This window comes from Ostrinia furnacalis, unplaced genomic scaffold, assembly GCF_004193835.3.
Source record: "Ostrinia furnacalis isolate ACB-3 unplaced genomic scaffold, ASM419383v2 OfSCF1144, whole genome shotgun sequence".
NCBI lineage: Eukaryota > Metazoa > Arthropoda > Insecta > Lepidoptera > Crambidae > Ostrinia > Ostrinia furnacalis.
The window spans coordinates 317,105-389,193 of NW_021131383.1; the positions used below are offsets into that span (position 1 = coordinate 317,105).

Here is a 72,089-nt window from a genome sequence, read left to right on the forward strand (position 1 = left end):
GAATCGGAAGTCGGATCAACTTCGTACTTGACGACTTTTCAAAATCTTGTAAGCAACGCGATGGTTTTTGTGGTTTTCGTGATGGATCACAAGACCATGTCTTGGTGAAAATTTTGTTTTGACCAAACAAAATAATTATGTAGTGGGTAACCTTCCCACGTCTTCGTCAGTAGTAGGTACTACCGTCGACTCCAAATCAAATCAAATCATTTATTGCATTACATGTGTGGTTTGACAATATCGCGCCCTGACCCTGAGTGTAGTGCGCTGCCTTTGCTGGATTTCGAGAGGTGCATTCCTGTGGATGCGGTGGCCCCGGGGGCGTGGAGCAGGAGCAGCAACTACCAGGAAGGACGTAGTGAACAGGAATATTGGTGCTTTGTCTAGTTTGCTACAAACAAGGTCCTGTAACTTTTGTCTTTCTTTTCTTATCTACCCTTGTATACTCACGGACATTGCCCGCGGGTGGCGTGACCGGAGGGAGCGGCGAGCGTTCGGCGAACGAACGAGCAATGTTCGGTTCGCGAGGGGACATCGAAGAAGACGATCCTGACGAATATGTGCATAATTTTTGATATTTGATGTGCAGAGGAAGGCCGAGCGTGTGTTTTGAAGTAAACGACGTGCTGCCCATACAAGTTTGAACGGGCGCTGGCGCATCACCACTATGACTTGGAGTTGCTGGCTGGGTCCTGCATCGAAAAACCCAGGAGGCCGCCGAGCACATGGGCTCGTGGCGCGGCGAGTGGACTCCAGGGGCTTGCGGAGCATTCTTGGAGGATGGCGAATCTTCACTTGACATGCAAATACGGCCTCTGTCAGTTTCTGGCTTTGTCCAGGCAGACGCTGACTGGTTTTTAATACCTGAAGCGTAGTGTTGANATGAGTGCACGCATGGGATTGTGCTAAAAGGCTGTGATCTTCCTAATATTTGTGAATTTTAACTTCAAGAAACGACGGTTTCACTTCGGTTCCTTGTAACTGTCATACATTGAACATACACCACTGACATTCCAGATGATAACCATGGAACCGAACATGGGTGAACCAACCTGGTGAGGGTCAGCCTCAAGCTGCACCTCAGGACTCCGAGCATCAGCTTCCTGCGGACCAGGGCTGCGATGACCAGCCTTTGGCGGGTTCGAGCTGCGCAGACCAGTTTTCAAACGTCGGCGAGGTTATGCTGCGCGCTGAAGAAGCCGTGGCTGATGGGGAGCAGGCAGCGGTCGAGGACGCCGCACGATCAGGAACGGCCGTCTTAGAAATAACACCCGCTACGTCAGCGTGACGTCATATCGTTCGATCCTGTTGTCTCTGTCTTAGAGAGGGAAGGCACGAGAAACCGGCCGCCCCGCGCGCCGCCACACTTTGCTCGAGTGCTTGGCTGTGACGGACGTTCTCTCGGTTCAGGGACTGTGATATTTGTGACCTAGATCATTATTTCTGGCATAGGCATATTTCTTTGTTACATTAATTTGATTTGTGGAATTATTGGTTTCGGTTATGTAATAAATCGATATCTGCTGGTGCCGTACATTACTTTTAAAAAGCACTCTCACCTCTGATCCTTAAGACCTACTTATATCTATCTCGCTCTCTGCGGCCCTACCTCTCTTTTTAGTGTGAACTGTAGTATTGCTATCTTCTGATTTAAATCTCCTTGTAAATTCTTCGAAATAGCCAATTCACTAACCAAATCAGAAGTTAAACAAATAAATAATTAATATTTGAAACTAAGATTACCTAGTTAAATAAAAAATCACAGAATTGTCAGCCATTTAGACTTAATTTGTTGGCGAATCAGGGAATTACAATCCCAATTCCTGGGTAATCGGTACCATGTGGCAACATCGGCCCAATCCGGCCCATCATGGCGGTTGTTTATTATTTTGTTTATTAAGCAGTTAATTTCGTTTGAGATTGTTTTCAGGAAATAATCATTGGTTTATCACAAGAATTGGTGCAAAATCTTGTAGTGCGTGGTTGCGGTAGTACGTGGTGTCCTGTAGGCCTAAGATGCGCGCCGTGATAAGCGGTTATCACGCCATTTTACCGATTTTGCCCATACATTTTGACGTCGATAAAGTATATCACGGCGCGCATACTAGCCCGGCTGGAAGTGACATAAGATTCCACGCGTAAGTGTTTATTTCGTGATTTCCGACATTGGATCATTGTAAACATTTTTCACATTTTTTACAGTAATTTCTTCCTAAAACGTTTTACCAGTAATTACACTTATCATTTTTAATGATACCTATGTCAAGAAATAAAGATTTTACATTGGTTTCATTGAATTTGAGCAATTTTATATTTTTTGTTTATTTAGAAAGAGCGAGTCTGCCCACAGAGAGCGAGATAGTGATACTTAGTTTGTGCTTCAAGTAGGTATTCGGAGTGTGGCCTCCATTTTTATCTGTAGCTTCATGATTGCATGCATGCCACTGATGCCACTTAAAAAAAATAACTGCCAAAGATATTGTAATAATTACATATATGAAAGTAGAAGGATCATGTTGGTTAACAAACTTCGACCTGTGTTTGAGTCACATTTGAACTTCTTGCCTTTTTTTGATTATTGTTTTTATGTAGTAGTATACCTACAATATTTTCACTCATCTCAGATGGGCCATCTTTACTGAATCGCCACGCCATCTATCACACTATGCATGTTTGTCGCCAGAGTAGCCAGCAACAAACAGCGAACTGCAATGCATTAATACCTCCATGATGCAATACGATCCTTGGAGTATGAGTATTCTTTGAATACGATCTCGTTTGTTATAGGTTATAGATAAGCAACATGGCTTTTTTAGAAACTCTGTGAAGGGGAAATCCCCTTTGCCTTTTTGTCTCACACATAGTGCTGTAAGTATAAGCTATAGTTCATTTGTGCATGTAATTGAATAATCAAATTAAATCTATCGATTACAGTAAATTTTAATTGATCACATCACATATAAGCACTCAAAAATCCGCCTACAACCGATAAAAATATTTGTATTACTTTGTAACGCACCGGGAGTATGGCTTAGTTAATGCGTGAATACGTTAAAAGTCATCTCCTTTTTAAAATTATTTTTAAATTTGAACTAAGTGATCGTTTTTATTCGCTTTCTATTTTAACCACATGGAATAGAGATAATTGCTGCTATGTAACGAATGCCACAAATCAAATGTCTTGAGTTCACACGACGGCTTCATTGTTCTCCAACAAATGATAATGATCGGATATTAAGATCGTCTATATTGACGAGCTTCTTTGGATAATTATACCTACCCTCAACACAATCATGCTCGCGAGTCGTGGGTACATAATAATCAATAATTTATTGCATCTACATCTATGTTAATTTAAGTACAAAAGGTGGTTGGTATGGTAATTTATATTAGAATCACAATTAGAATTAAATAATCTGTGTTCGCCCACCTTAGAGGGAGGGAACTATTGCATTGGTTTGGTGTAATGGTGTCCCATCATGAATGATCATGACTTACCAATAAATTATTGATAATTGAAAAAAAAATCATATCGATATACAGCATCGATTATTGAGTGAATACTCAATACCTAAAACCTAAAACTGCCCTATTAAGAATAATGACAGCTCGTCGACCACCATCGATCGTTCGTTATTTTTCGTGGTTTTTTTCCTTTTGTTCCCGAGACCTCGTTGACTTGTCGTTGACTCTCAAAATTACAAATTAAAATAAATAATGTAATAATATATCAATTTATCAATATGTGATTGACTGTTCGTATTAGATATCTTGTGGAGTGTTAAATCCTTAAAAAAGACGTAACAATGCCGTTAGTCTTTTAGTTTAAAAGTTTGGAGTCTGTGTAAACTTTTGCTGAGTCTGCTAACTGATAAAAGTTAAAATGGATATCGTATCAAGTGATATGTCGTATTTAATAAATTTGGACCACTTAGATTTGAACTACATTTCAAATTACGATTTTAAAAATGGTGGTTCACATTTTTCTTTGTGGGACGTGAACAGTTCTAAAGTATTTGGAAATGAAAAAGAGTATTTCGAATTTAAAGTTATGGCCAAAAAGGTGGCAGATGATGGAGCGGACTCGTCTTCTGAACCAGGCGATGATGAAGGTAAGTTTGCATTTTTAAAGAATTCAATTAGAATGTGGGAACAGTGGGACATTGATGTTAGTGACAGTATTAAAAATACAAAAACACATTTTTAGTAGTCCTAATGCCTTAACGAAGGTCTTCAAAAATTCTGTTATGTACTGCAAAAAACGTGAAAAATTTCTACATACAAAATAATAAATATCAGTTATTGAGTATTGAGTACTTACCTACCTAACTCACGCCCGTATTCACAAGCATTACTATGAGGTCTCACAGTGCGCTTGGACTCACAGGGTGACACATGAATCAATCACAGAGCTCTATTCAACGCTGTGCGTTTGATTTGTTGCTTCACTTAAACAAGCACTGTTTGCGAATACGGGTATCATTTTATCATATCATATCTATCTTCAAATCAGAAGTTGATACTTCAACTGTTATTTATTTATTTTATGTTATAGATTTTTCCTTTCATGAAGACTAGCCCCACCAATTTTTGGTCGAAGGAAGCGTGGGGAGATTGATTCGAGCAATCTGAGCGTCACTATTGTAATGTGTGCACTCATGGATAATTTAGAGTTTTTTCGTCGGCCGATAGTTTGGTCGGGCAGTTGATCAGTATGGGCATGTATGGGAGTGCGCACACTACGCCGATTCGATTGGCCGATTCTTCATACAATTTAAAACCGGGCACAACTATCGACCAACTAAAAATCAACGGTGTGCGCCTGCTCTTAGTGTGCAAATGTGTAACACTCAACAAACATTAGGGACAAGACGGTGAGGTCTGTCTTCATGGATGGAACGATCTATAGTCTGTAAGAGCGCTTTCACATAATAGGCGTTTTTGTCGCGCAACTGTAGTGCTTCTTATCAATAATTTTTCAAAAACGCCTATGTGATAGTGCTCTATAACTTTTTGTAAATGATTCATTTTTATTCTAAATAACATGGTTTTTCAGTTAGATAGATTGACTATCCATAATACCCAGTAAATTTTTTTTACTACATTATATTTTTTAACCAATGATCATATTTTGTTTTTTTGTTTCAGACGAAGCAACCGTAGATCCACTTTACAAGTGCGCAATCTGTGACCGTGACGTTCCTTTAACGTACAAAAAACAGCATATCGACAGTGTCAAACACCAGACGTGTGTCCAAATCGCTAAAGCAGTCCTCCAAAGAATCCAAAATAATTTAACGCTGGAAAACGAAAATGAAATCATCAAGAATTCAACATTGACTTACTTCTGTGAACCGTGCACGGCCATCGTTAGAAATACAGATAAGCAACAACATGAAGGATCGGAGGCTCACCAGAAGTCTGTGCTGCGTGACTTATATTTGAGCGACTTACTTAACATTTACAATGATGAAAATTATTTAGATACAGCTGATATGCAGTATATGAGTCAGAAACCGAATGAACACCCAAAAAATTTTGAAAACGGTGAATCATCTCTGGCTGTAGGTAATGAGACAGTTGCTCAAGAAATAGGTATACAGGAAGGGAAAGAAACTTTAGTAACTGACAATAAACAAATAAAGAAAAAGAATAATCCAGTTCATGAACAAAATGGTAAATTTAGTGATGCATCGTCTGATATATCGAAGGATTCATTAGATCAAGATAATACATTAAAGGTCACTGAAAACAAAATTCCAATTAATAAACCATCAAATATTAAGCAAAATAATACAAATAACGATCAGACTGATTCAACAGAAGAATGTGATTTAAATGACAATAAAGTAGATAAGCAAAAGCAAACAACTTCAATAACTGAGCAGAGCAAAGTTACCGATGAAAATAACTATTTGGAAAAGTCAGTTTATGAACAGTCTCCAACAACTAGCCCTGCTAGGAAAAAAGCTAAAATCGAAAGCCAAAACAATGTGACAAGTAAACGCAACGATTCTGAAGTTGACTACATAATGTTGGTCGATACAAACGAATTCAAAGTTGACACAGAAGCAGATACTGTTCTCGGAGAGACCAAATTAAGAAGTTATGTTGACTTTTTGGATCGTAAGAATGTTGGATGTGAAACTAACAATCATAAAGTGACGGTTATAAGCAGAAATTATGTTCAAATCACAACGTTAGATAACAATGTAGTTACTGTCCCAGCGGACAACTTCAACGGTTTTCAGAAGCCCTATGAACTTCTTCTATGTAATATTTGCATGGTTAGGGTCGATGATCCAGGCATGCATATTTTGGAAAAGATGCATTTGGAAATGATAAGGCTACCATTGAAGGATATTCACTGCTTTAGAGAGGTAAGTAAAGGACGAAGCACACTTAGGCTGGTTTTAGAGTCACGCTGACGCACGCTGACCGTCAGCGCTGACAGCCGAAATGTATGAAGCGTCGGCGCCGAGCGATTAGCGTCAATCAAGAACGTTTCCTTCAATTACATACATGGTGATCTGTCAGCAGTGCCGTATTATCCATAAGGCACTTTAGGCCAGTGCCTAGGGGCCCACTATGGCCAGGGGCCCAGCACTCCCGATAAAAAAATGAAAAAAAAAATTGTTAAAGCTTATTTTTATGCAACAAAACTCAAACCACCTCAAAACTTCGCCTTATTTTGGTTTACACATTCAATCGTCATAATAATTTCGATATTGTGGAACCAAATTAATTTTCGTGACGTTGGCATTAGTGCTTTGGTTTGCATGACAGTCTTGTGGAACCTAGGCTTCAACTGGCTCCTCCGGGGCGTCCTTCTCGAGGGCATGAGTGTCACCATATCATATGCTATGCGGATGACACTCAGTCTGATCACTGCCCGGGGAAGACATCTGGGGCCGCGGCACGGCTGGCGTCGGCGGGCGGCACATTAGTCGCTCGCAGAATACGACGCCTCGGTCTGAAAGTCGCGCTGGAGAAGACTGAGGCCCTCTTCTTTCCGGGGCCTCGCCAGCGCGCCCCTCCCGACGCGTTGAGGACGTTAGGATTGACGTCAAAGGCCAAATGAAATATCTGGGCCTCACGCTTGACGGAAGGTGGCATTTTAACGCACTTCAACGGGCTCACGCCACGCCTCCTTAAGGCAGCCAGCGCACTGAGTTGGCTCCTCCTGAATTTGGGAGAGCCACAAACGAGGTGTCGTCGACTTTATGCTGCCGGCGTTCTGAGGAACATGGCGCTGTATGGCGCCCCAGTCTGGGCGGACGCACTCAACAAGAGGGAGGATGCTGCCCTTCTGCGCAGACCCCAGCGGGCCATAGCGCAGAGGGTCGCAAGGATCTTTCGCTTCCGAGCCTAATCATCGCCATGCTGGGAAGTGAATGATGCTGGAAGGTGGTCGCCTCCTTTTGCGAAGAGGTCATCCTTCAGAAGGAGGCAGCGGAGCGTGAGCGGGAGAACGATCCTCTCGCCCCCTAAGCTCGCCCCATCGCTCTGCAGGCGGAGAAGGGCCAGAGAAGGCTGTTGTACGACCGTTCTACTCTGCTCCCAGGTGGCGGCCAGCGGGCCGGGGGTGCGGGGGCGCCCTTGTCACCTCCGTCTGACGGGAACGGCTTGGCGTTTCGGGCATTCCCGTCGGACCCCCACAAGGGGGGCGTGTAGGGTCCGCCGTGTAGGTGAGCTGTCGCTGTAGTGTGGTGTCGCGGAAGTCTAAGGCTACGGCCGGATACTCGCGACACCCCCACTCAGGCTACGACGGAACGCCGCGGAGGTTTTAGTGGGTATACCCCGTCCTTTTCTCTTTTTAGGGCGCCGGGAGTCCCACACACAACACTGTCCCCCGGCAGTGGTGACGGTGCGCAAAGCATTTCCTCCGCGACAAAAAAAAAGGGGGGCCCAAAACGAGCTGTGCCTAGGGGCCCCGAGATGGTTAATCCGGCCCTGTCTGTCAGCGCCGACGTTCAGCGAGCGGTCAGCGCGATTTTAAAACCAGCCTTATCAACCCGAAAACGGATCGTTTCCGTATCAGTTCGAGGTGGTCAGTATTCTTTGTTTGAAACTCCGTACTGCATCTGCAACGCACATTCATCCGCACGTAACGTAAACGCCTAGCCTCGCAGTTTACAGCTTGGCGAGGCGATACGGTGTTGATCCCTTTCCGGGTCTAAAAGTGTGCTATGACCTTAAAAGAGAGTAAAACTTATAAAATTGAAACTACCTAGCTGATACTAGTATGTATGTTAGGCTATTATAATAATTTTACAAGATTATGTAATGTATGCTGATATGCTGTGAGCTAAGCCTTTTCAAATACAATTTTATCCATTACACATTCAACGTCAAGACACACAAAGTGGCAAGAATGTTGACAACATAACCTTATTCCAATGAGGGCTATCGTTTTTATACTTAACAGTTGGCACCCCTGGCGATTGACAGGACCTTAATCTACAGTGGCGCCATCTTGATGAGTGCAAATGCGATAGTCCTCCTACCACTTTAGCGCTCACAAGTTGGCGCCACTGTCTTCGCTACTAGCAAGTGACAGGACCTTACTCTACAGTGGCGCCAACTGGTGAGCGCTAAAACGATAGCCCTCATTGCAACAAAGACATGTTACGAACTTTTTGGCTACTTTGGGTGTCACGAACTATTTGACGCTGTCTGTACTTGGCAATCCACGTCAATCTAATTGCTCAAAACTTATGTTTCAGCTCAACGCAATGTGCAGACACTGTGTCCATTGCAACGCCGTTTTCGTTAGCACCGACGCCCACGAAGAAACCAGTAAACATAAGGCAGCGTTACAAAAATCCTTAGAAGGCACCATCCCGACTGAGCCAGCCCAAACCAAAAAGGTGGGTAGAACGTACTGCGAGCCATGCAACCTTTACATAGACAGCCACAACTTTAATTCCCATACAAAAGGCAAGCCCCACAAGAACAATCTATCCCTATTTTTCACTAAAGAAAAGAAAGAGTCAAGCACTAATAACAGTCAAGGCAAAATTCACTGCGAACCCTGCGGAACGTTGATACGTACAGAAATGTTTTTAGGCCATACGTATGGGAAAAGCCATAGAGCAGCTTTGAAACTGACGAACGAATCGAAAGATCTTGAAAACTGCTGTAGTATTTGTAATATTCTCACTGAAGATTTATCGGTGCATCTTACGAGCAATTATCACGAATTCCACGTGAATAAAAAAAGCGGTAAGAAGGTTTGTGAACCAAAGCCTTCAAATCTACCATCCGAAGTGGTCAACAAATACCTGATAGAATATCGTTCAGAGTGCCAAGTTACTTGCCGAGTTTGTGGCGTAAAAATCTCGAATCGTGTGGATAACGTAAACGAACACTTAAACGGTCGTTCCCACAGGACAAACTATAATAATACATTGCAAAAAAATTCGATGAAAACAGTTGGAGAAGATTTATTTTGCAAACTGTGTAAAGTCACCGTCAAAACAACTGAGGAACTTGACCATATGACATCAACAACTCATTGCGCAAACAAACTCAAGTCAAAAACTCAAGCTGCTCCTTCAATATCTACTGAAGATGCTCAATCCTCAAGTTCTTCGATACCTTCTCAGTCTACAAGTGGTAAGATTAGTGAACCAAAGCATTCTAAACCACCACCCGAAGTAATCAAGAAATACCAAGTAACGCATCACTCAGAGACGCAAGTTATCTGCCGAGTCTGCGGTGTAAAAATCCCGAATCGTGTGGATAACATAAATGAACATATAAACGGGCGTTCCCACAAGATAAACTATACCAGTACATTGCAAGAAAATTCAATGAAAACAATTGGAGAAAATTTCTTCTGCGAACTGTGCAAAGTCACCGTCAAAACAAGTGAAGAACTTGATCATATTATATCAACAACTCATTGCGCAAACAAAATCAAGTCACAAACTGAAGCTTCATCTGTGATATCTACTGAAGATACTCCAATATCTCAATCCACAAATTCTTCGATACCTATTCAATCCACAAATTCCTCGATAACTACTCAAGATACAAGCTCACTGATACCTGAAGCATCAACAACCACCACATCTGTATATCGGTGCGAAACTTGCGAAGAAGACGTTGTAAATACGCCATCAGCGATCGAAGAACACATGGAAGGTTTAAGCCACAAAATAACTAAAATATTTTGGAAACTAACCAACGGAAGTCTAGAAGACAATCTGCACTACCACTATGAACGGGTCTCAAGCAGTATGGTTTATTGTAGAATATGCAAAATAGATGTGCTTGCGTCAAACGCTAAAGAGCATCTGGAATCGTTTGGTCACAATTTAAAATACCGATCCCATCTTGCCGAAAATGATGTCCGAAAGCTTAGCGATTCGATGTTTTATTGCAATGTCTGCTCAATCAACGTGAAAGTAGAAGAAGAATTACAACATATTAGACTGCTGTCTCATTCCATGAAGAAAAGCAAAACCAAAAAAGGTCCTATAGAGGAGAAAACTATAAAAGATTCTGCTGAAGAAACGGCATCTACCACAAGCCAAGCAAGTTCCAGCAGTAAAGGCACTGGGTATCGCTGTGCAGTTTGTAATGTAGACGTTCCGAACAACCCTAAAAACATAAAATTGCACGACCAAGGAAATATACATAGAACAAAGTTGAAGAACCTCTCGCTTGAGGAAGAAGAAAAGGTGTTGTTTGCCAAAACCCCCAACGATAAGGAGGTGACATGTACGTTGTGCAACGTGACAGTTCCTGTCACCGGCTTGTCATGTCATGTCAAAGGCGCTAAACACAAAGCGAATAAAAATGCAGCCGTAGGTGGTAAATAGTAGTTGTTTTTATACAGTTTGTTATAAAAAAGCTATCTATAAAGATTTTTTAAACGCGAAAATATCTAATTTGAATCGCAGGCGATCTGTGTGCTTAGTGCGAATTTGCATTGAACGTCGTCGCTAGCGAGTGCGTAAAAAAAATCTACCAAGATTTTAGTTCTTGAAAGTATCCGCTAGGGGCGCTAGTTTTTAACGCAGTCGCTAACTTCGACGAATTGAATTTGATGTAAACAGCCCCCTGTTTTTTATAGTTATGTGTATTATAGTATAGTTACCAGCTTTTGTATTGTTATGTTTTAAGTACTTAATGTATTAGCGCTAATAGAAACTGATTATAAGATATTAATATTGGACTGACGACTTCATAAAGGTAGCAGGAGGTGCTGGATGCAGGCTGCTACCAACCGGGCGATGCGGAAATCATTGGGGGAGGCCTATGTTCAGCAGTGGACGTCTTGTGGGTGAAATGATGATGATCAGGTGTTTGTGTTCTAAAGTTAAAGTAATGATTTTAAAAATCAATTTAAACTCTAATCGAGTGGTTAGCGAGTTGTCGTGTGAACAACTTGAAGCCACGATAGCCGAACGGTGAAGGGGTCGGACTGGCCGACTCGTGATCCGAGGAACGCGGGTTCGGTCCCCGCCGCCGCTCGCCTATTGTGGTGAGCTCACTCGTGACACAAGCATATTTAGCTTAGTACGAGGGGCTAACGGGACTATTAGTAATTTTAAAATTATTAACTAAAAAAAAAACTCGCATGGACTGATGTCGTTTTGAAAAAACATTTTTTTTGTTGCCTTCGAAAAACCTGCTTACGTTAATGTCTTGTCAGTTTCTATTGTGCGTGCGAATTATACATACAACATGATTGAGTTAACTGCGTACCTCACTGTGCCTCTAGCATACTAGCATGAACAACTTTCGTCCTCGAATCGTTTGCGTACTCGACAAATTTCGATACGCAACCTTCGAATTAAACGATAACGTGACAATTTTGATTGTCAAAATAAGTTTCGTGCAACCATTTTTCATACTAAGTTCACTTTACGACACGTTAAAAAAGGCGCTGTTGTAGTTTTCGTACTAAATATTTTGATGGCGATTCGAATACGCAAACGATTCGAACTCGAAAGTTTTTCGTGCTAGCCGTACTGGAATGCGGCTCACGCACACCTAAACGCTCGCCCCGTCCGTACCAGAGCGGCGATGTGACGTCACAGCTGCCAGGTGCGCAGTTAACTTGTATATTCTAGTGGCCATACGGTTTTAGTCGTTATGTAAGAATTAGTGATAAAGTCCGGTCGCCGAGCACGTAGCTCGGCAATAAGTAGCCAGTACAAAAAACTGTAGATATTTTGACCAAAAACATTGAAATTTGACAGTTCACAAACGGATTTAGATTTAATATAGAAAACCAGCATTAATGTAGCACGAAAATCCTAGAATTCTCAAATAACGTGATACTTGGTGCTGACAACATCCTCCGAATTACTTGTTGTTAAAAGGCTGCCTTAAGGTCATAGCAGACTTATCAACACGGAAAGGGATCAACACCGTATCGCCTTTCGCGAGCTGTCAACCGCGAGGCGTTTACATTACGGTGCGGATAAGGCCCAGAACAGACGGTGAAACGCAACTGCAACGAAACTGCAACTTTCTGATGATTCTCATCAATGAAACTGAAACTGAAAGTTTCAAACTGGTCGCGACATGTGTGGTCTCTCAACGGACGCTATGGCAGAAACTTAGATGCAATTCAAAAGTAACTAGCAGTTGCAGTTTCGTTGCAGTTGCGTTTCACCGTCTGTTCTGGGCCTAAGTGCGTTGCAGTATGGAGTTTCATACAAATAATACTGACCGCCTCGAGTTCATACGGTTACGATCCCTTTCCGGGTTGATAAGTGTGCTACGTCCTTTAAAATTTTTGTTAGTGTGTAAGGTTTACTGTTACATTTCAACTTTTGTGATATTATGTGGTATTGTACTGCATTATGATATTTTTGTAAAACTTTTCCATTATGTGTATTAATGTGAATACTTCTTAAGAAAACCTTTGTATTTTGTTTATGGAAGAAATAAACGTTTAAGTTTTTTAAAATTTGTATTTTACTTAATTTCAATTATAGGTTTTGCGTTTAACTGAGTCAGAGCCTGAGGTTATAGGAGCAGCACGGGCGAGTGTTTTTTGGGATGTGAAACGTCAGTGACTGATAGATCGATAGATAGATAATTAACTTAAAAAAACCGACTTCAAATGCGTGAACACAAAAAAAAATCCACTAAACATTTTCTTCAAATTCGCATGAAACCACCCTTTTGATAATACCTATTCAACAAAAAAATAATCGTTCAAATTGGTTTATAATCGGCGGAGATATTGCGTATAAAAAAGTTCATCCCCAATTTTCCACACTTGGGGGTTGTTTTTTTATTATTAAATTTAAATGGAACCACCCTTGAGGTATTACCTATACGCCGAAAAAAGATTTGTTCAAATCGGTTCATGATTGGCGGAGTTATCGCGTAACAAACATAGAAAAAAAAACATTACGGGTCGAATTGAGCCTTTGTTCGGTATAGGACAGATTCTGGGATTGGACAGATTCGTGGATTCGGCAGGTACTGGATTGGACGGATTCGTGGATTCGGCAGATTCTGTGATTCGACGGATTAGCTATACGACAGAAGTACAGGTGTAAATAAAAAATAAAATAAAACCCACTTTTAGTTATAGAACAATATTATAAATCCGAAAGTTTGTGTAGATGTCTGGATGTTTGTTACCCTTTCACCCAAAAACAACTTGATTCGCACCGACTTGTTTACGCACAAGGAAGGGGCAGAGCGTGCGGGCGGAGTAGTACGGGGGTTCCGCTAGGAAAAGAAGTATAATCAGTTAGGGTTCCTTGGCAAAAAAAAAATTGGGAAACCGTGAGCTAGAGAATCCGCGAAGCGCACGAGAGTGAGACTTCAAATATGCTTCAGATTTGTATTCTCTGTCACGTCATAGTCAATGTCGCCTTTCCTGTGCCGCTCATATCTCAGGCACTTACTTAGTTAAGCGCTTGACCTATAATAGACCATTCTGGGATGGGCATTAGAGAAAAGGGGCGTAGTGTGTGTTTAACGTCAAACGCATTCGATGTCGACTGCGTAAAAAAGTGACATTAAGGCTAAAAAAGTGACATTAAGGCTAAAAAGTGGCATTAAGGCTTAAGAACTCGCGGCGTGGATTGCGGTTTTATTTCAAAACTCACGGCGCGGTTATTCTAAGAACTCAGCGCGCCGCGCGCTATGTCACTGGTACAAAATGGTCGCCCGCCGATCGGCCGAGCGGGACCCGCATACAACCGCGCCCGCTGCGGGCGAAAACCGCGTCGTGAGTTGTGCATTAGTTTTCACATAAGTGTCTGCATTCTACAGAAGCTGCGGGCCCGCAACGGCCGCGGGCGCGGGTGAAAATTGCGCCATGAGTTCTTACCCTAAGTGTATGACGGATTGTACAGCGCCCCTAGCGGAAACTTTCTAGAAGTAAAATCTTCATATATTTTTTTAACGCGCTCGCTAGTGACGTTTGATAAACACACACTAAGCCCTCTAGAGTGGGTGTTACAGCGCCACCTCGATTCTCTCCACCGAATCTACAACATCACTTTTCAAGAATTTCTTGAGGGTAACTTTTTTCATGACCCTTTCAACTAGAATATCTGTTAGATCATCAATGATTTTCGTCGACGTCATTATATCCAGTACCGTAGCCACGCTAACTTTGTCGTCTGCTTTAAACTTCATGTTTTCCTTTGCCTTGTTTCCAGCGACGAGGGAGAGTTTCTTCTGTATAGTGTCACGTAGCATCTGTCTGAATGTGTCCAATTTGGAATTAAAGGTTGCTACTTGCTTCAAACTGTTGAAATGGAACTGCGCCACTGGAATTTGAATTATTATTGTTGAACAAAGTGGCCAAAAAGTTGACAAAACAACCTTATTCTAATGAGGGCTATCGTTTTTATACTTAACAGTTGGCACCCCTGGCGATTGACAGGACCTTACTCTTGCGCCATCTTGATGAGTGCAAATGCGATAGTCCTCCTACCACTTTAGCGCTCACCAGTTGGTGCCACTGTCTTCGCTGCTAGCAAGTGACAGGACCTTACTCTACAGTGGCGCTAACTGGTGAGCGCTAAAACGATAGCCCTCATTGTGACAGTAAGCCAGGGGCGTAGCTAGTAAGGTTGCAAGGCGGGGCAGTTCGGGGCCCCCGAATCCTTACCAGAAAATCTCATTGAACTGAAGTTTGAAAATTTCTCCCATTTACAAAATAAATAAGCAAAGAGAAATTCAAAAGCTGTATCAGGAGTAAGTAAGCTTTAATGTCAATAAATTTGATAAAACCTAACTAGTTTAGAATGCAGTGTGGCCCCATTTTTTATTTGCCCTAGAGCCCTTGGTTACCTAGCTACGCCACTGAGTAAGGCCCGGTTTCCAGTCGCGAATTGGAGAGAGTTGTTGAAAACCAATCTTTCGTTATTTACACATCACCTCCCCGCTCAGTTTCGATTCAGAAATGTGGGAGTAAATTAATTTTTAACTTTGCATCAGGAAAAAACGGGATTATTTAATCGTATATACCTAGAGGGTTAATAAAGTCTGCACTCTGTTAGTTCCTTAAAGTAGGTAAATAAAAAGGGAACAAGGGGCCATCTTTGGCACTGATATGGTACTGAAACGTTAGGAAAATTGGCCATCATTGGCACTAAAATATTGGTCTAGTCACTAGCCAGTAGCGCAAAATAGTGAACGCAAAATGAGCCCTCATGGTACCAACTTCCTGCTTATATTAACTTCTAGCACAACTTCTAGTTAAAATTAATTAAGTCGTTTCCATACTCACTCACTAAGCTCAAAATAAATTGCCATTTCATTATTTTCCGCGTGGTTAATCTTCAAAATCAAAATCGAAGAACAGCATAAAGAACATTTTTCTTAGATTATACTGTACCGTTTCTAAGAAAATGTAGAAGTAAAAACCTATAAGTTATGTATTTTACTTTATACAGTTTTATCTGTAAGTTTCGTTAACAATTTTATAGATTTTCTTTTATTGCAAGACCATAAATTTAAAATAGTCAAAATACAAAAATCTAGCTTTTTCCCGCGATTTCCTCCGTGTGAGTTTCTTTTTTTTTATGGCGCAAGGACATTGCGAGAAATTGGCTAAGACGTTATAGTGTGAACACCATCTTTGTCTGTTACTTTCGCCTTCCCCATACTTCGATGTGCGGGCTAGCGCGAGCGCTCCGACTTGGTCAATTTTCCGCATAGTGTACCATTGGAAAGAATAATTGCGCTAATGTTTCCCATTCAATAATACAAATTAGGCAATAATAATCTCATTAATCTCGTGGTACTAAGCTAAATATGCTTGTGTTACCAGTGGGATCGCTACAATAGTCGTGCGGCGGCGGCGGGAAGGCCCTTTATGAAGTAAACTTTGTTTTAAAATATATTTATTTCAGTATTTTTAACATCAGCAACATGTTTTAACGTCGAAAACCCTCAAACGCGATTATCCAGAGCCTACAACAATCCGTATCACCCAGAAGACGATGGCATAATAGAAAATATCTCGGACGAAGATGGCGACAACCTGCGATTTGGCGGGAAAAAGACTGGCCAACTCAGCGACTCGGAACAAACCAGCATAGTGCAGAAAAAGATTAAAATCAACGGCCGCTATTACGAGCTTGTGAAAAATAAAACGGATTTTAGTTACAAATAAAATAAACCTAATTTAGGCTCAATAATTCGATTTTATTCATGACGTATTAAAGTTACTTTAGGTAATTAATTGAGTAGCTTCCACGGAGCCTCTCCGTCTTCGAAGGGACCCCCTATTCCCTCTTCAAGTTGTTTAATAAAGAAGTTTTCTCTTGTTGTCCCTGGTTGAACAGGACCCCCGGCTCGCCGACGTAGCGGATTACTCAAAAGGCGACTAAAAGAATGGGACCCGTCCTTTTAGGGGCTTATTCCACTATTCCCCGTTGAGTTCATTATTCCCCATTATAAGTTCAAATTTAACGTTAACGGGGAATAGTGAACAAAAAGTTCACTTATCCCCGTTAAACATTGACAGTTTCAGTATGGGAAATATGTCAAAACTGATGATTTATTCTGAGATTAATATTACTATTGTTTGGTCGAATCCACCCTTACTTAGACGTAAACGCGCTAACGCGCTAACCTGTGAGGGTTTTTATAGATGTCCCCCGCATCATGATGACTAAGTATAGGGCAATTTGGATAGCAGAATAGTTTTTTAAACTGTATGGCTTCCGATTCTGTAGCATAAATAAATCTATGGCATAATTAGGTATCATCATCATCATTTTAACCATAGGACGTCCAGCAGGGCAGCAAGGTTCTGGAATGGAGGCCGCGTACCGGAAAACGCAGCGTGTGACGTCCACCCACAAAGTGGACCGACGACATCATAAAGGTAGCAGAGAAGCGCTGGACGCAGGTCGCTACCAATCGATCAACATGGAAAGCATTGGGGAAGGCCTATGTTCAGCAGTGAATGTCCTATGGCTAAATAGGTATAGTTAAGGTAGGTATAAATCTATGGGTTTGGCTCCTGAGCAGGGAGACAAAAAAATGAAAATACTATTATTTAAGTATTTATTTTCTTAGTTAATATATTCATTCGACGATTTATCATTATTCTTATAGTCATTCTCCTCATCAAAATTGCATTTATCGTTTGTATCTGAAACAAGCACACAAACTATCAGCGGAAAGCTTAGATCGAAAGGGGTTTGACGCAGACCGTCGGCCATTCGCAAAATGGTCACACATGAATAAAACTTAAAAAAAAAACCAGTCAACAAATGAAAATAATATGGCACAAGTATAGATGACCCACGCTGAACTGTCCCACCAAACTCAATGACAGGGGGGCGCTACCATCATTCAACTATATGGTTTCCAACATGGCAAAAATCGGAACCAGCGATCCGGTATTGATGGTGGCGCCCCACTGTCAATGTCATGCACAGGACAGTTTAGTATTTTGGAACTATACACATAGACGGGAAATTGGGCAAGACGTAATAGTGCGAACACCATCTCCGTTCCTTTCTCCTTCCCCCACCCGTGAGTCGTTCATACATCGGTGTGCGGGCTATAGCGCTTCGACTTGGTCAATTTTCTGCATAGTGTAGTTGCGCCAATATATCTTTTGGGAGCAAAGAAGTATCCGACATATTATAAAGCCCGCAGAATTGCCAAATTTATATGACAGTGGGCAGTGGGTGGGGCACATAGCTCGTAGAGCTGATGGCCACGCTGGGACAGAAAAGTTCGCGAGTGGCGACCACGGGCTGGAAAACGTAGTGTAGGCAGGCCTCCCACTGGGTGGACCGACGATCTAGTGATCTAGTGAAGGTCGCGGGAAGAACCCGGATGCGGGCAGCACAGGACCAGTCGTGGAAATGCTTGAGGGAAGCCTTTTGACAGTGGACGTCATTTGGCTGAAACGAACGAAAAAAGTTGTACATTATTATTTTTGACTCACGTGTTTCATCGCCTCCAACCATAATGTTGAGGCGTGTTGGGCCCAGCTTCCCCCTGCTTCTGCAGTTGATGAATCTTAGGATCTGAAAACAATAAAGATCATATATAATTTATAGAAACTCGATCTGTTAACATTGGGAATTACGCGTCACAAATATCGCGCCTCCCGCGACAAGCATTTCAAGCGTATGCATCCCCACTTCCCACCAATATTGGTACCATTTGAAAGCCTAGTTCTTCTTTGGTCTCAGTGTACTGCCTACCTTCAGTGGTAACATCAAGGTAATAATTAGTTAACTAAAAAGCAAGAAATAAGTAAAATTTTATAAAAAAAAATAAAACCGACTCCAAAAAACCTACACTAAAACGTAGAAAAATAATTACTAATTACCTACTTATTTATTAGGACGAATTATTAATATTTATGTAGGTATACCATGATTGATACTTGGCCTCTGTCAGTTTCTGGCTCTGTCCAGGCAGACGCCGCGGGTTTTTAATACCCAAGGCGTAGTGTTGGCATGCAAATATGGCCTCTGCTGACGGCAACGGGGTAGTAAGCACATTATGCAAACTTTGGGCCTCTTTTGTGCTTACTGTTCTAACTTGTCTACGGAAAATAGCATTCTAGAGCTAAATATTATTCGTAGGACTAGTCATTTATTTCCCACATTTGTAATTTTATTTTCACTAATTGATTTTTTATTATTCACCGTCTGAGTTTAGTTATTTTTAACATCAATTTTGGATCTCTTATCGCAATCACATGAGTGCACGCATGGGATTGTGCTAAAAGGCTGTGATCTTCCTAATATTTGTGAATTTTAACTTCAAGAAACGACGGTTTCACTTCGGTTCCTTGTAACTGTCATACATTGAACATACACCACTGACATTCCAGATGATAACCATGGAACCGAACATGGGTGAACCAACCTGGTGAGGGTCAGCCTCAAGCTGCACCTCAGGACTCCGAGCATCAGCTTCCTGCGGACCAGGGCTGCGATGACCAGCCTTTGGCGGGTTCGAGCTGCGCAGACCAGTTTTCAAACGTCGGCGAGGTTATGCTGCGCGCTGAAGAAGCCGTGGCTGATGGGGAGCAGGCAGCGGTCGAGGACGCCGCACGATCAGGAACGGCCGTCTTAGAAATAACACCCGCTACGTCAGCGTGACGTCATATCGTTCGATCCTGTTGTCTCTGTCTTAGAGAGGGAAGGCACGAGAAACCGGCCGCCCCGCGCGCCGCCACACTTTGCTCGAGTGCTTGGCTGTGACGGACGTTCTCTCGGTTCAGGGACTGTGATATTTGTGACCTAGATCATTATTTCTGCCATAGGCATATTTCTTTATTGCGTTAAATTGATTTGTGGAATTATTGGTTTCGGTTATGTAATAAATCGATATCTGCTGGTGCCGTACATTACTTTTAAAAAGCACTCTCACCTCTGATCCTTAAGAGTAGTCTATTTATAAACTTATCTACTTACTATCTCTTCACGCTTTTATAAGTAAAAACCGGCTCTAAGACTAGGCGCAGACCATCGATTTTTAGTTGGCCGATAGTTGTGCACGATTTTAAATTGTACGAAGAATCGGCCAAATCAAATCGGTGTAATGTGCGCACTTCCATACTTACATGCCCATATTGATCAACTGCCCGACTAAACTATCGGCCGACGGAAAATCGATGGTCTGCGCCTAGGCTAATAAAGTGATAAGTAAGTAGGTAATTAACAAGTATAGAAAGTGAATTTTCCGGAAAATATTAAAAAAACAAAACTTACCAACCCCACAGCGATGAAAAGCGTTTTTCATCGTCGCTGCTCACAAATGAAAAGCAACAGAAAATTAACATTATGCGATCTAATGAAATTCCTCAGTCGCTGTTAAAGTCAATGACGTGGAGTTAGACACGCCCGTTAAACCGGGGAGCTATTCGTAAGTTTTCCAGTCGCCTATTATCGTTTATTACTATAGTATACAGAAACAGTAAGCTGTTTTAAAACTAACTTTAAAAGGGGCCTAATGTTAGTTATTTAGTTAGACCAGCGAATCGAGACACAATAGAAATCAATTGTTATTGTCACCGCGGTCTCTTAAGCGACCACTTAAGGTTCCACAAGCTAGTTAGGTACCTACATATACTTACTTATTTGGTAAAAGCCACCTTGAAATACCTTATAGAAATCAATAAGTACATAATTATGAATAATATGAATGAAGACAGTTAAATGAACGGGTCCGTGGCCGAGTCCCCCAGTATTTGACGCACCCGTGGTGGACGCCCCCGATTTAAATAAATTTAATATCATATTTTTTTCGGCTTTTGCACTAAGTACAGTCAACGAAAAAAGTTTCACAAGCTAATACTAAACTATGCATGTTTGACGCTATTTATGCAAACTGGGAGCAAAATTTTAACCAGCAGTAGTAAGAAACAAAAAACTTTTGTAGGAATTATTTTCATTTCATTAGATTCATTTTTGTGTTTAATTCTACTGGCCTAATAAATATTTATTCGTTTATAAAAATGTTTGTGCCTGACTGTACATTTGATTAAAAATTGCTTCAAATCGAATTTAACTGACCGGGGTCGTCGACCACGGGTGCGTCGAAAACTGGGGGACTCGGCCACGGACCCAAATGAACGGATACCTACATATTTAGATATAGTCATAGTCATATATGTTTATGAATGAAAATGTACCTAAGCTATTCTAAAGCTTAATTTGTAACCACTTTAGATTTGTAAATTATTCACCACAAACTTCAGACACTTATCTAGTAGGTATTTAGTAGATTTAACTAAGTAATGATTAAGTTCAAGGCGTATCCCAATTATTGCCAATCGAAAGCTGCAAATATGTTGGTAGTTGAATCTGGTTCAAACAAAAACAATGAGTCGCACTTCGATATCAATTGGTTTCGCAGTAGAGTTATAAATTAAGGAGGCGTGCACACCATGTATGTTATTGAGCCGGTGGCTGCCAAGTGCCGGCACCATTTATCAAGGAACCAGTACTGCCAACGATGTTCCCGGCAAACGGCCAAAGCTTCGATCGCTTTGGGTTTAGCTAGCCAGCCAAAAATTTTCGTTGTCCTTTGAGGATTATGTAAAAATAAATATTACAAATCCAGTTTACGACCCGAAACAAGGTTTAATTTTGCAAAACGGAATAGTGCCTTGGGCACTATTCCGTAGGCACTGTGCCTACGTAAAAATTTTCAGCAGTTTTGGGCTGCTATTATTTCACGAAAAAAAGTCTAGAACATTTAATTAATGAAGTCAGATTTTTTAGGTCAGATAGTTTAATTTAGCTCCTAAGCGAATATTTCCAGAGGAGGCAGCTGCCCCCATAGGCCTGACTATAGCTAGAATTAGTCATGCTTAGTTACCTACTGAATTACATACTAAATTCTTAATGAATATCATCCGCTTCCCATTAGGTACCTATGTCCGTTTCAAATTTTCTTTGAAATAAGTCTTGGAACTTATGAAATGTAATGACTCAATTTACAACAGTGTGTTAATTTAACGACTCATAAAGCGACGCGATTTTCCGACAGCTACAAAGCTTTCGCAAATCATTTTAATACGTTCATGGCCTGAATGCCAGCAGCCGAATTTGTTACACCTACCGTTATTTCTGTTTACTTCTCACTCATGTTAATCCCTAGATAATAGGCTATTTACTTATTCATTGTGATTGTTATGTTTGCTTTGGTTTTGTTTTTATAACATCCTAATAGAAACCAGTTTTTATTTTTCCTTGCCAAAAGACGTGAATCAGTGACGCATGAATTATAGTAGGTTTTTATACCGCATTAACTAAGTATAAATAGCTATGTTGTCGGCGTCCTCAGAATCCCTCAATGTACGAGGGGGTGGGTTTGCACTGCAAACGCAGCCGATCGTCGCTGCAAACTTTGCAGCGACGATCGGCTGCGTAAGCCATCTTTGGTCGCACCAGCGCCGCCAAGACAGAAATCGAAGTGGTCACCATGGCCGAAATCATCAGCTACAAAACAGAATTTTACACCTACGAAGCTGTAGTCAAAAGTAAATTTTGTAATAAGACTTCTTGAGCCAGTCCATGAAAAAAGTCAGAAAGTTCGTGGCTAAATGCGCATCATTGTTGTTGCTACACGTTGAAATTAAGCTCTTTCATCCCTTTTCATTGCGGCTCAAAGTTGTATATTCTCGGCGAAAACCCACAATAAACTAACATTGTATGTAGTAGCAACTTCTTTGAACGAGACAATACAAGGTACAAACTTAGGTACAAAGTATCCAACCTGTTGCAAGGACGTGACGTGGAGATGGATGGGGTCAGTTAGCTGAGCTCAAACCAAGTTAAGTTTTTGGCAATAAAGAAAGATCCGAAGATTCTCGTTAGTGAGATCACTTGTGAGGTTTAGAGACTATCCTATCCCTCTAATTTTATAATGCGAAAGTTTGTTTGTTTTATATGGATCTATGTTCGTACCTCTTTCACGCAAAAACTACTGAACGGATTTTGACGAAACTTTACAATATTATTGTTTATGCATCAGAATAACATTATAGGCATAAATTTCACGCGGGCAAAGCCATATTAAGCAAAAGCTAGTCTTAAATAAAAGAATCAAATTTAACATTAATACTTTTTATTGATTTCATGTCGCAGCTAACAACCCTCGTAAAAAAATAATGCTTAACTATTAATTGACACGCAAATAAACTTTATATCGTTAAAAACTTCATTCTCGTGCAATTTTAATTCATATTACATTAAAGCTATTTTGTAACCTTCGATTTATTTAGCAGATCTTTAAGGCTAGGCGCAGTCCATCGATTTTTCGTCGGCCGATAGTTTAGTCGGGCATTTGATCAGTATGGGTATGTATGGAAGTGCGCACATTACATCGATTTGATTTGGCCGATTCGTCATACAAATTAAAATCGGGCCCCAAATATCGGCCAACTAAAAATCGGTGGTCTGCGCCTAGTCTAATACTACATATAAACATTGATCTCCAAGCTTACAGTTCTACTTATGTAAGTTTTACTCAAACTGACTTAATGGATACCTATTTATTGGTATGTAATTTTAGATCCAATAGGTAAATATGTATATCAAGCCCGTAAAGTGACATTTTAATCAGACTGCTCGACGAATTTACATAGCCAAAAGCATTACTTCATATAAATGTTTGGTTTAAAAATAAATATTATTTTCTTTTGCATTTAAGTTATAAGTAGTACTGATTTCTCTTTAGTAAAACCAAATGCAATTCGTGGAAATGTTTTACAAGTCTCATTTTACCATTTTTTTAAGTTGACAGCAAACTGACTTCCATTATTAATACCTAATTGATAAGTATCAACAACCGTCTTATCGTCATGATTTTAAGTTCTTTCAGATAGCCCATCGCAATCCTATGGCATAGTCTTTAATTTATGAACTATTATCTTTATCAAGGCTGCACATGTCGGAATAATCACAGTTGTAAATGGAATCGTGGAAGTATTCTTTCAGTTGCTCCAGGGGACACAACTCGCTCTCACACATCGGCAGCTTTATTATTCTCTCTTGGTGCAACGTCAAAACGCGGTCGCCATCTTTGCACCTGAAAAAAAAACATGAGTTAGATTAAAATGTAAAAAATACTGCCATTTAAAATATGAATGTACTTATAATCTGAGGCACATTTAGAAAGGGAGACTGTAGTGTTTGTATCTACGTACTAGATAGATACAATACGCTGTCTCACGTACACAAGTGATAGGCAGTCACGTGACGTCGTTACGAGTGGGACGAGTCAGTCGTACGGCAGACGCCGGCGAGTACGGACGTGCCGCAGTGAGACGCTTGGTGTGACGGTGAGCCAGTGTGCACATTTAGGTACACTACAAGTGGCGACGAGGATAAATACACATTTTTTGAAAAATAAGGAAAATAAAAGGTCAGTTAAATACATATTTTTGAAATAATAATTAATTTGTAACAAACCTGCTATAATAATTAAAGTTCAGTAATGTGTCTGATTTTATCGAGTTATGGATAAAATAACGATTATTCTGCTTTGGAAAGGGCATAATTATTTTGTTGTATGAGAATAGTCAAGTTAGCAGGCGAAAACATTTTGGTTTTTATCATTATAAAATCAGATTTTATTAGAAATACNATTCGTCCTAATAAATAAGTAGGTAATTAGTAATTATTTTTCTACGTTTTAGTGTAGGTTTTTTGGAGTCGGTTTTATTTTTTTTTATAAAATTTTACTTTATAACCACAAAAATTGATCTGATTGGTCCCAGAGGTGAGGGGCAACATAGTTTTATTTTTTCAAGTTAAATTACCTGTTAAGTAGTTGTTTATAAAATAAATAAAGTTTATTTATTGGGCTTTAAAATAACACTATTATTGTCGGAGCACCATGATTGTGCCAGAAGAAAATCTTTAATTAAAGTTACTGTCGCGGGAGGTGCGATTACGTTGACGCCGAGTGTATAATATTACATGTTGGGGTTCCTTACCTTATCGTCGTCTCCAGGCTGCGAAAGCTTGCCCTGGGGTTCCATGTTGACGCCTTTATCAGAGGAAAGATATGGCGCTGAAGCCAAGCAAGGATACCGCGACACGAGTTCCATTACTGTAAAAATAATCAAATTAAAAAATATTTTCTTCATTTCGATTTCGGATCTCCTCATTTCTGATTCGATCTCGTAAAGAAACACCGAGCATAGCCCTCTTCATAGCACGCTGTGTGAGATATATTGAGAGGCCAGGTTCTGAAGTGGAGGCCACGTGTGTACCGGAAAACGCAGCGTAGGACCTCCGCCCACAAGGTGGACCGACAACCTCATAAAGGTAGCAGGAAGGCGCTGCAGGCCGCTCAATCGGTTACTATGGAAATCACTGAGGGAGGCCTATGTTCCTATGGCTGAAATGATGATGATAATGATGAAAATCTTTTCAATCCACGCGTACGATGTTACTGTATTACCTATAACTGACACAATAAATGCTTTGTTGATTGATTGAAGTCGCGGGCGGCCGCTAGTCAGTAAAGGACCTAATTTACACTTAATAAACAATTTGAATTTCTCACCTTCGTCAGTAAACCGGCAGCTGAAAGCCCTCATATGGCACACGCTCAGGAAGGTCCTGAACACGCCGTGCTGGCACTTGCCGCAGACCATCACGGCTCTGCTCGGGCACACAGAAGGGCAGTCCGCGTCGTACTCAGCTGGTTCTGCTGCTGTGATCGTATTAAATTAAACACAACGTGAATTCAAAAGGGAATTAACGGGAACACAGTGTTTTGTTGAGTAACACTGTTACAAAATGTTAAATCAATAAATAATTTGAGCAACAGTGTTACTAATCTTCAACTATTTCTACATTAATAATAGTAATTGAAATCGGTTCATTTGTTAACCGTGAAAACGCAACAATTGAGCGAGTTTCTTTTGCATTTATAATACGAAAACAATATATCGATACCTCTGGGCTCAAAGGTCGTAAAGGACAAAATACCGAAAATGAGTTATTTATACAGTTTTACTCAGAATTTAATTCTCTATCGATCTGTATATTTAGTTTGTCGAAATTCCCAAAAAAAGTGCCTTTACGACCCATCATATTTGATAAGCTAAACAGAATTCATCGTGAAAATTGGGATGTAAATACCATTTGATTTTTTAGTACAGTTACCATGGTAGTAAAGAACAAGTAAACACAAATTTTTGGGCGTATAATGTACATGTAGTATATCTATTGTCCTATACAACCTTACATTTTCATATCCAAGTCTGAATAATTTGTCCTTTACGCCCTTAGATTATCTAAACAAATATTTTAAAAATCTACACAGTGAGGATATTAAAATAACTGTGAAGGTAAATTTTATAGACGTTTCTTATAGCATTTAAGTATGTGCGTTTGGAACAAACGAAAGAACCTAAAAAATCATCAAAAATATACAATAAAACTATTTTAGAGTGTAACATTTATGTGATTTGTACATATAAAATGATGAAATCTACCCACATCGGGTAAAGTAATGTTGCTTTTTATTATTTCTCATATTTGAAGAAACTAGGTATTTGTCAGGTAAAAGATAATTATTAAAAGATGATTTAAGAAAATAAAAACATGCTATAAATTAATAACGTATTACCTAATTAAGTTAGGATAGTCATCATAAAAATTTAAAAAATGAAAAAGCTATAAAGAGAAAAAAAATTCACCTTACTGTAGTACCTTAGGTGTCATTATTTTGTATGCACAAATCACACAAATACTACACTTTACAATTATTTTTAATGACTTCCTAGTAATTTTGACTAACGCCTTGGTCAAAACCACTTTTGAATTTTGAGTGTTACAATAATTAGTTAGGTATAATAAATTAGTATAGTCTCTAAAGTTATTTGGATCAGCTAATAAAGAATAACTAGTAGGAAAAATATTTACACAACATCGGAAAATATAATATGTTGAGACTTAATCTACTAAAAAGCGTGAATGTAGTTTTTTTCGAAGTTATATTATTTTTATATTAAAAATAATTGGCTTTTAAAAACAGTATTGTGTAGGAGTAAAGTAAGTGGATGTACTTTACTGGAATGAAAACCTTCCTACTTATCTTACTTACCTAACTTTTTTACTTTTATACCAAGTACAATGACATAATTTTAAGCTACTATGAATTAATAATGTTAATTTTTTTTAGAATTTAGAATAATTATAGTTTGGTTTTCGTTTGTCCTTAATAATTATAATTCTATTTGCATTATCATAAGGTCAACTGGTGGACAGACTGCCCTATGGAATTAAGTCCGCTATTTGTAATTTTTCGAAACAATAATAATGATTAAATAAAAAAATTAAATTAAATTGGTTTCGGTTTTTCCTGTTGAGCCTCATGGCTTTTTAAAGATATAATCACGTCGTCAAGATACAAGAAAACAAAAAAGACTGCTATTATTATTTTTACAAATTGTTAAGTAGGAGACTAGTGTATCCATTTGGCATCCATTTGACATAGTTTTAAACGTGTTATTTTAGTGAATCTTGGATAAGTTCTAGAAATGTGATACTATTAGGTCATAGTTACATCCATTTAGTAAGTCTTTCTCTTACCTATTTGTTTTTAGAAGAAATTTCGAACTGAACTCAAAGAAATTGGAGTGCGTACCTACGGAATACACTCACTATGTGACAATATTTTACATTCATCTTGAGTTTATTTTGTAATTATCTTTTCCTATTAAAATAAATTAAAGTATGTCACCTGCATCTTCTTTTGTGGACTCTTCGTGATGTAAATTTTCTGCTTCATCATAATGATCATACTGTTGTTCATCTTCTACATTTTCCTCTTCATTAGAATGTTCTTGGGATTGTAATCCATTTTCATTTTCGGTGAATTGTTCTTCCTCTTCATATTCTGCATCGGGTCTTTCCTCATTATAGTCTGCTTCATCTGCTTCGTCAGGTGCACTTTCGTTGTCGTCGTGATCTATGATATGATGTTTATGTACAACCCAATCGAGTGGCCATCTCGCAACCGTGACGTCACATCGACGCTCTGGTACAGACGGGGCGGACGCAGGAAGGTGTGCGAGGGAGAGGCACATTTCAGCCAGGTGTGCAGTTAACTCAATCGGGTTGTTAAGGTCAAAGTAGCATTTAAACTATTATGCTTCAACCACACCCACGCGTGCAGATCGCCATCGTGAGCGCGATCAAAGGCCAATGACAGGTCGCACGACCTATGACAGTTCACGCGACCTGTCATTGGCCTTTGATCGCGCCGGCGATGGCGGTAAAGAAAACTAATTTAGAAGCTTTAAAGATAATTTAGCATTCAGGTAGCAGCGAAAGGCAAGTAGGTAAAATGAAATGTCCCCAATGTCTTAAAAAGTTACTTAATTACCCCGAAGTTGCGAAGTAGGTAATTACTACCCGTTCGCGCTAAGTTTGCCGGTCCGTGGAATGCGCGTCCCCTCTCCCAACCGCGATTAAACGCAATTAGTTAGTGATTAAAAAAACGCAATTAATGTGTCTTATTTTACGCAAAAACACAATTTTTATCAATAATAATAAATAAAAAATATTTTAAATATAGTTTGTTATAGTTATAGACGATTCCCTTCGAGTGACGTCATATCGCCAGCGGCAAACTTAAAGCGAACGGATAGTAACTAGGGTTAGTAAACAATAAGGTTTGGAAAAATTTCATAATAATTGGAGAGTTGTAACTCTCCGCTACTGCTTTCTGTTTTCTCCGCTACTGTTGTACCTTCATTTCCGCCTTCCATTTCAGGTGATCCAAATTGTGCTTCACTATATTGACCATCGTTGTTCGTATCTTTAATTAACTTGTGTTTAACTACCCCATCTTTTTTAACTGCTTCGTTTGAAGTGTGACCTGTTTTTTAAATAATAAGATTTACTTTTGTAATCTGTTAGAGTAGGCGCACACCGTTGATTTCTAGTTGGCCGATAGTTGTGTCCGATTTGAAATTGTATGAAGATTCGGCCAAATCGAATCGGCGTAGTGTGCGCACTCCCATACATGCCCATACTGATCAACTGCCCGATTTCGTTGCGGGTCCAATGACAGTTTAACTTTCCCCCGGGACAAACTTGACCTTCATTGGTTGGGTTTTTGTGGCGGTCAAGCTGTAGATCCTGGCTACACAGGAGTTGCAGTGGTGGGAACGAGAGGTGGGAATAGTCCCGTGATCAACTGCCCGACTAAACTATCGGCCGACGAAAAATCAACGGTGTGCGCCTACTCTTATTCAGAGTTTAAGGCTTAGGCTGAGTTGCACCACCTAACTTTGACCGTAACCATAAACGATAACCAGTGTTTTTTGTATAGAGTTAGACAGATTTTTGACGTTTGTCAAAATTGAAGTAAGATGGTGCAACGCGGCCTTAGTGAATTTAGGTAAATGAGATAGCCTAAACAATTTTATTTTATTATGCTTAACTCAATCAGTGTCTGAGGCATGGCAGCAGCACGCCCTCTCATGCTTTTCCCATACCTATGTTTTTGTAATGTCAAACGTCAGCGAGACTTCAGATTCCTGTAGGTCTAGACAAAGTGCAAATTATAATCGCAAACCAGTCGAAAAGTGGTCGAAAAGCCCCTTTTTTGTATGGAGTTTTGACGGATTCGATTTTCGATTCGATCAAAAAGTGCGTTTTGTCTAGGGGGGCGGTTCTCGTCCGTCTGTCATGTCATAATATGTCAATATCTCTCTTGTGCCGCTCCCATACCTCAGGCACTGAGTTAAACGCTAGACCTTTTGATGAAATAAACTTGGCCGAACCTTTAACGGAGATATCTTCTAAATATACTAAAAGGAGAAACTGACTGATTGACTGACATTATGTCAGTGACATATCAACGCACAGCCTAAACGGCTAAACGTAGGCACTTGAAATTTGGAACTGATGTAGCTTAGGTACCGCGGTGCACTAAGAAAGGAATTCCCGAAATTCCCACTTGAACGGGAATTAGCGGGAAAATCCTTTTGTATGAAAAATCTAAACCGCTTAAGTTAGACGATTGAAATTTGGCATGCAGGTACCTTAGTAAACTTAAAGCTTAGTTACAACAGGATATTGCAAAATTCCTACGGGAACGGGAGTTAGCGGAAAAAACATTTGTATGAAAAAATCTAAACCGCGTAAGATAGATGAAGAGGGTAAAACGGGATCGACGCGGCTGCTCGTACATAAATACTGGAGAATGCTAAACAATACCTTCATTGTTTCCAGATACTCCCCTTGGTCCACCAAACTGATATTTGCTGAACATATTCTTTGGGAACATTTGTCCAAAACCAACTCCCTCTTTCTCACCATCACCTTTCGGGGATTCTTCGTATGGGGTGTCACCTGTTGTTTAGATAAAGGTAACGAATTTATTGTTATATTATCTTTTATTTTTATTACATTCTGAAGAACAATCAGTTCTAAAATCTGTAGCACAATCTGTAGTCTGGTCTGTGAGCACGTAGAATTTTATCCAATGACCCCAAGCTACCCATCCTTATCGCTCGCGCGTAATTATGTTGCTGTCGCGCTCGCGCACAGTCACTGCGGGCGCCCGTCGCACAGTCGCGACAGCAATATAATTACGCGCGAGCGATAAGGATGGCTAGGGGTCATTGGACAAAATTCTACGTGCTCACAGACCAGGCTTTAGATACTCGCAGACTACAAACTTTAAGTTGGCCGATGATTCCAAGTCGGTGTAAAGTACGCACTTCCATGCATGTTAATGTTAATTAACAACCCCCTAACTATCGGCCAACTAAAGTCTGTGGTCTGCGACCAGGCTTCGTTCGTTTCAGCCAAATGACGTTCACTGCTTGACAAAGGCCTCCCCCAAGATTTTCCACAATGCACGGTCCTACGCTGCCTGCATCCAGGCTCTTCCCGCGACCTTTACCAGATCGTCGGTCCACCTAGTAGGAGAGACGATGGCCGTTGGAGCAGAAAAGTTCTCGAGTGGCGACTAGGCTTCAGTGAGCGCCAAATAGTTCGTAATATCCACAGGAAGGTATCAATTTACATTGATTGGAAACTTATTGTCGCTTCGGTACAGTCAACGTCAATTAGTTCGTGACACCCAAAGTAGCCAAAAAATTTCGCAACACCTCTTTGTTACTTGAAATAAGATTGTGTGGTCAACATTTGGCCACTTTGGGTGTCACGAACTATGAAGTTTAGTTACCTTCCGTAAGATCTTCTTTGGCTCCAGTTTTTCCCTTTGCGTTTCTATATTTTTGTTTATAAAACGTTTTGTGACCCAAAATATTTTTTTGTTTCTCTTTAAAACCTTCTTTGTTTGGCGCCTCTCCTGTTTGTTACAAGCATAGATTAATAAAACCCAGAACATTGGTTCCCAAAGTTATTTGAGACGCGCCCCCTTTCGACCATACAAAAAATTCCGCGCCCCAGTCAAGATTATTTATTTCATTAAAGGAAAGGTTTTTACCCCAAAAATGTGTCTTTAGGAGGATCCCCCAGTGTCTCTTCTTAAAGCGACTGGTAGTTACGCTAGAGCAATTATTGTTGTATTTTTATTTTTATTTTTATGAACTGTTAAATTGAGATTAGTTAATAGAGGAAACGTGAGATCATTATTTTGGTTTTATAACCTCAAAAATTGGTTTAATTGGTCCCAGAGGTGAGCCCCAAGTGAAGCTTTTTTCGAGTCACATTATTTTATGGTATCTGTTAATTGTTTATAAAAAAAAGTGTTTTTCTTTAAGTTTATATTTATTGGGCTTTCAAATAATACCAATATTGGTCATTGGATTGTGTCAGAAGAAAAACTTTAAAGTTACCGTCGCGGGAGGTGTAAAACGCTGAGTAGGTAACTGTACGAATTACCTTCCGTAAGATCTTCTCTGGCTTGAGTTTTTCCTTTTGGTTTTCCAAATTTCTGTTTATTGAACATGTTCTCTTTAAACATTTTATTGAAAAAATTTCCCTTTATCATATTACCGCCTTCTTTGTTTGGCGCCTCTCCTGTTTGTTAAAAGGCATTAATTAATTATTAATTAATGCGTGCGGATTGTGCGTACCCTGGGGGGGTAGAAGTTGCTCGCNGACAGACAGACAGACAGACAGACAGACAGACAGACAGACAGAGTTACTTTCGCATTTATAATATTAGTTGGGATTAGTTGGGATGTTATAGTCAAACCTCGAAGTTCCGGCACTCCTAGGTTTGACTAGTCAATCCTCAGGTCTGACTAGAAGTCTTAGTCAAAGCCCAAACATTTCGGCCTTTGACTAAATAATGTTAGTCAAACCTAGGAGTAACTAATTTGGTCAGGCAAAGGTCGAAACTCAATTTAATGAAATCGGGGTTTGACTAGTCAAACCTCAATTAAGACTTTAAACTAAACTATACTTAATTCTGATCTCGAACTTATTGCATAGGCCTTACGACGGTCGGTTTTCACGCGCACGCGCAGCTATCTCTTTAGGTGAAGGTACGAGTAACTAAACTTATACAATACTGAGGTTGGTTGTCAGTGTTTCTAGATCGAGCTTGATTAATTACTAATTTTTAGGGTTCAAAATTTTCATAATAATAGGGTCTAAACTCTTTATCCTTTAAGGTAACAAAGGATGCAGCGACGGCAACCCCTGCGCTTGAAAAGGCGCAACCTGGGAAGTGTGAACGCGCTTCAGCGAAGCGCGCCCGACTGGACGAAACCAGGTCTCCCAGGGGGGAAGCCAAGCGTGCAAAAACCGACGTGAGGCCAAAGCGGACGATGAGCTACGCGGATGCGAGTCAATCGCATCTGCAGATAGCGGTAACCACCGTCCCGCCGAGGGACCTCACTATGAGCCAAGCGGAGCGGATTCGTATTGCTATCGATGATAGAATCACGGATGCAGCTCTAACCCCAGGCACGCGTGCTCCATCATTGCGCGGTCGTCCCTATCTTCATGAGGGGGCTTTCGCGTTTTGGTGCGAGGATGCGAGGTCCCGCGAATGGCTGGAGAACCAGGTGAAATCCATTCCCTCACCTATCCCGGACACAACCCTGACAGTTGTAAAGCTGTCAGAAGTAAGGAGGAAACTGAGAGCGGGACTTCTCCTACACAGCCACATTACCGACCCGGTGACGCTGCAAAAGGTTATCAGTAACCAAAACCCCTGGTACAAGGTGGACACCTGGCAGTGCATCAGCGCCTCGGTGACAGAGGGAGCAGAAGAAGCGGAGGAAGGTCTGTCGTCTAGGTACAAAGTAGTGTACCTGGTCCTGGGGATCCCTGAGGACCAAAAACAGACCATCCTCGATAGAGACCGTCGGGTATCACACCTGTCTGGTGGTGGCTACATCAGATTCTTCAGTAGCAAGGAGGAAGAATCGGAGGCCACCACCACAACCACAGCAGCGACGAAGGAGACGTCGACCCCTGAGCCTTCCACCTCAGCTCCCCATCAGGGTCAGAGCGAGTTGGAAAAAGCCTCGCCACTAAAGACGGAAGGAGGGACCAGCGAAGACGAAGATGGCCTCCTCAACAGTCCCTAAGTCCACCATCGACGTCATACAAACAAACCTCCAGCACAAACAAATAGCGGCGGCGTCACTACGCAGGGTGCTGGAGGTAAATAACAATAGGACCGTCGCCCTGATCCAAGAGCCCTGGATCAGAAACAACAAAATCTGCGGCCTAAACAACACAGGAGGTAAGTTACTAGTAAACACCTCCATTGATAAACCAAGAACGTGTATTTACATGCCGAATACGTTAAGCTGTACCATGTTAAATCAGTTCTGTTCCAGAGATGTCACCGCAGTGAAAACCGTGACAGAACAACAAACCCTAGTGCTAGCCTCAGTGTATATGCCAAGTGAGGATGCAGTTCCCTCACAAGAACTCACCGCACTGGTACAACACTGTAGAGAGCAGGCCTGGGGCTTGATCATCTCCGCAGACTGCAACGCACACCACCCGCTGTGGGGAAGTACGGATACAAACAATGTACTGTGCGGGAATCGAACCCGCTACCTCCGGAATAGTTGTCCGTTTCGAACCACTACACCAAACGGCCGACGAGAGAGAGAGAGAGTCTGTTAAGGAAACTAAATGACAGAGGGTACACAGCCATTGGATATGCAGATGACATCACCATACTGTTAAACGGAGGGGCTGAAAACGTGCTATGTGAAATAATGCGTTCAGCCCTAAACATTGTTGAAAACTGGTGCAACGACCACCAGCTGTCAGTAAACCCAAACAAAACTGAACTAATCCTCTTCACTAACAAAAGGAAACTACCAGAGCTCCAGCTACCAGAACTCTTTAAAACAAAACTCTCCCTCTCAACACAAGTGAAGTATCTGGGCATCACCTTTGACCACAAATTGAACTGGGCGAGTCACATTGAAAACAAAACAAAGAAGGCCTGTATAGCATTTTATCAGTGTAAAAGACTCATTGGTAGCAGATGCGTCTTAACCCAAAGATAACACTTTGGCTCTACACATCAGTTATCAGGCCCTCTGTCACTTATAGATCAGTTGTCTGGTGGCCCAGAACAAAACTATCCACAGTAAGATCAAAACTCCAAAGCCTGCAACGTCTAGCAAGCATAGCGGCCACTGGTTGCATGAGAACCACACCATCGGCATCACTTGAGTACCTTCTGAATCTTAGACCCACCCTTAGATCTCATCATTCAGGAGGAAGCGCAAGCAGCCGCTCTAAGACTTAAAGGAAACGGCCTATGGAAGCAAAACAAGGAGATAGGCATAGCTGGGCACCGTTAATCAAATAGTTAACTTCGTTAAAAGTTAAACCGTTAATAAAAAAATTAACCTCGTTAAACGTTAAAACGTTACATTTAGCAAGATTTAACGCAAGTTAACGTTAATCGTTAATCCGTTAACACATGATAATAAAACGAAAAAAGTAATTGTATGCAAGGTTCAAATAATTTCGAAAGCTTGTAGCGCGTAGCGCAAGCATAAAAGAGGAATAAATTCCGTGCGGGCGATACGATTTCAAGCTTTCGAAATTATTTGAACCTTGCATACATTTACTTTTTTCGTTTTATTATCATGTGTTAACTTTAAAATCTGATTTTTGTATAATATTTGGGCAATGATTAGAAGTTGGTTCGACATCAGCCACACAGTTTTGACAGTTCCAACTCCTTGCCAGACAGTTTTTTAAGGATAGCTGCCAAAGCAACGATGACCCAAACTTCATAATCCACCAACATTCTAACCTATATTGGGAGCATACGCTGACAAACTTTCAGCTTTTTTATAATGACGTCGGTCTAGCGTTCACCAGCTCTTAGTCTATAGTATCTCAATCTCAGTGCCTTGGTTCAATTACAATACAATTTAGCACCAAAGTGCTCGAAAAGACAAATCCAACAAACCCAAACTCGATAAGTTTCCACCGTTTCGTTTAGGAATTCCTATGGCCACCTCCTGACTCCATCATCAGGACCCTGGACATCATCTAGTACAAAAGTGCTCGAAAAGACAAATCCAACGAACCCGAAATCGATGCGATGCCGCCGTTTCATTTAGGAATTCCTATGGCCACCTCCTGACTCCATCATCAGACCAGCTTAATGGTACCTACCATAACATTGCATTTTCATCGTACTTACATAAGTATACTAAATTTCAGCTCAATCGGTTGAGAACTGGTCTTAAATTCAGTTGCAAGATTTGTCCCACACATACTTATAAGTGAAGTCAATATAAAGCTTGTAAATAAATAAAAAATAGCATTTTTTATATCGTTTCGTTCTGGTTACAAAGACTGTTGTTTTGGGTTCTGGAAGTTCTGGAAGCCCGAACGTACTTGTCAGAACGCGGTTTTCTAGTGTTTTTCAGCGTGCCTGCTGTATCTTTTTGGTAAATAGTAGGTACTGGATTAACGATTAACGGACTTAGGATAATTTAACGGAAGTTAACGAGTCCGTTAACAATTTTTAAAGTTAACTTAAAAGTTAATCCGTTAATAGAAATGTTAACTTCGTTAATTAACGATTAACGGATTAACGAGTTAATGCCCAGCTATGGAGATAGGACACTCTGCGATCCTGCAGAAAACCATAAAAGAAATACCTCTCACTGAGGCACCCATCGATAGGATACCCTGTGAACATATTTTCGACCGAAGATATTAATATCCAACTTACAGCGGAGCGAAGCGGAATGCGGTTCCGGACGTATCGAAAAAGTTCTCCCGCAGCCTCATCAGACTAAACAGGGACAGCATCCGCAAGGTCTTAAGTGTCATAACCGGACACTGTATGCTAAACAAGCACCTATACAACATAGGTGTCACAGACAGCCCACTGTGCAGGGGGTGCATGGAGGCAGAGGAAACACCGCAGCATGTGCTCATGGAGTGCAGTAGCGTGGAAGAACAACGGGCTCAATTTCTTCGATCACCATCGTCGCTACAGGAGGCCTGCAGCAGCCTAGACGGGCTGCTCGCCTTCTGGGGGGATCTGGGGTGGTTGGAGTAGGAAGATATACCACAAATCGCGCACAATGGCCCTATCATGAGGCTAAGTGCGGTATTCGATTGCCCTGCAAAACTAACTAACTAACTATGGCTTCGGCTATTATTAAATAAAAATAGCTACAGCATCGAACGTAAACACGCAAAAATAGATATTTTATAAGTTTTTTAATTTTTTTGTAATAAAAGATTTGACTATTGATTATAATTAAAAATTTGTATTCTAACGTTAACGTAAGGTAGCAGGAAGGCGCTGGATGCAGGCTGCTACCAACCGTGCGATGTGGAAGTCATTGGGGGAGGCCATGTTCCGCAGTGGACGTCCTATGGCTGAAATGATGACGTTGATGATGATTCTAACGTTATGTGGCATGTAGGTTATTGAAGTTGTTGGTTGTTTTAGTACTACAGTTCTTGAACTTAATTTTCCAGAACCACCCAAAGATGGCAAAAGTAAACAAAAAATTGTAAGAGTTCATATTAATCCAGATTGTCATTCATGGGGTGAAGACCAGTGTCTACAGACAATGTCACGTTTCACTCTTTAGATTTTCTTTTTAAAGGTTTTTGCTAGGTCCATTAATGAATACGAGACGAATAGTAGATTGTATATAAGATACTTTATAAAATCAAAACCTATTCTCACTGTCAACAGTCACAGGCCACTAAGTTCAATTCGAATCAAAGGTCAAAGTTATAAGCACATTAAAGCATCGACATATCTTAGGTCTAAACTACTATCTAATACTAAGAACATTGCTAATTTATTTGCAACGAGCATACCGTTCTTGCCCGTTGTTTAGTGAAGCTATAGACCAGGGATGGTGAACCTTTTATGTATGAACAAACAAAATGATTGAAGTAGTCATAGACGTGCTATGAAGTAACACCCAATGAGGGGCAACAAGTGGCACCACTGGCGTGTGACAGGAGTGACTCTACAGTAGCACTAACTAATGAGGGCAAATACGATAGCCCTTATTCAAAATACGTATTTAACTATTTTATTTTACAGTGAATTATATGATTGGTGTCGTGCCGTGCCCTAAATATTTTGTCGCGTGCCATAATTGGCACACGTGCCATGGGTTCGCCATCCCTGCTACGCTCTGTGATCTCAAGCAGAGGTTCCGAGCCGCGGTCGGAAGGAATGACGAAATAAATCAACGTAATGATAGCCATGCGTCGGAATTTATTGTGCGTCCAAGGTACCAGCTCGAAACGTGGGAGGATTGATTTACAGGCAAATTTCATGGTACAGCAATGAGGGGTAGGCACAAAAGACGCGTATTCTTCTATCGTAGAACGCAATGAGCCAGTGCGCGATTTTCATCTGTCTTTTTATACAGAAGCTTTGCTTTATCCAGTTCAATACTGAAAATGCAAATATAAAAAATAAATTAAACATAAACATAGCTCATGCATTTGCAATATTCCTAACAAGAAAAAGTTTAAACTTCTTAATAGATGTTTCTAATTCTAATAACGCAACAATTCGAAATCGGCTAGATCCATCATATTATAAACACAAACATGCACTAATAGATGACAACAAATATGAAAGTAGCCGTCACCAGCTATTCATGAGTCTTCAAAAAAAAAATTAACAACTTTATTTTACCAAATCATGCTACTCTTAATGTGTTTCAAATGGACACACCGATTCGCGCTTCGCATACAAAAAGAACTGGCCCGTACCCCAAGCACGAACAAAATGGAAACGTAGAGATAAAGTTGTCATAACAACGGCTTGTTTGCTGTCACAAGATAAAATAATTCGCTTAAATAGACGATAAATTAATTAATAATTGGACAAGTTTGTAGTTGAGCTTGTGGTTCGTAATAATCCGTAGTCATGACAATTACAGCTCACGATTGCTGAACGATTACGAGTTATTCATGCTTGGGGTACTGAAGTCAAGTTTGATTAATGAAGTAGCATTTCTATATTGTGACCAACTCATTTGTCATTCGTGCGCTGGCGCTGGCAGACGGCGGACGTCTTTTGATGTGATTATTTCACGGGTCTCAACAGTAATTTATTGGTTTAGTAAAAGAATGCGATTTAGAAAACATACTGTCAAGATGAAGACAGTCAGCGTCAATTAGTTCGTGACACCCGAAGTAGCCAAAAAGTTCGCAACACGTCTTTGTTACAGTTTGAATAAGGTCGTGTCAATATCAGCTTATGGTCACTTTGGGTGTCATGACATCAACTATTTGACGCTGACTGTACCAGAATGACAACCAATTTATACTCTTTTCATTCATTGTAATCTCGTCATTGTTAAACGCATCTTAGACGTTATTATGTCTAATTTCCATTATCTCATCATACGTCTGTATAAAATACATTACCTACTTGGAGTATGATACAAGAAACGAAACAATCTCAGACAAAGCAGGAATCATATTTGAGGCAGGCGAAATAAAATCAAATCCTTTGAAATGTTTCTCGTAAACTTGAAAGCATCATAACCATTAATATTTCTGACGATAGCGTTAACTGTGTTCCTGTACTACAAAGCCCTAAGGGCAAGGCATAACTCGAAAGGCTATCAGCAATAGATACTCAACATGTTATATAGATAGACTAGCGGCCGCCCGCGACTTCGTACGCGTGGATCCCGTATTACTTAGGGGTGGAGTTTAGTAAAATCCCTTCTTTTATGTCAGTATGTCAGTCAGTCACCTTTGAGTTATTTAGATTTAGATAGATGTTGAGTATCGGTGTAAGCCTAGCCGCAGACCACCGATTTTTAGTTGGCCGATAGTTGGGCCCGATTTTAATTTGCATGAAGAATCAATCGGTGTAATGTGCGCACTTCCATACATGCCCATACTGATTAACTGCCCGACTAAACATCGGCCGACAAAAAATCGGTGGTCTGCGACTAAGCTTAGATGTTTCATGAACGAAAAAAAGAGGACTCAATTATACGAGTATGATTTTTCCGCTCACTATTTAGCATCAATAAGTAAAATCATGCGCCATTTAATTTCCCTATTACTATGGTTAAAAAAATTCTCAGATCCTGTCTTTATGAGAGCAATCACTGATTATATGGCGTCTCTTTTAAGTACGCACATTATAATAACGATTAAGTATTCAAACGATATTCTAAGTAGGTACTTAATCCGCGCATTCATAAATATTAACTTGAACTTAATAGTTGTGTAAGAACTAAGAAGCGTAAGAAAATACAGTTGATCAAAAACAGGTAGATTGTATATGTTACGGCTAAAGATAGGTGTGAACATAAACTTAAGATTAGCCGGCTAAAGTTAAGTTTATCTTCGACGAGGTGTTAATGTTAGTTTCTTCTATCTTTAGCCGGCTAAACTTAAGTGTAACCGCAGACCCCTGGCTAAAAATGTAGAAGGAAATGGAAAAGGAAACAATGTAATAATGTTTACTACTTTGACACGAAAACTTAATTAAGAAATAATCACTTTCATTACACATACTTTTATGTACCTATGTAGGTATTCAAAATTACAATTATTACAATAACAAAATATTAATTACTTAAAACAATATCTACCTAATCATTAAAATAAAATAATAAGGAAACATTTGGTCATTACAGAATCTTCTGTAGGTATTTAAAATTACAAAATAAAAATGCGCGCGCGTTGTCTCCCCACCGCCCCCTCAAGCCCTCCGCCGGCCTGGCGCGCCCATCGAATACATTTTTAGCCGTTTCGTTTTGGCTAATGTGCACATTAGCCGGCTAAAGATGGAATATCACGACGCAAACTAACACGTTATCGAACTTTAGCTGCTTCTCGAAGATAAACTTAAGTTTAGCCGGCTAATCTTAAGTTTATGTTCACAACTATCTTTAGCCGTAACATATACACTATCCAAACATTGAAAGAGAAACGCCAAACAAACTAAAAATAATAATCAAAGAAACCAATTACGTACCTACGTACATGAATTTCTCTCTTTCCACGATCGTAAAATACAATTGGTAGCGCGCTACAGTGTAATTCTAAGTAATAGTAAATTTCCCAAGTAGATAACACGAGTTTATTCTGCTTTATAGGAGTCAATTGCTAGAAAATTTTATGATCAGAATTGTAAAAGACTATATCTGTCGGCTGCTCGGGGCGTTTAATTTAATTGAAAAATCAACTCAATGATTGTTACATGATAATAGTTTAGAAAAACATATTCACTGTCACTTTTATTGACATCGTGTTTAAACAAATTGACGTGAAAACAAAACGTGTTAGCGAATTTTTTTTTGTTTTTCGATATCTAAATCCATTTAATGTTAAACGAATCGAAAGGCTAGATATGGAGCGGTATTTCAATATTGGATGAAATGGAATACCTACAGTAATATCAATTTAATAATGCATAAACGTGGAATTCTGTTCCCTGATCAACCGATGGCATGCAAAGCAGTGCTGATATTAATATACTAAGCAGTAATCCTTTGCTACTTGATGTTAACATTAAAGCCACGATTTGACTTCAGGCAAGAGATATAATAGGAAGCACTACATTGTGCAGATGAGTTGTTTCTATAATGCTTGAATAATGCAGATCGTGAGGCGTTTTGCGAAATGAGAGTGAACATTAGCGGTTAGTTTAAGCTCAATACAGTTTTGCCGAGTGAGATATGATTATTTACTTAAATACTTAAGGTTTATTAGTTGCTCAGTTTAAATTGCAAGGAAAGTTAACAAATAGATGTTAAAGAGGTTGTGAAGTAAGAACTTCACAACCTCTTTAACATCTATTTATCTAGAATGTATTCTCATTCTTATGAGAATACATTCTAATCTCATTTGTGTCTCAGAAGTGGATACTTCTGTTATTCTAATCTCCATTAATCTAATCTCGCATGATTGATGAAAATCATCATGCTAATAATATTACAGCAACTTTAAGTCACACTTTAAGATTCGTCATAGACAATATGGCTCTATCACTCTATACATAAACCAACTGAAAACTTATTTCCTAAACTAGATCAGTAATTCTAGCTACAACCATTACGTCGGCAAGCAATTAAGTAGCTGATCCATGAACTTGAAATACTACTGCTTGAAGCTTATTGGTATCCGTTAAGTGATTCAGTTAAATATACGAGTATTTATTCTAACAGAGCGATGTGATCAATTAATAACAATACAATGGTGTGGGCGTCACGACGGAAATCGTACCTCGGCGTTGCACGAAAGGGCCTCGGTCCAGTCGTGATCCGTGAACACTTCAATTTGATGTATAGAGGCTGTTGGCTGCAGTCGGATCTATTGACCAAGCACTGACCTCTGTTAAGATGGGTCTCGTTCCCACCCTATATGTATTAGAGAACAATAGCAAATTGTCTGAAAATCAGTGACCGGCATTTGGTTTAGAGGTAGCCAGAGGAAAGCAAATACATCTGGTAGTTTCCATTAATGGCACAATTAGAGAAGTTTATGCAACTGCAGTGGAGACTAAATTTCCTGATGATTATGCTGTAAAGGTACTCCATAATTACCCACCTGTAGCGCTTGCCACTAAACACATAAATGGAAAATACACTTCTAGAAATATCCTTACATAATGTCCTAAGAAACTTGTGCGTAATTAGGATGACCCAAATTTAAAACGAAAACGACTTGGAAAAATCATATTTCTTATAATAAATATACGATTCCCTTTTTAATTTAATAAATATTGCTTCTGAAGAAAAAGGAAAAGAAAGTGAATTTATCTAAATAGTCTTCATTCGTTCGTTCGTTCGTTTCAGCCAAATGACGTCCACTGCTGGACAAAGGCCTCCCCCAAGGTTTTCCACAATGAACGGTCCTGCGCTGCCCGCATCCAGGCTCTTCCCGCGACCTTTACCAGATCGTCGGTCCACCTAGTAGGAGGCCTGCCCACGCTACGTTTTCCAGCCCGTGGTCACTACTCGAGAACTTTCCTGCCCCAACGGCCATCGTCTCTACGAGCTATGTGCCCCGCCCACTGCCACTTGATTTTAGCAATTCTGCGAGCTATGTCGGTTACTTTGGTTCTCCTACGGATCTCCTCATTTCTGATTCGATCACGCAGGGAAACTCCGAGCATAGCCCGCTCCATCGCCCTTTGGGTGACCTTGAGCCTTCTTATGAGGCCCATAGTAAGCGACCACGTTTCGGATCCATATGTCAACACTGGCAACACACACTGCTCGAAGACTTTCGTCTTGAGACACTGCGGTATTTCGGACATGAGTATATGGCGAAGCTTCCCGAACGCTGCCCATCCGAGTTGGATTCGACGATTGACCTCTTTCTCGAAGTTGGACCTACCTAACTGGACTGTTTGTCCCAGGTATACATAATTGTCGACAACTTCGAGTGTAGAGTCTCCAACCTTCAGAGGAGTGGGTGCAACACGGACATTAGACATGATTTTTGTCTTGTCCATGTTCATTCTGAGGCCCACTTGTTGAGAGGCTCTACTGAGGCCATCGAGCATTGTGCCTAGATCCTCCAAGGTCTCAGCCATGACTACGATATCGTCCGCGAATCGAAGGTGGGTGATGTACTCGCCGTTGATATTTATGCCAAATCCGTTCCAGTCCAGAAGCTTGAAGACATCTTCCAGGGCGGTGGTAAACAGTTTTGGAGATATGACGTCTCCCTGTCTTACCCCTCGCTGCAACTGGATAGGTTTCGAATCCCGATCCTGGAGGCGGACCGACATTGTGGCGTTTTTGTACAGATCCCTCAACACTTCGATATATCGATAGTCAATTTGGCACCTTTGGAGAGACTGTAGCACTGCCCAGGTCTCGACCGAATCGAAGGCTTTCTCATAATCCACAAACGCCAGGCAAAGTGGTTGATTATACTCCTCGGTCTTCTGTATAATCTGCCTTAGCGTATGTATGTGGTCTATGGTACTAAAGCCTTTTCGGAAACCGGCTTGTTCGGGAGGCTGGAAGTCGTCGAGCCTGCGAGCGAGACGATTCGTAATGACTCGTGAAAACAGCTTGTAGACATGGCTCAGAAGTGAGATGGGTCTATAATTCTTCAATAAGGTTTTGTCACCTTTTTTGAAGAAGAGTACCACCACACCTCTGTGCCATGTCGTAGGCGTTTTCCCTTCGAGGATGACGGAATTGAACGGAATTGAACAGTCTTCATTATTGTGATATATTAATACTAAACTCACGAAACTATAACCATAACTCACTTTAGACTTAACGACTAGAAGAAAACAACCAAAGATATTCGTTCAGCATATTACAGATAATAAGCTAGATGCATCTCAGGGTCAACATTGATGCATAAAGCAAATTCAGTGACCCCTGCATGCGAATTACGAAAGGTAATGTCTTAAAGCTAATAAATTTGCTTAACGTATTTGCAAAGGTCAGCCAAGCATGAAATTTCATTGTTACTCTTAGATGCAGGAACATACAGCTATGTGAGTTCAAACTATCAGTGTATGATTTAAGTGGCTTGAAACGGTAGGGTTCCTTCCCGGCACCAATTGCTGGCATTTAACGGACTTACAAACTTGCAAGAATATAAGTACACAAAGATTTGCTAACGTAAGGTTAACGACTGGCACATAATTCTTTGTAATGAGGCAACAGCATTGAAATATCTAAAACATGGGTTATAAAATCTCTCGTTTAAAAGCAACATGGTAGCGGGAAAACAAAGCTCAGTTGTCCCGTAACAAAATAGGTTGTAACTTTGGTAAGTACTGACGACAGTAAGTACATACATTAAACTAAAACTATTCGTCTGTAATTCCAACTTACGTGCAAGACAATGTATTTCTCAGTTAGGTAAATTTTTCAAAATTCTAATTTTCTTACGTGTGTGGTTTCGCTAATACTCGTAAATTGCAAGTGTGTAAATTTCAATATTATCTATCAAGCATTATTAGGAATTGCCTTTCGAAGATTAGACGTTTGGGAGATCCTAAGCGCCTTTTATAGGACTTAAAATACAATCATTTTGAAGCAGTGAAGTACAGTCGTTTTGTCCGAACAGTACAGCACACCCCTAGGTGCTTTGATACGCACGATTGGCCATTACGCACTTACATAGTGCTGCCAAGTTCTCACACCAGGAAGCCGGACAGATCGGCTAGCTTAGCCGGATACTAACGTGGAAATTTCGGACACACTTTAAGTTATCATCATCATTTCAGCCATAGGCTGGTTATAGGCCTGCTGCTGAACATACTCGTAGGCATCGCCTAATGATTTCTAATCACCGGCTGATAGTGCATACCTGCATCCAGCGCCTTTCTGCTACCTTTATGAGGTCGTTGGTACACCTTGTGGACCCACCCTTTAACTATATACCTTTAATTTTTGTGATTATGTTTTTTGTAAGCCAGTTCTTTTTATTTAGTAGCGTAACCTAAGACGAAAACTTTACTTTTTATTTATAAGAATGTGACTGGTAAAATGCATAAATCCAAGACAGGAAATTATATTTTTATATACATTTTTCCCGGACACATAAAAGCCCATGTCCGGCTTTATCCGGACGTCTGGCAGCGCTATACGCACAGGCTAGACTTAGAGCGTGCCTCGCACATACGCGCTTAGGGGCGGCTAATGACTGTTGTTCGGAGATGGGAACATCTGACAGCGGCGATTCTTCCGTAAAGTTACGAGGGAAGATTGCGCGCTCAACAATGTACGGGCCGCGGTCGTATATTAAGTTCTAGCTAAGTTATTGATGGTCGTGACGACGGTTTCGCTAAACCCAACAAAAACAGCACTAGTCATTTAAGACGTATAATAACCCTAACCTACTGTTCTATAGTATCGTTCATTCGTTCGTTTCAGCCAATAACAATGCAAAACATTTTTTTTTATCCACCACGAGGAAGCTCTTGGCCTGTATCTCACCTGATGGTATGTTTGCTGTAAGCGAAAAGTTCGTTTATTTCAGTATTGTGTAAATATAAATGTACTTCCAAAAGTATATTTATAATTCATCCTTGCATTTTTTTTTTATTAAAAAAACCTCATCATGCGACTACAATTAAATTGTGTACCATTAATTTCCAATAATGTAGCGGTTCCTGCTTCACAGTACAACATTGTCGTAGGATATATGTATTCAGTAACGTCATGACATTAGAACACGTCAGAATCGGACCACTTGAACGTGGGCGTTTAACTAGATAACCTGCAGGAAACTGGAATCGCACTCAACTCGAATGTCCCCTTATAATTAACGGACCAATTATACACAACCTTATTCAGCGTCTATAAAGATTATAATTTCTATCTATTTATATATTTTATAATGGTTTGATGATTTAGATAAAGATTTAAAAGGTTTTGATAATAAATTAGCGCGAGAGTAATAAGGGAGCTGGTAAGAAAGTGCAACAAATCGTTGATGATAAAATTGTTTGTCCGTTACGCTTTAAACAAAACAAACGACGGTGTAGATTCAACACGAAAATGCAATTATGATTGATCGATCGCGCTGCAAAAACTTGTTTGGATGCTGTCACACGAGTTGCATAACGTTCACCGTTAAAACGAATCGTCTCGTCGAAGAATCGTTGAACGGGGAAGACAATAGCACACGGTGAAAAAGACTAATCTTGCATCATTACCACTATCGGATTACCGCAACACCGAACGGGACCGCTCTGTGACCACTTCCCTACTTGCAACATGGGATGGACAACTTAACTTTGCAAAAACGGAGATTGTGCCGAGCATACCTTATTCCACGAATGAATTTCTTGCTAAACTCAATATTGTTTTATGTGAAAATGCACCTCCATGTCGGATACTTTGAAATACCACCGGGCATGCTGCTTCATTGATCGTTAATAGCTTCCAATCCACTTCCTCGTACGTATACTTCCACTTTGAATTGCCTTAAAGTATTTCAGACATGACCATTGTGTTAAGTGCTGTTATAGACACAATAGTGGCAGCACTGGCAGCAGAATTACCGCATAGGCAAATAGAGGCGATTACCGGCATTCGCCATCGTCGCGCTAGCCAATTACGCGTCGGCAGGGTATTCATTACACGGGGTTGCCGAGTAAATGTTGGGACGACAGACGCTCCCAGGCCTGGATAAGAGTAACGTACGATCAGACCCACCTTATCGGGATATCGACTCGGTACACCGCACGTGCCTCCGCATACATAGATGAAACCCCGCCGATAGTCGATACCGAATAGAATATTGTGTTCCCCGACCTAGGAGCCTCTTGCCAGGCGTACACAATAAAGATCACTGCCTCTCGATCAGATGTAAATCTTTACCCACTCGTTTTCAAAGCTTCGCATTGTTCTATTTAACGTCACAATTCCAGCGAATTTCGACGTCTACTTTCGAGAAAGTTCTATAAGGAAGACTGGTTATTGCTAGCATAAATTTATTTTGTATCTGTAATATTTTCCATAGGGTTTCTCATATGGATAATTTAACGATGGAACGTGTATTTTCATTTACAGCGATCGTATTTCAAGAGTATAATAAGAGTGGACCACGCACCGACCGTGAAGTACTAGTAGATTTAATACGCGATAAATTCAATATATCTTTTAAGAGGTTGGTTATCAGAGTTCGCGGCGCGTTGTCGCCGGCCGTTGTGGGCTGAGGGGTTGTTCCCGTAAGTTATCGAGAAATCGTATAGATATACTTATCTGGCGTCCTACGCGTTACTTTGAGGATAAATAGCAGCAAATACTTCGCATTTAGATGCAAAGTGAGGAGAGTCTGATGGTTGAAAAGCTTTAATCTTAATTAATTTGGTCCCCGTTAAGAAGCGGTAGTTTCGAAGTGCAGCTTTAAATGTCATTAGACGGTGATCGCAACAAAACCACTAGATGCACCATCAACGGAACTGTCGCACGGTAACAGTTCCTCACTAGTTGGCCGCGCGATCGGTGTTTCAACATACATCCAATTACCAATGTCTATTGCTTACGTGCTGGCGATTTTATCTGAATGGATTTAATTTTCTCTTTTAATAGTCTAATTCAGGTCCCACAGTTAGATTTATTGGTTGTGGTCAGAATCGGTGGCATTGTATGCAACCCGATTAGTTTGGTATTTAAATTGGTGTATGTATGAAGCAAGTACAACGGTAATAGAAGCGTTATACAAACAGCTAACTGGGCAAAATTTGAACTAAAAATAAAATATTTATTTTATCACGGAATTCAATGAACTAATTTACATTCTATTTGTGTATTTAAAAAATGTAACCACATAACAGTATTTTGGTGGGTCTTCGCAACTTTTAGACTGAGCTTTTTTTGAAAATTTCAAGCTACTTTTTGTGTTCTGACAAATCGTGACAACTTAACTTATACATAACCAAGCGGTACAATTTTTAGGATTACACTTTAACTGTAATATTGTGCAAGAAATATAATTTGCTAGACTAAGATTATTCTGTTCGCGATCGCGGTCTAGGCATTACGAGCAATAAAGTACGAATTAGAATTCAATTTACGGTGTATCACTATTAATAAAATAAACCTGTTTAATGTAATTGCTTATTTTGTATGGTGTAGTATTCTACACCTTTTTCAAGCCAAGCTCTTTGAGAAAACTAGATAGCTAATCTTATTATCTATAATGTAATAAGATTAGCTATCTAGTTTTCTCAAAGAGCAACAGCAAAGTTAGTAGCTTTATTTTTTAAACCACATCCCTTCATGATAATCGTAACAAGTCAATAGAGAATTTGAATTTTAGATTCATGAGTCATAAATTTTTTCAACCATTTAGTAGGTATGTAGGTATTTCGTAAAAAAAAAGAAACTTTTACTCTTTTTACCGGCCATAAAGGTATTTTTTATATTTTCACAATACCGGTAGCTCCTGTAGTCAATGATTCCTTCAATGACCACAATCGAGTCTTGTCACTTAACCCATCCAAGTAGGAGCTTGTTAAAGCCATCTGAAGTGGCGGTCGCAGCAAATCCTGTGTGACAAGTACACGACAATCTGAAACCCGATCTGTGGGTCGTAGATAACCGTGCGTGAGCGTCACTGCGGAACGTTTTTATTGGGGACACCGCAAAATTTAATAGACTAGCTTTTCGCCACAGTCATCCTTTAAGGCTTTTGTTTGTAATTTCAACAATATTTCGAGTGTCCGAGATAATTCGTATTTTGTATCTTTATTCTCGGAATAGACCTCTTTATTAGTTTTGATTCAGCGCTTTGTCTCATTTTAGGCTTCATCGTAACTTAAAATCACTGACTGGTAGACTCAATCGGTTAATTCAAACACTGAAATTAAATTTGATAATTATGTCATGCCGTTATTAACTGTCAATTAACATCATTCTCATTTATAATTAAAATAACTATTTCTCTAATGGAAATATCTACACGGTAACTAATGTTCATATGACAAGCAATACTGAATAGAATGAAATCTGAATTTTCCAATTGTGAGACAACAACTTTTAGGCTGAGTTGCACCATCTTACCTTAACTTTAACAAACGTAAAAAATATGTCAAACTCCATACAAAATGCCGGTCATTGTTATAGTTACCGTTAAAATAAACTGGTGCAACTCAGCCTTAGACGTACTTGTAAGTAGTTACAAATGTTATGGTTATTAACGATTTTGTTTGGCAAAATTATACAAGATTTATCTTTATGCGAATCTCGATAAAAAGGCGCTTCCTAAGTGCCTGAAGACGGTAGCAGAATTTCTTTGCTTAGGATTATCAATTTTCACGGTTCGACTTTGCTTAAATTACGCAAAATAGTTGTTTGCGTTACTTTTTTCTTGGCCATTTTTTGCATGAGTAAATTAAATGAAATCTCTTTTGATATCTTCACAGTATTTTAGAACAATGCACTTGTAAGACCATTCGTTTATTATTAGTATTGACCGTTACTTGAATTGTAATAATACGGATTAGAAGATCTTTTCACCGTAGGTTGCTTTATGAAGGGACAATAAAGACAATAATTAAACATAATCATCATTACTGCTGTTAATTCTACGATGATTCGATACAGTGCAATCAAGCGGCAAAAATTTGAAATGAAGGGACGGCTGCAACTGTTCATATAATTAAAGATTTTCTTGTATTACAGAAGCCTAGCATTATGAATATTATGCATTGACCGGTCCATTAGTTTTATAAGTAACTTTAACCGTTTTGTATTATTTGGGCCTGGGAAGATCAATGTAACACAAAATGTATTCGACAGTTTACATTTCATCAATGTTTTGTCTTTAGTTTAAGATTTCAATAATAGATCGATATAATTTCGATAAATATACTAACACCCGTATTCACAAACGATTCTTGCTTAAGTGAAGCAGCAAATCGAACGCACAGCGTTGAATAGAGCTCTGTGATTGGTTCTTATGTCACCCTGTGCGTTCATACTCACTGTGAGACCTCATAGTAATGTTTGTGAATACGGGCGTTAGTCTACGTTTGACTCTATCATACGGCCAATATGTTTCACGTTTGTGCTTTATTTCAAGGTCAGCTTATAACATACATTTAAAACTAGGCCATCGCAGAATATTAGCATCAAATCTAGATTCAATCAAATTACTCAGATCAACAAATTGGTCTCAGATACTGTTACGTGTAATCTACTCATCGATACCGTATTTCCTCTCATTAACTTGGTTTTTCTTTGACTAGGAAACAGATACGAGTGGTCATTCGATAAATTACTCAACTGACATCTGGGGTGGACATTGAATGCGGTAATCGGTGAGATTTATAAACTGCTGGAGCTCAGCTGAAACGAACGAACGAACGAACGGAGCTCAGAACTTCGTTTACGTTGAAACGCCCCTTCAAGCAGACTGTCTTAAAGTTTTATCAACGCTAATTATCTATGCAGAGTCAATAGCATGTCAGGATATATTTTTAATTGCAAAATCACCCATTACAATTTTAGAATATGCCTCTGTGTGTATCTTGATGTGATGTCGTCCGTATAACACCAATTTTGAAATAAGATCAGATATTTAGCAATGAAAACGAAGAAAATTATGGGTTCCCTACATTTCGCTTACCTACAGGTAAGCTAGTTTAATCTCAAAATAGTAATGTACGTGTTTAGGTATTTGATTAAATCGAAACTCGACTATCCTTATTATATTTTGAAAATGACAACAATGATAAACGCCTGTATTCACAAACGATGTTTGCTTAAGTGCAGCAGCAAATCGAACGCACAGCGTTGAATAGAGCTCTGTGATTGATTCGTGTGTGACCCTGTAGGTCGACGCGTGCTGTGAGACCTCATAGTAATGTTTGTGAATACGGGCGTAAGTTACGCTGACTTTCCTAACTATACATTTTAACTAATAGACTTAGTCGGGCTTTATAGTTTTTAATTAAATTCTTCAGTCAAAACATGTTGACTGAGATCCAAAGAGAAATTCTCTACTTTTCAATTTCAATAAACAAACAAACAAATCTTGCGGCATGAAATCGGCCGGGCATTAGAAACGTAAAGCTGAATTTTATATCAAATATTCTCTGGGACTTTCTAAATTAATGGGACATTTTGCTTGGAAGGCAGTCGTGAGTTGATAAAGATCCTACTTATGCTGGAAAATGCCGTATGTGCATTTAAGGCCCACATACTTATTCATATAGTACCTATTTATAAGCATACACGTTCATAGATAAAGTACTCCGCAGAAGCAAACGTCTGTTAAATTACTATAAGTAGTTAAAACTATTAAGGAAAACGAAGTAGAGTCATTAATGACGACAAACTCATCTCTAGGCTGTGGATTAATTTCCTTGTAAGTCTGGAGACAGTATAATTATTGTCCTCTAGGACTGCAAATAACTAAGTTTTAACGGCAGTCATTAAATTTATGGGTTTAAGTATAGAGAATTAGAGATGTTTGTGAGAAATAGTCCCAGGATGTGGATTGGTTTATACGTTGTGTTGTTAAATCAAGGAGTCGTAACTAAATACCAGGAAGGGCGTAATTCAGAGTCTAAACGCATTAAAACTCTACAAATCCCTTTTTGCAATTTATTAATACACGAAGAAACGAAGACAAACAGTTGTATGTCCATATTACAGAAACCTAGCTCAAAACTCGAGTCAATTTCAGGCAATGATTTATTCCTGTAAAATTAAACCAATCAAAAGCCTCAATCTATTCTTTTTACTAATTAGATCGTTCTGTAATACACACCAGTGTCGATTAGAAAAAAAAACTGTTTACAATAGCGATGACGATAATAGTAATGATGATGTTGTAAATGTCATTGTTACTTATGATGATTTATACCAGCATCTCAACGCACTTTACAACGGACGCATGAATGGAGTGCTAGTAAACAACAATAATACAAACAGTTGAATGAACAAATGTAAACGTCACGACCACGTTTAGCACGAGCCGCATAAAAGCAGAACTAATCATTTATGTATGTGAATTAATAAATATTCTTGCAAATACGGTACAGTTTCCAAATGCATTAGCGGTTTCACTTTCAAGTTTACGTTCAGGTTACTCTGTACCGATTTTATAATCGTTTTCATAATGAAACGTATAGTTTAGAACTTTAGATTCTAGACGCTTTCTATTGAGATTTTAAAACAGACTCACGACGCTCGATTTCTCTATTTTGCAAAGTCGAGTCTAGATATATCGGTTTTTTTAATCTTTTTCGTGGCATTAACAATGGTTGGTTGTTTACAAAGAAAATGTGAAGTATAAGATCACAATAGATCTTAGTTATTGTAGTGCAATGAGTGGGCAATGACTCACGGCACGAGTAAGCATTGCACATGGAAATATTTGTTTGTTTGATATCAATGAACTAATCTTCGCGAATAACGAAAGTAAGTAGAATGTTTGTTATACCACGAAAGGAGCAAAATATCTGAATTTCAGATCAGTCTTACTAGACTACTACTACTATTAAGCTACTGCTTTAGAGACAATGTCTAGTTATTTATTTTACGATATCTTTGCTGCTAAAAAAATTGCTACTTAGGATTCTGTGCCCAAAGGGTGTCAATGGGACCCTGATTGTCTCTCCTCTGCCTGTCTGTCAATGGGACACAGTTGGTACTCTAGTAAATATACCTAATATATCGATCTATAACAGAATACACTCGCACTGAACCCTTCCATACAACCCTCGAGCAAGACTTGCATTTAACTGTTTTTTTATTATTTCTGTAGTGTTAACAGGATAATACGGGACGATTCATAAAACGACAGCACTTATAATTAACATACGACTTCAACAAGGGTATTATTTATGTGCCATTGAACGTAAATAGTGATACATTGGGACAATTTTGTAATTATCCGAAAGGTGTTTTACTCATTTAAATGACCTGCCATACTATTAGCAACTTCTTTTTTATGTAATTTTACAAATACTGTTAAATACACAAGACGTCGTAATGGTTGCAAAAACAAACCATCTAGCAAGATCCTACCGACAATAGCCATAGTGTAAGCAGATAGTAGTACGTCTACGAGACTGGCATATTATTATCTACCACCTATAGATAAATGAACTTATGCCTAGGTTATGAATGAAGGTCCAATAAATAACAAGTAACAAGTAGATATAAAAACAGCGTGACTGGCTACATATTATAGGACTATCAATAGTTGATTTCAGTGCGCCGTAAATTGTGTTTGAATCCGTTTATACTCTTAACAAGCAAAACTTTTTGTAGAGTTCACACTCATGATTGTTTAGCTCTAGAATTGTTAAAGAAGAATCTTCTCACAGGAAAGACCAATTACCAATTAACTATATGGAAATGTGCTTAGTTGTTAGTTAAAGACCGCATCCGCATTCGTAAATATGAAACAAATTGACATAACTACATCACCTTTCGCGTCTGTCAGACTTTGTATCTAACCCAGCCGCCAGCCACTGACCGAGCAAGAGACTGATACGAGCTGCCTATTTGTGCCTTCATACTTTTTGCACCATCGCAGCCCAATTAGCAAACAAGCCGATTAAAATGCCTTCAATAGCTACTGGAATCAATAGACTACAAATTGTGAGCACAGTATTGATTGAACGGTACGCGCGAATCCTGGATTCTTGGGGAGTTAACCGCAATACCAACCGTTTAGCCGACCTTAACTAATTGCTATAACGTTCAGGCAGTTCAAGTTCGTTCTGATCCTTATTACCATAAACATATGCACGAGAAGTTTTATTCTAACACACGACATACGCGCAGCTGTTTATACTTTATACTACCCGCGTATTATGCGAGCGTGTGTCATTAGCGAAATAATTAATTATCTCGTCCATCTACTTACTGGTTATTTTGCAGGATCTATACGCAAAGCGTTTTCTTGTATACGTTATCGACGCGAGGTAATGCTTATCGAATTGATTTATAGCACTAGCTGTGCCCGCGGCATTGTCTGTGTATAGTAATTATTTCTTTCTTCGAGATTTTATTTTTCTCTATACAACTGACTATCTAATCTGTTGTAGACGTGAAATAAAGTGAGAAGAATAATGAATATAGAAATCGTTCATTTTGGGATATTTTTTTAGGTCCGTTACTAAGAAATGCTTGGTTGCACTATGTGAAACTTACATCTCATCATCTCATACATTTACCTCTTTAAAGATTTCTTAATTTTGAAATCGACACATAACAACATCGTTCGAGGGGCTAGGCGTAAAAATTTATGAAACAGAGTTACTAACATTTACAATATTAATTAATAAAGTAAATTCAGAAGATAGTCTTCAATAAGTGTAAAAAAAGTGTTGGGAGGAGAATAAATAAATAAATGCATAAATGTATTAAGTTGCACTGTAACTTATGGGCTGTTATCTGTATAGCTATTATCAGTTTATGTATTCTTTAGTCGCGAATTACGTAGAGATGTGTAGAGACAGCACGACAAGCTAAACACTGTGGCTTCTTATGCAGTTGAAATAGAGGCTATTTTGCCACAAAAATGTATACCTTATGTGCCGTTCACGGTACGTGTAGTTTCTTCAATACAACTTTGATTGGAGGCGCCATGGTTTAATGAGAGGAACACCAACTTGCAAATGCACTTTCATGAGATCATTTACAATCATGAGCACAAAAATGCACCCACATAAACTATTATATAAGGCAGGTTAGTTTCAGTTCAATGAAAATACTGTACAATATATTTTTGCTCATTAATGTTAATTGCTTGGCACTGAAGTTTAAAAAAAGTTGATTACATAAGTACCTACTTACATATTTTCATGTCTGTAAAAAGGAACAAATTCAGTTGGAAACGATTAATTAGGTAAGTTAGATTAATTTTGATAAAAAAAGCTTCCAAGAGAAGTTTTCAATTACGAAAACCCTGCGTTGATGACGTAGCACGCAACAAACAGCGTTTTAGCTTGATGTACCGTCATCGCCCTAACTGAATTATAAAATATTTAAATCTTAAGAGAAATATAGAGACACACTATTTTTTAATATTACTGCTTCAGGAAAACGCATATAAATGCAATCAGTTCCTTCCAAGTCGTATTAATTAACGAGATCTCGACAAGCGACGCGTGCGCATCTCGTAATCGAATAAATCGGGTCGTGTCGGAAGTGGAACGGTTACTCGATTGACAACCCTGAACTTGTGTGGGGTTGCTTGGTCCACAGATAAATGAGAGCAGACAATCCCGGGAGATGAAAACTCACACACGAACTTTTTTATCTTAACTAAATAACTAAAAAATCTTTGATCGTATAGGTCGCTAAAGCGGGAACCTAAGCCACAATAGGCTAGTTGCCTAAAAAAATTTTTTTAGTCCGTAATGTTTAATATCAAAAAATATTGGACACGTATATTTTTATTTGTCAATCTAACAAATAATTACATAGTTATGGTGCGTTGAAGTTGCGCACGACGTCACAACGTGCGGCATTTTTAAGCAAGCGTTGACGTCACGGGCCTCTTCTTATGAACTTTGGGGCGCTTTATCTCTTTAAATTTTCATTAGTTTGAAAAAGTGAAAAATACGTGTAGAGTATTTTTTGATAAGTTAACTGACGGACTAATTAAAACTCTTGCTTTTTGACCCAGGCAACATCCCCATTCTTCTAGTCGGGCGACTGCTCTGATCTCTGATTCTGATATTTTTTTAATTAATGATTACTTATTATAATATTTTTATCAACTATCCTTTATTGATATGGCATGACTAGGTGAGTAGAAAGCTGGTAATTATGAACAGACGGTTTTAATTAAATTATGCTTGTCATTAGTAATTTAACCGGGTGGAAATAAACGCTTTATTACTTAACAATATAATTTATTTATTTATTTATACTTCAATGCCAAAAATATTAACATTAGGCGAACTTAATGCCATAAGGCATTCTCATCCAGTTTACCTTTGGGTTATGCAGAAAGATTAGTTTGGCGGTATAACAAAAATTAAATAAAACAAAGCGACGGCAAAACAAATAAGCAGAATAATATAATATATTTTTATTACAATAATTTTACCAACTACACTAAACTAGGGCATGACACGTGGTGATTAGGAAGCGGTAGCAATTAAGAATCTGTCTAATGTAATTATATTATTTATTTGATTAATAATTTAAAATTGGTAAAAAAATGTTAATTTAATTAGTTATAATGAAACTTTTCTCGTATTATTATAAGCAGAAAAATACAAACTGGAATGCATTGGCATTAAAAAAAAACGTCATTTATTACTATGACTAATTTTATTTTGTGTTTACTATCAATCCAATATTCTAATAGGGAAGATCAGAAGTTTAAATAATAAAGTGGGTTGTTTCATCTATTCTAGCTACGGTCGCGGCCAACGAACGCAAACTACGCTGCTATTGCGATGCGGAATTATCGGCATTGATACTTGCTGAATTTGCATCAGCTGCTTCATTTTACTAATAATTTATTCATAAGGCAGACAATGTAAGCTGTTGCTATAAATTGACTTGCGCCGGAAGCTATCGGGAGACGGATACTCGGTTGACAATTGCTATTTGATCTAGTCACAACCAGATTGATGATTGATAACAAATGCATAGCGAGGACTGATGAATAAGTTTGCATTCAATAAATTATAGATAGAGAGATAGAAAACATTTTCATTAGATTAGCGAATGTAAAAATGGGCAAAGAGATGCAAGAAGACTATAAATAATAGGTACCTACATATAAAAGGTCAATCATCTGAATACTTACTTACCCGAAATTATCTTGATCTCAAATTAACTTTCTAAATGTGATATTTAAAACATCGTATGATGTGATTTAACTAAACACTGCCATACTTAAGCAAAATAAAAGCCTGCACAAACGCTTAAAGTATCAAGACGCGCCGATCGCTGTACTTTCAAGCATCTATAGCGCGACAAACTCGTTAGCGTTTACTCATTACACTGCGAGAATAATTGAAACTGCACTAGACGTATCAAAAGGCGGACAGAGACGGCATATAAGTATGTACACAACATGCTAATTGCATTACGATGGTAAAAATTATGAAAAAGTTTTCCCATAGTTTCAATTGCAGAACACAAACGGTTGCTAATTTGCTCCGATTCAAGATACACACATTGATGACTGTAAGCATACGTTCAGGTAAACATGCAGGAGGAAATAACAAAAAAATATTGCAGTTACACTTTTTGCAGATCATAGTACGTAGCTCATTAAATTGTAGAAAATAAACTCTGAAGACTCGTGCAGCTCACAATATGCAAAATCTTATCTTTTGCACTGACATGGATATTTCTAACAATGCCGCTGACATAATTCCTCAAGGGTCTTAAACTCGTATTATACTAGTATTTATTAACTATGCGCTAATCTGTCCATAGCAAGCCATAAAACCCGTGGGCAGAACACCGGGCAAAGGCTAGTTCTGGATACCCTAAATCATTCTATTCGTGCTTCAGACTAAGGAGATTTCGTAAACAAACATATTTTACCTCTATTTTTTTACAAACGGACAGGTAACACGACGTGACAGTCAGTCCATTATTCACCGATCCCTACTTATCTGAATCTCGGGTTATGTCACGATGTTTGGCCTCAGACTTGATCGCGATCCGCAGATCCGTTGTTAGGGGAAACGTCGTGTGAACTGTACTGCCTTAACTTTGGCCTGGTTGTTGGATTCGTACCGCTATTCGTTTAAATGCTTTCTGCTTGTTTTTCAAATTCAAATACTGTAAATGTGTCATTTGTTTTACCTAAAGCCCTGATACAAAAGTATTTTTTAAAGTAATCTCTAGATGTTGAGCCACATTATCATCTGAAATGTATTTAAAATTTACTTTAACACCTACACTTTCACTTCGCTAAAGGAGACAATCAAGTCGTTTAAAAGCGATTAACAATGATTACCGTGTCTGTTTTTACACAGTGTGTACACCTATTAATCTGCGTGGACCACGTCACGCATGATAGAATATGATGATAATCTATCTAACACCATCGGCATTTTCCTTGTTCGGAATGTAAACACTTCAGCGCTCTAGCGACCGCGATCTTTAATTTCTAATTGGTGTTCACGCTTCGAGTGAGATTCGATGGTGATAGCATCCATCATAGTGATTGATACCATTAAATTTCTCTATATGATACAGATTTTTATTTTGACTAAATACCTTTGTATAAAAGTATGCTCGTTGGATTCGCAAGAACCTGATTTTTAAAAGTAATTGGTCTTTTTTGTTTGACAGCAGAACAAATTCGTAAATTCGTCTTTTTAGGTTATAACAAACGAAACTTAAATCACTGTAATTACAAATAAACTATCTAAAGAAATGAATTTATAGAGTAATTACTACAACAAAAAGTAGGTAATGTAGCAATTAAGAATAGCATTAACAGAAAAAGCAAGTGATAATAACAATTACGCGTGGAAAAAGGAACCGGCCGCAATCAATCGTATGATAATAGCGACAAGGCGTCAACCAAAACCGCTGCCGCTATAATTCCACAATTTCACTGGCACGTGACGTCCGGCTAGTTCTTTTTACAAAAACATTTAGTCGAGGACCTATTCTGAATGCCGTGCCTTCTCCTGACTTGTCTCTACAAACGTAGTCTTATCGACGCCAGAATCAGTACGGTACCGCTCAAAAGAACCGTAAATTTTAACCATAAACTCAAGTTCACTATCATAACTATTTTATAACATTACCATTTCATATAACTCAAGTCCAATTAAAGTCTAATCCATTGCTAATGATAAAGATAAGTACCAACGAGAGACAAGGTGAAAGCAATCAACGGAGCAGAGCCGTGATCCTACCAAAGCGAACAATTAATTTCTTCATGAGAAACAATCGAATTAAAACGAAAAAGTGTTAATAAGAGCGTCAGTGGTTTCATAGAAAACAGTGAAAGTGACAGCAATAAATAATAAAGAAAAGTATCTGGTTTCAGGTGCAGTGGAAAAAATAAATACACTCATAGTTGTAGAGGTTAAGAGGGCGCGTTGAGCACGTGCGAAAAATATCATACAAATCACGGCACCAGTCAGTAAAAGGCAATTCTGCACGTAACGCGTACGGCTTATTAAGGAGTCTAGGTAGTTACAGACAAGTTATGGCAGATACTTTCGAGAGAAAATAGGATATAATAGAATTTATCTGCCAGTTCTCCGGTAGTTCCATTAAGCGTTAATATACACGACTACTTAACAATTAACTGTTTGAGTAGGTACTTTAATTTATGGGTCGTTAACATAAATATATAATTAATATAATTTTGTTTTTTTTTTAAGAATCTTGCAACTCGGCACTGGCACTGTGTTCAGTTCGATCAATTTTTAAACGGAAACGTTCACATACACTTTTTTTTGTTTTTTGATTTTTTTTATTTTAATTTTAATTTATTATTTCTCATGGCTGCGTTTGGCGGAGAATAGCGCTTGTTGAAGATGTAGGTAGACCATGACAACCAGCCGAAAATTTATCATTGTCTCTTTTGAATTTACTTGTAATTTTTATCGACTACCACGCCCCCTATTGCGCGCCCTTATGGCCAGTAGACCGACCTGGCTCACTGTGTCACAGACGAGACAGGGACTGTGTCACCAGATTGTAGCTTGCCTTTAACCTGTCTGTAACTGTCTGATTAAACCGTCTCGGCCACAGGTCTTAACCAGAAGGGCGCGCAACCCTCATCACGAATTGGTTCCCGCTGAAAACCAGCTTCTCGGCATGACGTTTGTGTCATGTCGCGATTTTTGCTGAGCGGGCGCCTATTCAACATATGTTTTTATTTATTGTCTGTTATGTTTTTATGTTTTTTTATGTACTTACTCTTGCTTTGTATACCTTAAATGATAATTATGCTGAATAAAGACATTCTTATTCTTATTCTTATTATTCTTATAAAATATGTTATTTGCGGTTAGAAATATGAGCACGGATATTATGATGGCAAACAAACTGATCAAATCTTCACTAAGAGTAATAGTAAAATAAGTAACAAAACGACCAAGTGCGAGTTGGACTCGCGTACTAGGGGTTCCGTAGTCTTATTCGAGATGAATATCTATTTATATGAAATGTCTCTTACCAGTTACTTTTCCTCGTCTACGTTGTTTAGAAAACATCGCATCATCTTCCATTTCGGAGTCTATTGGACATTCTCCAATCGACAAAATTATATGGTTTAAAAATATACTTAAATTGGCAGTTGACTGCCATAGTACAGGTGGTATAAACATATGTTTGCGATAGAAAAAGTTACTTTACTGTTATCTTTACTCTGTTATAAATTTAACTTTTTTACTATCTTAAAGATAGGCTTGAATTCTCTTGAAGTCTTTACAGGGCGATACTAGTACAGAACCCTAAAGGCAATGGCGACGAAATCGTAAAGCCTGTTGTTATGATCATGATTCATTTATCTGATACCAATATGGGTTACTAGATCAGATGAGAGGGAAGATCGGCGAAAGACTGATATTTATCAAAATTAAACTTCACAGCGGGCGAACATTGTAATTGTTGACGAAGTAAAACCTATTGAAGAATAACGGCCTCCCAACACTAGCATTTCCACTTTCGTGATTAGCAGCAATTAAAGTGTTGCGCGAGATGAGAAAACTTTATACTAATTGAAATTGTTTCTATTACTCGCAACGAAAAAGTTACGCTGCGTATTTGCTTCCAACTGTAAGTTGNTTGTTCGGGAGGCTGGAAGTCGTCGAGCCTGCGAGCGAGACGATTCGTAATGACTCTTGAAAACAGCTTGTAGACATGGCTCAGAAGTGAGATGGGTCTATAATTCTTCAATAAGGTTTTGTCACCTTTTTTGAAGAAGAGTACCACCACACTTCTGTGCCATGTCGTAGGCGTTTTCCCTTCGAGGATGACGGAATTGAACAGCTTCTGAAGAGCCCTCAGTACCGGCGTTCCGCCTGCCTTCAAAAGCTCAGCCGTGATTCCATCATCACCCGGTGCCTTGTTGTTCTTCAGCTGTTTGAGAGCCATTCTAATCTCGTACAGACTGACGTCCGGGATATCTTCGGTANACCTGTCTGTAACTGTCTGATTAAACCGTCTCGGCCACAGGTCTTAACCAGAAGGGCGCGCAACCCTCATCACGAATTGGTTCCCGCTGAAAACCAGCTTCTCGGCATGACGTTTGTGTCATGTCGCGATTTTTGCTGAGCGGGCGCCTATTCAACATATGTTTTTATTTATTGTCTGTTATGTTTTTATGTTTTTTTATGTACTTACTCTTGCTTTGTATACCTTAAATGATAATTATGCTGAATAAAGACATTCTTATTCTTATTCTTATTATTCTTATAAAATATGTTATTTGCGGTTAGAAATATGAGCACGGATATTATGATGGCAAACAAACTGATCAAATCTTCACTAAGAGTAATAGTAAAATAAGTAACAAAACGACCAAGTGCGAGTTGGACTCGCGTACTAGGGGTTCCGTAGTCTTATTCGAGATGAATATCTATTTATATGAAATGTCTCTTACCAGTTACTTTTCCTCGTCTACGTTGTTTAGAAAACATCGCATCATCTTCCATTTCGGAGTCTATTGGACATTCTCCAATCGACAAAATTATATGGTTTAAAAATATACTTAAATTGGCAGTTGACTGCCATAGTACAGGTGGTATAAACATATGTTTGCGATAGAAAAAGTTACTTTACTGTTATCTTTACTCTGTTATAAATTTAACTTTTTTACTATCTTAAAGATAGGCTTGAATTCTCTTGAAGTCTTTACAGGGCGATACTAGTACAGAACCCTAAAGGCAATGGCGACGAAATCGTAAAGCCTGTTGTTATGATCATGATTCATTTATCTGATACCAATATGGGTTACTAGATCAGATGAGAGGGAAGATCGGCGAAAGACTGATATTTATCAAAATTAAACTTCACAGCGGGCGAACATTGTAATTGTTGACGAAGTAAAACCTATTGAAGAATAACGGCCTCCCAACACTAGCATTTCCACTTTCGTGATTAGCAGCAATTAAAGTGTTGCGCGAGATGAGAAAACTTTATACTAATTGAAATTGTTTCTATTACTCGCAACGAAAAAGTTACGCTGCGTATTTGCTTCCAACTGTAAGTTGATTACAAATAACAACGCCACGCTACAGTAATTATTCTAGCTGTGGAATGACGGCAAAAAATCACAGCATCACTAATATTCTCACTTGTTATAAAGTATTTTAAACCTCAAAATTGAATTTGTAAACGAACAAAGAATAAAATACGAATGAAATTTAAAAAATGCAACAGATAATCGTCGTTAACCAGTTTATTAACCTGAACTGGCAACGTGACGACGTAATCGTATAAAATCGTCAGGTGCATGACCGTGAAGAATTATTTCGTCGAGTAAGGAATCATCGCGCACGAATGACTCTACGGATATGTCAGCGGACGCCAAAACAGTATCATGTCCGGACCCCGCAAAAAATAAGATGAAAACAGCCGGTATCTCGATAAATGCCTAAGAACTTCCATTTGCAATAATCAAAAGGCTATCATCAAGAGAGTCTGCGGTTGTTTCAAATAAAAATTCAATAAGCGCACACGTACAGGCAGTTGACATAGAAACTTTCAGAAAAGTGTGAGCGCGAATGAATAAGATTGTAGCATTGCGGGTCGGGGCCGACTTCGTGACATTTCCCATCATTGTGACAATTACTAATGACGAGTTGGATAATTGACGCTTTCATCGCCATGAACTGTTACTACTTACTACTTATACATACACTATCATTTAAAATTATTCATAACCAACAGATGCTAGAGCCTACAAGAAATTATTCGCTAGGCAAGTGTTAAGAGAAATGAATGATTCTGTTTTACAAGAGTAATAGATCCGTGGTATCTTTGATAACTCGCAATTTTCACTTTTATGCTTCATTATGCATACGTTTTTCAATATTTATATACTTTACGTCTGATCCCAACTAATATTATAAATGCGAAAGTAACTCTGTCTGTCTGTCTGTCTGTCTGTCTGTCTGTCTGTCTGTCTGTCTGTTACGCTTTCCCGCTTAAACCTCGCAACCGATTTTGATGAAATTTGGCATAGAGATAGTTTGAGTCCCGGGAAAGAACATAGGATAGTTTTTATCCCGGTTTTTGAAACAGGGACGCGCGCGATAAAGTTTTTCTGTGACAGACAAAATTCCACGCGGGCGAAGCCGCGGGCGGAAAGCTAGTATTACAATAAATAGAGCGCATCGAAAGTATTTATTGCAAGCATAATTACTTTGTATACACGCATATTGTATTAACATGTATTTTTCTGTTTATTTCAGACTGTGCCGCTACCAGCTGGGTCGACGTCAGTACTGGCCAAGCCGACCAAATATCACTATTACCCACACAATCAACACATCTATTTATTGCCAGAATGCGCAATACAGCAGGTAAAATACTACTTAAATATCTTACGGATTGACCCTTATTAAATACAAGAAAGCATGACCAAATTCCCAACTATTCGACACGTTCATGACCCTCGTCAACACCTTAGTCTACGAGGGTCAAAAATACATAGCATGTAAGCTTTGTATTATTATTGTTAATTTCACGTTCGGAAACAAATATGACTAAATGCCTTTTGAACCACGATTTTTTCCGAAAGTTCAACAAATTTCAAAAAACATATTAGGTCTCAAAAGTACAAAACATGTGTACTAGATGCCTGCCATCTGATTCCTGCTCACGTAAAAGCACTAAGTAGTTATAGTAAAATGTAGTGGTGAATCCAGACTATGGCGTCAGTTGAACGAAGCGAATCACAAACAAAAACGTTTAGAGTTCATGGAATATAAGTCACCTTTTTTACTTAAGAACATTGATCTCATAAAATAATAAGGAAAAACATAAGTTACGAACAAATAATAAATTTTAACATGAAAACAGACAATCTTGAAAAATTTATTATTACCGCAGATGAAGCATAACTGCATCAGCGAAACTAGAGACAATTTCTAGATAAATAATAGTTGAATTTTGTTGGAGGTAAATCTTTTACTTCCGATGCTGAGATTGTTATTCTAAAAATGTGTCGATCGTGAACATGACTGTCGTCACCACAATGACCGTCGATTACTGTAACAAATTCAGGTAGGTCCGACGTTTTGGGCCAATACTAAACCACTCTATTTTACAGTTAGATAATGTTTATAATTCATAAAATGTGAAAAGGCTTTGTTGCAGCGGGAACAGTTAGTTGAGACAATGTGAAATTCACGATTGACTTCGTTTTGTTAATGTCTGAATTGCTAAGCTCACCCAGTAAATGGTTTGCTAAAAATTATTCCTAAATACTACAGTGTTGAATTTAGGAGTTCATTTTTGGCAAACCAACTACAAAGCCAAAAGTAAATTTATTAGTTGTGTAGAAAGTTTAGGAATACCAATTAGTAACAGCAGCTAAAAGTTTAGTACTTAATCATGAATAGAATTTAATAAAAGTGGATCTCCCTCAACTTCTTCAAATAATTTTACTAAGTACTTCTCTGAAATAGGAAAGCATGATTAACTTTTTTAACTATTACATCTCCTTGGCTAAGATTCCGTCAAGACCATGATTTAGCCAAGGAAATATATCCTGCATATTATAAAACTGCTGCAGGTCTTAACGCGTGTGCGAAACAGGAAATTAAATGTAGGTATCAGCGATCAAAAATATCTTAAATCCTGTCTAAGTCACGGGTCATTTTGTTGTTAAAGCTTTAAATAACTTGGCAAAACATTTTTAGCTTACGTTTTGTCGTAACGATTAGCATTGAGGTAAGATTATTTCGATTGAAAGATCTTCTTCTTCTTCTTGTCGTGTCGACAACAAACGTACACAGCGTCGGCCCAAAACTCCGCCACATGAATGGGGTTGTCAGTAACCTTCATTAAATCATCCTGTGTGCAGTTGTTTGGACACGCAGGGCACAAATTGGAAGATGTTAATGTGTTAAGTAACCGAGGGAAAACAAGTGACAAGCGAAATAGAACTAACTTTTGAACGATTCAGTATTCGCCTTATATTCTAGTTACTCAAGTCGCTGTCCATCCGTTCTTTTATTGTTCCATGAATGAATGATTTAAATACCGTGTTTGCAGGTATGTAACGCAGTGTATGTGCGACTCAACTACACGCAGCCTCTGTGTGCGTGCCCGGCAAGGTACCGGGACCCGTGTTCTGCTAGCTTGAACGCCGACGACCTGCATACTACGCGTCTCACCACGGATTCCAAAAAGAAGGTAGTGGTATTTATTATTTTTATTAAAATCCGGCTCGGAGGACCATTTTATCACTTATGGCTTTTACTACAAAATGATAACCAATTTAATTTCGAAATCACGGAGAAAAGCCATTGCGGAATTAAAACCGTCATGAATGTTACTTAGTCTATCTGAAGTATTCATTATAACAATACGCTAATATGAATTTATCAAACAAAAGCTATTTGATTTTCAAGCTATTATTTATGCAGCTTAGGGAATAAGTAAGGGAAAGTTAAAATGTAGAATAGATAAATCAAATCCTTAATAACCATTTAACGCTATGGTAAAATGACGGCTCGCTAACTTATACAACACTAGAAGCCAAGACAGAACAATCCGGGGCGCGATTTACATTCAAGCGCATTAATGGTCAACATCCACCATTGTTGCCAACTGGCATTCGTCGCCATGACAGAACAATATAAAACCACTTGCGCCCCATATGTGGTTGCCCATAGAATAATGCTAGAATGCCCATTGAGATTTCCTTACACCGCAGCCCGGCAATTAAGCCTTTCAAGGTATTTTATTGGGAATTCGCAGTTTCAGAAATTTCTCATTCTTTAACCTCTCACGTGCCGCAAAAACGGACAATAGAAAAACTATTTGGTGGCTTATAAAACAGTCGACTTCAGAGATTAATAAACTTGTCAAATGGCAAAAAACGCGGTTTTGTCAAACTAATTGTATTTTCTGCGGTAAAATTTCGCGGCAGCATTTTCCCGTAAACCGTTTTACACCGACGCCATTCTAGTTTGTTATTTCATCCATTACTACGAGTAAATCAGTATCGATTCACTTTTCAACCGACTTCAAAAAAGGAGGAGGTTCTCAATTCGACCCGTATGTTTTTTTTTCTATGTTTGTTACGCGATAACTCCGCCAATTATGAACCGATTTGAACAAATCTTTTTTCGGCGTATAGGTAATACCTCAAGGGTGGTCCCATTTAAATTTAATAATAGAAAAAACAACCCCCAAGGGTGGAAAATTGGGGATGAACTTTTTTATACGCAATATCTCCGCCGATTATAAATCAATTTGAACGATTATTTTTTTGTTGAATAGGTATTATCAAAAGGGTGGTTTCATGCGAATTTGAATAAAATATTTCACCCCCAAGGGTGGAAAATTGGGGATGAACTTTTTTATACGCAATATTTTTAATTTTTAGTTTTTTTTTGGTGTTCACGCATTTGAAGTCGGTTTTATTTTTTTTAAAAGTTAATTATAAAACCATAAAATGTGTCTTTATTTGGGCGGAACGCGCTTACTAGTAGATAACGAAAGTTGTTAGTCTCATTTCAACTGGCATTTTTGCACTCACAGCGGACGCCATGAAAGTGCTGTTTACCTGGAATGGCTTAACTGCTTTTAATAAGTGTTGTGGGGGAATTAATTAGCGACAAGGGCATGTTTTGATGCGGTTTCTAATAGTTTACATCAAACATTGGTGTGGACGACTTAAGTGTTTTTAGAGGTATCGCATTTTCTTACATAACTTTTCAATTCCTATCATTGGAGGTCCGAAAATATTTCTCATACAATTTGATATCATAATGATCATTCTTCATAAAAAATTTAAAACCTACGTATTTAAAAACATAATCATTGATATTCATAATATCACTAATCATACACTTAGTTTTTACTAATATTTGTTTTCATATATTTTTCTATACTAATGATCGAAACTCATAATCATTCGAATAAATAACTATAATATTCATAAATGTGATGTATCCTAATATATGTTTTCATAAATTTATTACTCATAAATGTATTTATCCATATTATTGAAAATCATGATGTCAATATTCGTATTAAATCGTATTTTAACGTTAAATTAATTTGAAATGGTCCAAAACAGGCAATATTTTGTGCCACAAAACTAACGTGACAGAAACGAATCGCTGCAAAACCGACTCCACGTAGTCTTGTCTGCCCTACCCCTAGAGTGTAATTTAAAAGCCGGAGGCGCGGAGGGAGGGCAGCCCTCGCCCGCTGTAACGAGGTTCAGGCGCCCGGGCGAGCTGGAGCGGCTGAGGCTGGTCGCCGAGGCGCCGAAGGCGCCGATGGCGATCCAAAAAGCCGAAGCTGCGGAAGCAAGCGTGGGTGCCTGAGCCTCGTTACGCAAGGGCGGAAGGGCTGCACATCCCGCAGCGCCGGAGACGAGGAGATACCAATGCATGCTGCATGCTTGCTTTCATGCTGCATGCTCTGCATGCTTATCTACTCTATTAAATTATATATGATTTTTTTAAAGATACGAGTATGTCTGTTATAAAGTAAATTATTCTGAACAACAACATTATGAGTTGAAGTATGTTCTTAGTAACAACATTATTAATTAAAACAATATGATCAATGAATGTTATGAAGAAAAAAGATCTGAAAATAAAAATTATGTATTTTAAATGGTTCTTGGTAGTAACAGTATTGATAAAAAAATTATGATTACTAACTGTTATGAGCTCCGATGGTAGTAATAAAAATGTATGAATAAAAAAAGTATGAAAAATAAAATTATGAAGAGAGATTATTATGAACACAAATCGGTAGTAAGACAAAGAATAGGATTTAGAATTTTATGTGAGCCAATATAGAACCATTTTTAGAACTGAGTTACTTGACTTTTGCTACAAGCTTGTTTTAAAAAAAAATAGTTTGTGAAAAGCTTAATATTTTAAAAATTATTTGAAGTTTTTGGGGTAATTCATTAAGCATAATTTACTTTTAGGCTGGGTTGCACCATCTTACTTTGACTTTGACAAACGTCAAAAATCTGTCAAACTCCATACAAAAAACACCGGTTATCGTCACAGTTACGGCCAAAGTTAGGTGGTGCAACTCAGCCTTAGTATTTTTTTATTTAACTGTCACTAAATTACTTGAATTTGAATATCAATAACATCTTCCAGATACTTAGATGAGCGTCTGAGAGAAGTTGTATAATTATATAGATCAGATTTTCGATTAATCCGTAACTACTAAGTTATATTCCTTAGATCTAATAATAACACATAGTGTCCACTACATTATTTTGTAGTAAAATCTCAAGCTTTCAACTTCCTGCGACAAAACTGTAATCATAATTTTCTCTCCATAAATTCCAGTACGCGTACAAAGCAGTTACACTGGTGAAGACATGCGAAGCAGTGTCAGAGATGCGAGAGTGCAGAGCACCCAGAGACTGGTCACTACTAGCGCTGCAAAATATCAGGACCGGCAAGTCGCACTACCTGGTCATATGCCGGTGTCCAGAGAACCACATACTAGGTAATAAACTCCATTTATTCTAAGTAAAAGACATACGCCCGTAATTCACAAACGTTACTATGAGGTCTCATAGTGCGCGTGAACGCACAGGGTGACACAAACCAAATTCAATACAGTGCTATATTTAACGCTGTGCGTTCGATTTGCAGTTTCACTTAAGCAAGTATCATTTGTGAATACGGGCGATATTTTCAAATCATCGATAAGATTATATCATGGCGCGCATCCTAGCCTAACCTGCCGGGCTAAGAAGCGCGCCGTGATATACTCTTATCGACGTCAAAATGTATGGGCAAAATCGATAAAATGGCTTGATAACCGTTTATAGGGATGTCCATCCTAGCCTACCTGGTAGATGTGGTTCCGTGACAACTCTGTTACTGCACATATCACCCCACCATGCCGCAAACACTAGTCATTCATAGCTGAGTATAGCAACTACTTATAGAGCACTTTTAATAATCCATTACTTTGTCAACATTAATCCTGCAATGGTTGGGTTAATAATCGCCAGATATTATGACTTTCGATAACTCTTTTATAATGAGAACAGCTAGGGACTGGAATACACTGCCTGCTGCTGTCTTTCCTTTCCCGAACACTTTAATCCGCCCCTTTCAAGGTGAGAGTGAATAGGCATTTACAGGACAGACATGTACTATCCTAGACCGCATCTTACTTAATAGCAGGCGCGATTGCGACCAAATACCTGCCATGTGCGTAACATAAAAAACACTTTTCTCTACCTAACAAGAGAAAATGTTTAGAGCTACAAACATCTATCAAGTTTTATTGCGACGGAAATGCCAAAATTCATTCTCTTAAAAACAACAAACTATATTTTATCTTCTTCTTTATAATTTATAGCCTAAGTATAAGTATGTTATTATATCTAAAGTGTATTGGAAAATGGATAGGCGACATGAAAAAATTGCTGGTTCGAACGAGATTAGTCACTTTCCGTAATAGCCAATTAAAAATAAAACTGTAGTAGCATCATCTAGTAAAAGTCATTGCCTTCATGATATAACACTATTTTGCTTCAGTTAAATGACACTAACGCGCATTTAATTAATTTATGTTCCCATTGCACGCAGTTCTCATAATATCTTACAACAATACGTTAACTAAAGTAATTTGTACAATAAACAGTTACACAAATTGTGCAAATATTTGAATTTTAATTTGAAATGTTTTGTAAAATTATTCATTTTTACAGTCAAAGAATTTTACGGTACCTAGTTCTATTACGTTTCACACATGTTTTAAGAATAATACGGTTATTTCGATTATGTTACTTATGTTTTTATGTCTGACCATTGTTTTTACAATCCATACAAATGTTTTAATGTTTTGTCTTCATAACTTTGTACCGAAATTCTATAATCAAATGAAAGGTTTGCCGTCCTTCCTCTCCTTTGATCTCTGTAATAAGGATCAAACAAACTTAACTTTGTAGTTGAAACACATGTTCCCCTGTACTTTCCAACGGCAAATATAACTTTGCGATTGGATAAATAGTTCAAAATACTCTTAAATTAACGAGCAATGTTCGGTTCGCGAGCGAACATCGAAGAAGACGATTCTTACGCACTCTCTTCAACCACTTTGCACTAAACGGTCTCGATATTATTGTAAATTTATACCGAATAGACAATTAATTTTATACAGTCCACTCTTTTCATTTATTAACTTCCACTACACTCACTATCGAAGTAACAAATATGTTTTGTTCTTCCGTATTCCAGAAGGCCCAATGTCACACGACCAGCCGACGTACGCATCAGTGCCCGGCATCAGAGTGTATGGAATGATGTGCGTGCGACCCAGTCCCAATTACCATTCAGGTAAGTTAAGGTCGAATTCTATCTTATTAGGCTAGTTTCCTAAAAATAACTTTTGGTCCGTTAATTACATTATCAAAAAATATTGAACACGTATATTTTTATTTGTCAATCAAACAAGTAATTACGAAATATGATGCGTTGAAGTTCCGCGTACCGTCACAAAGTGCTGCACTTTTATTCACGCCTTGACGTCACGGGCCTCTTCGTTTTGAACTTCGGCGCGCTTTACCTCTTTCAATTTTCATAAAAAAAAGTGAAAAATACGTGTCGAGTATTTTTTTGATAAATTGAACGACGGACTAATATTATTATTCAAACTCTTGCTTTTGTACCTAGGAAACCCCTATTCCTGTTTGATTTTTAAATGTTATCTCTGTGAGAACAAGGCTTGGTTTCCACCAAAGCGGAGCGGAGCTGAGAAGTGTCGAGCTCTGTGCGGAGCGGAGGCGAGAAGTGTAAATAATGAAATCTGATTGGTTATTTAACACACTTCTTTACTCCTCTCAGCTTTGGTGGAAACCAGGCCTAATTGTGCTAATAGCACCTCAGTAAGGTTGATGAAGATTGAATAACAATATTTTGGAGGGACGAAATTTTCACTTGTCCAGACAATTGAAATGTAATATATCATCACATCCATAAAATTAAACATAGTCGCTAACGAATGTTTCACTATTTAGACAGAGAATTATCATAAGAAATATCTAAATAAATATTCATACATCATGAAGAAGAAAAAAACGAATGCGTTAAAGCTAACAGTTTTTCCGCCGCTACGTAACCTCTTTAAACAGACTCCGTGTTCAGCGGAGGAAAACATCGAATACCAAAGTGATTTATTTGTATACAATAGAAAAGCTAACGCAAACTGCTTGATTAATTGTTTTTACCAACCCCATCAGATAATGACGAGGCTGACTAAAAGAGCCATCACTCAAACAAAGCTAATGATCGTTAAAAACGCGGTCTAATAGAATTATTTCTTAATTGGAAATTAGTTTCATTAGAAAAACGTACATTAACTCAACACGCTATTTATGATCACGAAATAGTATCCGTCTTTATAAGATTAACGTATTCTTATAAGTAAAATCAAGTTATTTTTTCAGGGTACAACACGAACAGATTTTCAAATGGGGGCGTACAAAGTACTACGAGTACTTACAAAGTGGACTATTCTCAACCGCACCCGTTCCCGGAGAAACCAGTCTACAACCGCTACCATTCCCATAGTTACTCGGAGCCGTCGTACTACAACAGGCGAAGCAGACTCTCGCGTTCGAGACGAGCGATTTTGGAATACCCCCCTTTCCCATGGTACAAAGTAAAAGAATTAGCTCGGTCATTACATTGGATCGACTAGAACAAAACCTGATGTAGCATTAGAAAAGTATGTTGGGTTCAAAAAGGCCAGACTGCAGTGATCGCTTCTTTCGCACCAGCTTCAGTTCCGAATCGAACAATCTGGTTCTGAAACGGAACTGAATTGAACAGGGATATAATATGCCTCTCTGAATTCAACGCAAACTTGAACTAACATATCGAAACGCTTTCGCTTTACGTATCCGTAACTAGATTTAAAGATAAAATCGAATGCTTCCTTATTAAATCTTCCCATTCTAAACATAGGTTTAGAATGTCGAAAGTTCTTTTACGCCTATGGAATACTCATTACAGCTGCATTTATAGATATAATCATTCATATAAAACTTAATACGATTGTTATTTGAGGTCAATCTGTATTTGAAGAGTGAAAGCGTAAATGTACATGAACGAGTGAGGTGTTG

The 72,089-nt window shown here is 38.8% G+C and overlaps 6 protein-coding genes across 6 annotated transcripts in view; 3 read left to right on the forward strand and 3 right to left on the reverse strand.

The window, feature by feature from the left end:
- Nucleotides 1-3,633: 3,633 nt before the first annotated feature.
- Nucleotides 3,634-11,252, forward strand: LOC114351448 (uncharacterized). The gene is made up of 3 exons (XM_028302666.1): nt 3,634-4,112; nt 5,149-6,380; nt 8,727-11,252. Exons 1-3 carry the CDS (start codon nt 3,884-3,886, stop codon nt 10,827-10,829), a joined length of 3,564 nt encoding a protein of 1,187 aa, XP_028158467.1. The 5' UTR covers nt 3,634-3,883; the 3' UTR covers nt 10,830-11,252.
- Nucleotides 11,253-17,508: 6,256 nt separating this feature from the next.
- LOC114351438 (uncharacterized) lies at nt 17,509-28,033 on the reverse strand. The gene is made up of 5 exons (XM_028302651.1): nt 27,688-28,033; nt 25,501-25,650; nt 24,926-25,041; nt 18,407-18,488; nt 17,509-17,599 (listed from the first exon to the last, which is right to left on the reverse strand). The coding sequence occupies exons 1-5, from the start codon at nt 28,031-28,033 to the stop codon at nt 17,520-17,522; spliced, it is 774 nt and encodes a 257-aa protein (XP_028158452.1). The 3' UTR covers nt 17,509-17,519.
- A 573-nt stretch (nt 28,034-28,606) lies between these two features.
- Nucleotides 28,607-31,929, reverse strand: LOC114351439 (uncharacterized). Its single transcript, XM_028302652.1, has 4 exons — nt 31,812-31,929; nt 31,150-31,275; nt 30,174-30,308; nt 28,607-28,827 (listed from the first exon to the last, which is right to left on the reverse strand). The coding sequence occupies exons 1-4, from the start codon at nt 31,918-31,920 to the stop codon at nt 28,607-28,609; spliced, it is 591 nt and encodes a 196-aa protein (XP_028158453.1). The 5' UTR covers nt 31,921-31,929.
- A 642-nt stretch (nt 31,930-32,571) lies between these two features.
- LOC114351454 (uncharacterized) lies at nt 32,572-33,919 on the forward strand. The gene is made up of 2 exons (XM_028302677.1): nt 32,572-33,630; nt 33,717-33,919. The coding sequence occupies exon 1, from the start codon at nt 32,705-32,707 to the stop codon at nt 33,470-33,472; it is 768 nt and encodes a 255-aa protein (XP_028158478.1). The 5' UTR covers nt 32,572-32,704; the 3' UTR covers nt 33,473-33,630; nt 33,717-33,919.
- A 28,385-nt stretch (nt 33,920-62,304) lies between these two features.
- Nucleotides 62,305-72,089, forward strand: part of LOC114351440 (doublesex cognate 73A) — a 10,897-nt gene continuing 1,112 nt past the window's right edge. Inside the window, exons 1-6 of the mRNA XM_028302653.1 lie at nt 62,305-62,325; nt 63,205-63,315; nt 65,012-65,152; nt 68,293-68,455; nt 70,204-70,302; nt 71,412-72,089. The exon at nt 71,412-72,089 is cut by the window's right edge and continues 1,112 nt beyond it. Coding sequence (XP_028158454.1) covers nt 62,305-62,325; nt 63,205-63,315; nt 65,012-65,152; nt 68,293-68,455; nt 70,204-70,302; nt 71,412-71,665 — 789 coding nt within the window. The 3' untranslated portion in view covers nt 71,666-72,089. The remainder of the gene's footprint in view (nt 62,326-63,204; nt 63,316-65,011; nt 65,153-68,292; nt 68,456-70,203; nt 70,303-71,411) is intronic.
- Nucleotides 71,934-72,089, reverse strand: part of LOC114351441 (elongation factor-like GTPase 1) — a 7,579-nt gene continuing 7,423 nt past the window's right edge. The window contains exon 10 of the mRNA XM_028302654.1: nt 71,934-71,959. Within this exon, the coding sequence (XP_028158455.1) occupies nt 71,934-71,959 (26 nt within the window). The remainder of the gene's footprint in view (nt 71,960-72,089) is intronic.

Bases quoted from the DNA above. Each gene is read 5' to 3' on its own strand.
- LOC114351454 (XM_028302677.1), top strand. From the start codon at position 32,705: ATGAGCTACGCGGATGCGAGTCAATCGCATCTGCAGATAGCGGTAACC.
- LOC114351438 (XM_028302651.1), bottom strand. From the start codon at position 28,033: ATGTGCCTCTCCCTCGCACACCTTCCTGCGTCCGCCCCGTCTGTACCA. The intron at 25,042-25,500 runs GTGAGAAATTCA...TTATTTTTACAG, and splicing joins CTGCCGGTTTACTGACGAAG to TAATGGAACTCGTGTCGCGG. The intron at 18,489-24,925 runs GTAAGGAACCCC...TATTGTTTTCAG, and splicing joins AGCCTGGAGACGACGATAAG to ATCCTAAGATTCATCAACTG.
- LOC114351448 (XM_028302666.1), top strand. From the start codon at position 3,884: ATGGATATCGTATCAAGTGATATGTCGTATTTAATAAATTTGGACCAC. The intron at 4,113-5,148 runs GTAAGTTTGCAT...TTTTTGTTTCAG, and splicing joins TGAACCAGGCGATGATGAAG to ACGAAGCAACCGTAGATCCA. The intron at 6,381-8,726 runs GTAAGTAAAGGA...CTTATGTTTCAG, and splicing joins ATATTCACTGCTTTAGAGAG to CTCAACGCAATGTGCAGACA.
- LOC114351439 (XM_028302652.1), bottom strand. From the start codon at position 31,920: ATGATAAAGGGAAATTTTTTCAATAAAATGTTTAAAGAGAACATGTTC. The intron at 30,309-31,149 runs GTAACTAAACTT...TCTAAACAACAG, and splicing joins CAAAGAAGATCTTACGGAAG to GTGACACCCCATACGAAGAA. The intron at 28,828-30,173 runs GTATTGTTTAGC...TTTAAAAAACAG, and splicing joins AGTATCTGGAAACAATGAAG to GTCACACTTCAAACGAAGCA.